We start from the raw sequence: 72,089 nt of genomic DNA on the forward strand, positions 1-72,089 counted from the left end.
AGGGCTAGAGGAAGGGGGAGAATGGGGAGTGACTGCTAATGGTATGGGGTTTCTTTTTGGTGTGATGAAAATGTTTGATGTGAAAAATGTTATGGAATTAGACAGTGGTGATGGTTGTACAACCTTTTGAATATACTAAAAGTTTCTAAATTGTACACTTAAAATGGTGAATTTGGTGTTCTGTGAATTACATCTCAATTTAAAATTTTCTAGGTAGGGAGAGAAGATATCTTGAATCCACTGTTGCCATTATATTATACTGCCACTTGGCATCACTGTTGAGGAATGGACAAAACCCAGACAAGCCTTGTCAAAGCTCAGTGATGCTCTCTGCTTGTTCAGATCATGTTCAGGCCATAACCCCATGATTGAAGTGTAAGGTTAAAATTTAGTCCCTGTTCTCCAGAGAATGGGAAACACCATTCCAGAAAAACTTACTATTGAAGAGCTTCTAGCTTCAGCCTCACACACTGTGCAACTACTTGCCCTCCATCACAGACTGAGGTTCTTCGCTAACTCTGGGTCCCATGTTAATAGGGAAATTCAAACTCTTTGCAAAAACATCTCTGTTAAAAAGAAATACCTCTAAGCATGCCTTAAACTTTCAAAAACTTTGCTTTTTAAACTATCAATACTTTATCTATATATGGGGAAATATTGAATAAGGGTAGGAGATGTTCAATGAGTGAAGGATTTTACATCAATTCTAAGATATTTATACTACTTAGCTCAGTATTTACAATCAAAATGCTAAAGATATATATATACACATATGTATATATATATGAAGATGGTTATCATGATGTTCTTGCAATAGCACAAAAAATCAGCAATATCCAACAGAAGTTGTATACATACTTCCTGAAAATCCAACACCTGTTAAAAATGGCACATATGAATTCTATTTAACAACATGAAAATCCTTATGCTATAATGCAAGATGATTTTTAAAAAGCACCTATTTGTACCTGTGTGTAAAAACATATGCACCTGTATATACAAATTCATACAATTAGAAATAATGCACATATTAGTTAAAGTTATATTCCTTTGATTTGAAATTATTTTAATCCTTTTACCTCACATTCTATAAAATGTGATATATATGAGTGCAGTCCAGAAGGTATCCAGTGACATAATATGAAAAATAGAGACATTTATTGAAGAAGATACAAGATACAAGAAATATTGTACACAGGACAATGACACCTCAGTCCTCTTCAAAGTAGGCACCTTGGGACCTCACGCAGTTCTCCCAATCTCCATCAGTTACCCTATCATATTTTCCTGAATTTCATTGGTAGTCTGAAATCTCTTTTTGATTCAAAAGTGATTTTAGTTTTGAGAAAATCCAGAAGTCACAGGGTGCCAAATCTGGGCTGTAGTGGGGCTGAGTCACCTGGGTGATTTGATGTTTTGCCAAAAAACTCTGCACAAGATGTGATGCATGAGCAGGGATGTTGTCATGATGAAGCTGCCAGTCACCAGTTGCCCATAGCTTTGGCCTTCTGAATCATCCAAATAGTTTCTACAGAGGAATGTTCAAGCTTAATACAAAATATGATGCAGATTCATTGTCCTATTCACACAGTTATTTTGAATGGCATGGCCATACAGTACAAATCCTCACTCAACAGCATCTACCGCGCCCACTGACTAGTACAGTGAAATTGTCCCTGTTTGTACATGCACATTCCAGTCCACTCTCATTGGCTACCAGGTTACATCCATGTCATGCAAACCATTCTCATTGTATTAACAATAGTTGGACTTTTTCTGGACAGACCTCATGTGTGTACACACACATACACCAAGAGTTCTCTGAATTATCAGGTATATATTATCATGGTCACTTTTTTCACTTATTTTAAAATTGTAAACATATCATACATACAAGAGTATAATGTATATGTATAGTTTAAAGTGTATCCATCAGGTTTCAGTCAGGAATCAGAATTATACTCAGTTGGTTTAACTAAAGAGATATTAATGATTTAGACACTATTTAAAGGGGGGTGTTGGGGTTAAGAGAACCATCTGGTTGAGACATGTCAAACATTAAGTTTAAGAACCACAAAGTTGAGAGAGCCTTGGTGCAAAAGTAGGAAGACCATATCATCTCAAGGCTAAAAAGGAAGGAAAAGAAAGCATTCCCCAGACCTCTGAGAGCTGGAGCCATGAAGAAGGGATGCCTGGTTAAGAGCTGCAGTTGTGGAGAGGCACTGCCAGATTCTTACCCCAAAACAGAAAGAATGGATATAACATACCCTCCCTCTCTTTCCTCCTGCCTCCAATCTCCTGTGGATGCTTCCATTGTTGGATATAACATACCCTCCCTCTCTTTCCTCCTGCCTCCAATCTCCTGTGGATGCTTCCATTGTTCAAACCCAAATGGAAACCAGCTGAGAAGAGCCCAGGTGATATTTTCCAAAGAGGTCAGCTTCTGGAGTAAAGGGAAGGGAGGAAAATAGATATGAGGGAAGGCAAACAGAAAACCCACACAGTGCACCTGCTTTGCCACCTTGGATTTATTCTTGCCCTTTGCTCAAATGAAAAGATACTCATCCCTTACACCTAAGACTCACAAAATCTTACCAACCATCAGATTTCTTTGAGATGATGTCAATTTGGGTATACTATGACCTAGAATCTAAATTATAATATTTGTAAGACACAATACGCTTCATACAAAGTAACAGGGAAGGCAGGGAAGATATAAGCAGTTAACACTTTGAATGCAGAGCTATAATAGTCCCTGCCTTTACAACTTGTTGCTAAGCTAAAAATGATAATCAAAGCTTCCTACTTCGTTCACTTATGTTTGCCTTGTCCTATGCACTACCTTGGTAGATCAGGATTTTTTTCCCGCAGCCCAGTACGATTATTGATATTAGAGAGGGGAAGGGAGGCAAGGAAGGGAGGGGGAGAGAGAGAAAAACATCAGTGTAAGAGAGAAATATATGTGCTCCCCTCTCCAGGGGAGACTGAACCACAACATAGGTGCCCTGACCTGGAATTGAACCTGCAACCTTTTGATGTACTTCAATGCTCCAGTGCTCCAATGGAGCACCAGTCAGGGTGGTAAATCAGCATTTTTTAACCCAGTCTGGTGACACTTTAACTTCTGCATGGTCCAACATTTAAGTGGTCTTGACTTTACCAGTTTACTGCAGCTATCTAATATTGCAGATGGGAGTATTAAGACTTGCCCAGTGAATCTCTGGTATCAAGCACAGTGCCTTTAGCCTTCATTGTATAGCTGCAATCCTGCAACCCGGGCATGCGCCCTAACTAGAGTCGAACGGGTGACCTTCAGACTTGCAGACCTGTGTGGTTCAGAGCCACAGCCGCCGAGGTTGTTTGCCTCTTTATTCTTTGAACTGCCAGTTCTAGGGGCCAGGTGTAGAACGCACAAGGCTTAAGGTTCAGAAAGCTAAGAGCTGCCCTGATTGGCTGAAGGTCGAACCCACTGTCCTGGCAAGCCAATCTGCGAGGTGAGGCCGGGTTTCTGCAGCAGTTCCGGGGACAGTGAACCCGGAGGCCTCTGTGGCGATCTCCGAGTCCCCAAGCCTCCATTTGCCTGCTGCCCAGTGAATGAAAGCCAGTCGTGCGGGACCGGGCGGCCACAGGTTGGTGGAGACCTCAGATCCACGGGTCCCCTTGTCCCGCGCGCGCTGAGCTCCCGGGCGAGGGAGTGCGTGAACGCGCTGGGGGCACGCTACTCGTGAGCGCCAGCCCTTGGCTCGTTCCCTGCCCTAGTGCTGAAGGGTATCGACAACCTTGTTTTGGAGTCAGTGTCAGTGCAGGGACTCCCGGCCTTTCCCGTAAGACTGCAATCCAGTCGGGGAGTATAGAGCATTATCAACGGAAATCAGAATACCATTTAGGAAATACCCAAGATACAGTAATTAGGTCCAGGAAAGGCGGATGGAGTTAAATTACGGAAATCCTCCCGGCGGAAGCTGTGGATTCCGGGCTGGAATTTGCAGGGGAAGTGGGCTACACTTATTGAAAATGATTGTAATTATGCAACTAGTCATAAATGTAGGTTGTTAATGTGTAATTTGATCAGGAAGTGAGTCAGCGCAGAAATTTGGATGACAGAGGTCGTCGTTATGGGATTGCTTTTTTTTTTTTTTTACAAGTTTCATCAAACCAGGTTCCCAGGATTGCCTGGAAATTTCAGCCCCAACACTCCTCACACAGAAATACCCCTTCCCATTGTAATCTATAGCACAGCTTTAACATTGAAGTCCTTTTTAAGGTCTCAGGAGTAATCAAAGGAAAATTACATGCAGAAGGAACTCAAATCAGTGTTCTCAGCCCTCTGAGACACACTGGTGTCTAAGTTTCAAGTATCAAGAGATTTGTCATCAATGATAAAAGTATTGTAATTTTTGAAAGACTTACCTTATACAATTTAGGTAACTTACCTTATAAAAGTTATCCTTATTGCAAGATCACTCTTGCTTACGCCCACCCAGTTTTATTGACAAATAATTGACATACATCACTGTATAAATTTAAGGATACAGCATGATGGTTTTAACTTATGTATTATGAAGTGATTACCGCATGGGTTCAGCTAGCATCATCTCATATAGATACAATAGAAGAAAAAAGTTTTCTTCCTTGTGATGAGAACTATTAGGATTTACTCTCTTAACAACTTTCCTATAGATCATACAGTGGTATGAACTATAGTCATCATTTTTCTAATATATATTTTGTGAGTGGGAGAGAGAAGATTGAGAGTATTCCAAACACCTAAAAGAAGCTCCCAGACTTTGGAAAATGGCTTTGTTAGGATGGTAAAAGTTGAAAATACTAATTCCGGGGTATATTTTACAAGATGTTGTACACTCATTTTCAAGTGTGATATTCCCTGAGGACCACAGTCTAGACAGAAAGAGGTAAACATAAATCCTAACTTTCCAGGCAGTTTCTCTTCCCTAGATGGCTGACATGAGGACTCTCCCTGTACTTCAGGGAAGGTCCCACATCTTGATAAATAGGAGCACTGTAAGACACAGGTCTCTGACATACTGTATGTGTATACAAGAATGGGATTAGATGGCAATTATTTCCTTTATAAATATTTGCAACATATGTAAAAAGTCATTTATCCATTCCTATATACAGAAGAAAAATAAGAAATGGCAAGTGACCTGAGTTACCCTTTCTCTTGTATCACTCATTGCTTTCTGCAAAGTTTTATTGGAAAGATACACCATGAGACTACCAAGATGGATAATACATTACTTCTGCCTTCAGGCAAGTTCAGAAATACCACTAGAGACAAATGATATGGGACTGTCAGAGTTTGAAAAAAGGAGAGAACTTATACTAGATCTCAGCAGGTAGCCTCCAATTCTGGTCACAGGATGGAGTGAGTTGGGGTAGTGGCTGAGGGAGAGGGCAACCTCATGACCTCCCAGGCCTGTTCAGGGTTGTGCCTCTTCTCTCTGGTGAGTGATTGGTGTCCTGTTCCTAACATTAAAGCGGACTCTGGATCATAGGCCCCTGTAATCCCAGGGTGCATCTTTGACAAGTAAACCACTGAAGTCTGGCTTGCAGTTCCCACCCACCTGAAGCCCTTTTTAGCAGGGATAACCCATTCCACCTGGCATGAAATGTTCTCCCTGCATTCTTCTCCCGAGTTAGCCAAGATTTCCTGATAGGGATAGGGATATGGTAAATAGGAGCTCTGAAGACTACCCATAGAACACATGAATCCTGGGTAGAAAGCATTAATACTGGCCACTCTGACCCAAGGTTTACAGCCCTGCTCAACAGCCTACCAAAGAGAATCAGCAACATTGTTGAGGAGGGTAGAGCAGTTGTAATGTCCTTGAATTTTTGCATCCTGAATGTAAAAGTCAACAACTGAAGGTCTTTCGTACCTACCCAATTGGAGTAAGAACAAACAATTGAAGTACTGATGTACTAAAATTGACAGCCTACTTAAGAACTTCTTAAGTAACATAAATAAGATAGTACCATATACTCACTTAAAAATTGTGTTTCCCAGGACACTTACTTATCCTTATGTTTCCCCTATTGAGAACTTCAGCAGCAGCTTTAAGAAAACAAAGGTGAAAGTAGAGGAAGATGGCCAAAGGATGTCAGCAGTGGGTGGATGGAAATATGGGGTATGTAGGAGGGGGCAGGGCTAACAAGAAGAGTATTGATATAGTGACCTTGAGGTACTTAAAACTCCTAAAACACAAAATGCAAGGAGCACAGAGAAATCTGTCCTTAAAGTGCACAATGTATCTTCTGAATCACCCCTCCTCATAAAAAAAGGTTCTATCATCCAACTGTACAAAAGGTAAAAGGATAGGTGGTATTCACCCTGTTTCTCACAAAAAGACTTTTTTTTCTGTTTGAGTGTTTTTAAGTACTCAGTTCTTCAAGATTTATAGTGGAAATAATCATGAAACATGGACCATATACTTACAGAGCAGAAGATTCTGCAAATCATCTAATTCAATCAGCTGGTATTAATAAATGACAGCCAAGCCAAGTCAAAGTTCTTTCTTTTTTTTTTTAACATTGTCATAAACTCATGATAGCCCAAAGCAGAGCATGTGAGGATGCATGTAGAATACATTGTTTTAAGCCTCTTTGCTGTTTTATGTTTTAGATCAAGATGGGGTTTATATTTTCAAAATCTATGAATGAAAACATGAAAATGCAACAGGAGTTCATGCTTATGAATGCTCGACTTCAGGTACATTTTAAAATAATTAACATTTTATGTTGTTACAATAGTTAAAGTTTCTAACACATGTGCTCTATCAGTATGTTTTCTTTGACCCCAAAAGGTAAAAGGCTCTTGGCATCCTCAAAGCCAAGATGAAGTGGGTTATTAATTATCTGGTGAATGAGCTTTTTAAAACCTCCAATCTAGATACTTGTGTAAAAATTTCCATAATATAGGAGGAGACAGCTGCTTAGAGTATAGGGTAGGCAGAATGCTACCCGCTCCCCAAGATATTTGCATCCTGATCCCCTGTGAAGATTTTTCCTTATAGGGCAAAAGGGACTTTGCAATGTGATTAAGTTAAGGAGTTTGAGATGCACAAGATGCTGGATTATTGTGGATTACCTGGATGGGCCCAATGTAATCGTAAGGGTTTTTATAAGGGAAAGAGGGAAGCAAGAGGGGTGGAGGAGAGATTTGAAGATGCTATGCTGCTGGCTTTGAAGACGGGGTAACACAGCCAGCCTCTAGAAAATAGAGAAGGCCAGGATAAGGATTCTCCCGTAGACCCTCCAGAGGGAATGTACTCCCACCAGTCCATTTTGAACTTCTGACCTCCAGAACTGCAAGATAATAAATTTATGTTGTTTTAAGCCACTAAATTTTATAATCTGTTATATAGTAATAGGAAATTAATATAGAGTATGAAAACTTGACATTGGATTTATACATAAACAATCAAAGCAAAGTAGATGATTGTCTAATTGCCCAATATAGGTTGTCAAAAAGTACTTTAAAATGTTGTATGCCAAAATCAAGTGCTAAAAGTTAGACTGGAATTACCATCCTAAGATTTCAAATAAAAGTCTCTATGCCTCTGTGGTTCACTGTGGCTCTGATAGTAGAAGGTCCCACTGTGAGGCAGTATAGTGAGTGGTTAAAAGTGAGGGCTAAAGCTACTCTTCCTGGATTTGAACCCCATCTCTACCCCTGACTAACTTATGACTTGTGCCTCAGTCACCGACTGTGTAAGCTGGAGGTGACAGTATCCCCGTCATTAGGGTTGTTTGGAGGCATAAAATGGTAGTATATAGAAAGCATATAGAACAATGCCTCAAGTCTTTAGAACAATGTATCTCGGTCTTTATTAGTTGTTGCTGTTGTGATTATTGCTATTAAAGAGTGATACAATTGTCTTGTGCAGGATAATGATGTCTTTGGAGGAGATGGAACAATTGAAAGAATGGGCAGCTGAATAAATGTAACAGAGCAGAGTGACCTACAGAAGACCAAACATTAGGCATACAAACCAGCCAAGAATGTCACACACTCAGAGAGTCCTTGTGCAAGACCTTTGGAGACTATAGGGCTTTTGCTCTTACATCAGTCTCCATGAAGTCAGGGTGTTGGAAGGATCTGGGATTTTACTCTGTTTGCAAGCTAACAAATTAGCCTGTCACTGTCTCATGGATGCTGGTGAGATACGGGAGACACCTATGTCAGAAACAGAGAACTTTATTACTCATAACACAGCAAGCAGCATGAACACGGGGTTGGTGTCAATTGTCCATCCCCCTTAAGTTTTACAGAGGTGACAGATGGGTTTTAATGGATGCTGTGCATTCAGTGGGTTTGTGGCACATTTGAGGAACACTGAGCTTAGAGAATCTACTACTTTTATAGTGAGTGTTGAGCTGGTGGAGTTGGGGGCAGGGGGCTTACCTTATTTCTTAAGGTTGTTTACTACACAAGTACAGCCCACAGAAATGGCCTGAACAAAGAGCAGTCTGGGCCTTGCATTCTTGGCCTACTGAGCAAGTAAGTGCTGGGATATTAAGGGCCTATGGCAGATAGCCCCTCCAGACAACCTGCCCTTCGGCCCAACTGGCCAGAGCTTTGAGAACGACCTTGACTGCTGCCCACTGATCCCAGTGACCATCATAGCTGGCACTGAGGTCAAACTGGCAGAAGCACTATCAGCAACATCAGTTTTCTCCTTAGCTGAATCAAAGGTAAAATAGGCCCAGGCATTTAGGAGAATCTCTGTGAATCCAACAGCCCTATTGAGCCAGTAGCTTTCCTTCAGGTGGCAGAAAGTGTTGACGGGAGAGACCTGGTTCTTCTTGCTGATGCATGTAAAGAATTACATATCAGCAAATCTAGTAGTATGTAATCAGTTTATTAGTGGTCTGTTCCCATGGAAGAGAACAGGACTGGGTAGAGTAGGGGGTGAAAGACAAAGTTTCAGGGCAAAGGTGGCCAGAGGCCCTGTGGCCCAAGAGCTAAGAGCCCCTGAGAGAGAGAGAGAGCAAGTCCTTTGTCCTCAGGACTTACATAGTTGGTGGGATAGGAGGGGAAAAAAGTTTCATATTGATTAATGGGTAAATGTGGTGCCAGCTTTCCTGGAGGAATGCAACTACCCAAACTTAGGTATGTGTGAGGGTCTGTTAGCCCAAATCCTTATCTTGCTCCAGACCCCATTTGTTCATCTTGTTGTAAAACAAATACATGACAGGAGGCAGTTAATTAAAATTGGGGCACTTTCCAAAGTTATTCATGGGCTCTTTCTGTAAGCATCAGGGACTCCCTCCTAAAACAGACAGTGACCAGAGGTAGGCAATTAACCAAAGTTGTTTTATGGGCTCTTTCTTTAGGCTCCGGGGACCCTCTCCCACATTCAAGCCTTGGGATGAAAGCACAGTTTCAAGGCTTTCTTTCCCAGATAGTGGAAATGTTACATAGAATTTCAAGGACTGTCCTTCTTTCTTGCTAATATAGTGTTTCTTGTGATGTTGGAGCACCTGGCAATATTATCAGACCAGGCTCAGGACTGCTGAGTTAGAGTGTGAGACTTGTCTCCTTCCTCCTCCCTGCCTCGGTTTACTATTTATTCTACCTAATTGGTAAAGGCATTTCCTGGCAACCAGGGTGTTAAACGCTGGCCAGTGACAGTATTGCAGTCTCAGAGTTCTTCCTATGCTGTCTCCTGCCTCAAAAGGGATAAAGTGTTTCCCAAAGGGGTAGCTACTACTTTACGCAAAGCTGAGATGACAGTAAGGCCAAGCTGGCCCAGCCATGCCCACAAGTACATTTTAACTTGCCAGCAGATGGGCTCTTTTCTTGCAGTTGTCCTGTCCTAGTTAACCCACCCCAAAATGAAGATGTCAGGCCTCAGAGTCACAAGACCTCCATGGGTCAGGTGTTCATTTTTAACAAGAGTGCTGTGGTAGGCCAACAGCTGCCTTATATTTAGTGAAAAGGGTATATTACTGGTTGAATTGTGACCCTCCCTCAAATTCATTTGTTAAAGTCCTAAGCCTTACTGTCTCAGAATGTGACCTTATTTGGAGATGGAGTCTTCACAAAGGTAACCATATTAAAATGAGGTCATTAGGGTGAGCTCTAATCCAATATGACTGGCATCCTTATAAAAGGGAAATTTGGACAGTGACAGGCATATAGGGACAATGCCATGTGAATATGAAGTTGGCCATTTACAAACCAAGGACAGGCCTAAACAGATACTATCCTTATAGCCCTCACAAGGAACCAACCCTGCTGACACCTAATTTAGACTTCTAAACTCCAGAACTGAGACAATAAATATCTGTTGCTTAAGACACTCAGTTATGATGGCCCTAGAAACTGATACAGGATGTATTTGGTGCCTGTGTCCAGCAGGTGACACTGCAGTACCAGGCCTCTCTGGAGATCAGCTGTGATTTCTGTTTTTCTCTCTGGAATTCTGTATTGTTTCTGTTAGACAAACTGGAAGGGGTTAGAGAATCATTGAATGGAAGGATGTCATCTCTTCACTATGAATATTTACAATATAAGCAAATAATACCTCAATTTCATTATACATTTACATAATGGGGGAAACAACTGCAGGATTCTGAAGCAACCCAAAGTCACTTAATTTCCCTTCATCACTGCAAACTTTGTTCAAAGCCTATCTGTTGAATTCTAGTGTTTTCCCCCTGGGAACACACCAAAGAGTTTAACATAGATAATTCAGGGATTATCTTAGCAGTTTCAGGTAATTATGCTGTATCTTAGCAAGCTGGGAAACTGGGTGGGCAAAGTGGCTAGGAACCCTTTGCCCTTTGACTTCTGATCCCAGCATTGGTGCTGCTACCTCCCATGTGTACCCCTGGCCTACCTGATAGCACTGGGGTTCAGGGAAATTATTCTTTTAGTCTTTGGCCTACTAGTGCCATTGATCTGCCCTGTTTGTCATAAACCTGTACAAACCTGCACAAATTTTTTTTGTTTATTTGAGCCAAAATGGGGACAAATGCCAGGAAGAAAAATCTCAACGGACTGAGAAAATGCTATGGGAAATGGCAGTTTTGCAGCTTATTTTCTACATTAGAATACAAGGAGGAGGCATTGGAGGGTTACATGAAATCCACTGGTGACTGATTAGGACAGTAGGAGAAAGCAAAGTGGGGAACTCTGGGGCATTGGATAAAAACCAAAATGCAGCCACACATATTTCTTTTACATTGGTGGGTACAAGGGTGTTAATAATTAACATTTACAACACATAGAGATGGGATACATGGAACAGGTGACAATGAGGGGTTCTCTGGTCCCCTGCAGTGGTGCAGGGGATGTACCCGGAGGGGTCTGAGAGGGATGATTACTCTGAATGCTCAAAGGTATGTCACCTTAGAGGAAAAAAGACAGCAGAAGGACTCAACTAAGGCAAATACTGACCTTTGTCAAGGAACATACTGGCCTAGTATGTGACTACCACCATGGCCTGTTTTTAGTTAGGAATTTGTACATTCGGTCCATCCTATGTGGTTATTTCCAGTCTCTGAGTTGGTGAGGCCCCTATGCAGGCCTCCCCGGAGCTTGTAAGGTCTAGTCAGCGGCCCCTTTCTCATCCAAACCTATATCCTCAGCAATCTAGGCCAACCTGGGGCTTAGCTCACCCTCCATCTGCATGGGAATAAGTAGAGTTGGGTACCTACATCCAAGAGAGCCATAAATATTTGAGTCCCTCCCTCCCCTCCCTGAAGTCCCTCAGAACACTCAGTCTTCTTCACTAAGCAGCTGAAGTTGGGAGACAGCTTGGTACCAGTCAGCTAGCCTTTGAATTTACTCTGTTTCATGGGCTTCCTACCACCAGGCTCAACAAACAAGTTTCTAATGTTTTTAGTCTGCCCAAAGTTCTGTGACCTCAATGCTGAGGCCATTATTTCAGCCTTAGAGACCCCTTGACCCATCAGCCATAGCCACTCTGCACACCTGTGGGCTGAGGGTGTGTTGATGCTGCATTGTCCTGGTCACATTCTTCTCTCTCCCACCCACAGGAGAATGTGCCACAACCAAGGTACCATCTGGGTGACCTGTTTTGACCCTAGCTTTTGTAGCTCGGCCTCATTTAACACAGAGGAGAGTGAAAGACCCTACTCTCCCCGCACACCCTCACCACCACCTAGGTGAGAGCATTTTCTGCCTGGTCACAGGGAGTCTTCTTGTATCCAGTAACCCTCCAGTGAGGGCTCTTGTCCTTTCTCTGTCACAGTGCCATGTTCCTATCAGCATCTCAGCTTTGTCACCACCACAGGCAGGCACTGTGAAGGGTCTGGGATTTCACCCTACTGGCAAGTTAACAGGTGAGCCTATTACTGTTTCTGGGGTGCAGGCAGAAGATTTTGTTGCTGTCAGCAGCAAGCAGCACGAGCAGGCTTCTGATGAGCATGAGATGTTTTCTATGTGCCTCGAAGTCCCGTGGAGGGCATGCAGGCAGGCCTAGTTGGATGCTGAGGTGGATGCAGCAGGTTTGTGACTTAACTGAGGAACAGTGAGCTGTGGAATCTACCACTTTGATGGTGAGTGGTCAGCAAGGCTGCTCTCTGGTAAGAGAAGTTACTTCACCCCTCAGGGTGGCTCACTGCAAACACAACCCTGAGAAATGGCCCAGGGGAAGAGCAGTCAGGGCCTGCCCCTCGGCCCATCCAGCAGAAAAGTACAGGAATGCTCAGTGCCCATGCCGGCTCATTCTCTCAACCTGTATGCTGGTTAAGATGAAGTCTCTGATTTCAAGGAAGGAGACAAAGAGAATACAGATCAACAGGGTTGAAGCAGCTTTCCAGCCCTAAAGCTCCTTGAGTTCTGAACCTACCTGGGAAAGCCTAGAGAGAAACATACTCATCTGCAGCCATTAGGGAAGATCAAGTGTGTCCTTGAATGTTCCCCATGTAAAGGAATTGAACTTCTAGCCTCATTCTTAGGGTTTAAGCTACTCTTCTTCTTCTTTTTTTAAGTATCATGAATTATTTGATACATATAAGAGACTATGGTTGTAACTTTTGAAGCATAATAAAATGGACAACAGTGAATCCATCACTACACTGAAGAATTACAGCCTCACAATACCCCTGAAGCTGATACCCCTGAACCCACAGGGGTTCCCCCTGATGAGTTGAGAGAACACAAACAGCTAAAGCTGGGCTGGAATTGGCCTCATGTCCCAGAGCTTGTAGAAGACAACAAGCCTTTTCAGTTCTTCAAAGGGGAGATTTTTAAAAATCCCAACTGAACACCATGTGTACTAATACCTTTAGCCGACTGTGATCTTGGGCTCTTTCCCTCAATATATAGCACCTGAATAAAAAAGGGTAAATAGAAGAAATAAAGTGTGAAAGTACAGTGTTGGCTTTATAGACAGTCTTGAGGTGAGAGGAAACCCAAAAAGTGGGGTAGGCAGTGAAGAGGAGAGGAAAGCAGGCAACTCTGTATCTGCAGGTAGCAGGATAAGCAACCAGAGTTGGTTCAAGAACCAGAAGTGTCAGGGGGCTTACCCAGGAAGTGCCTTGAATAAAGGAGGTAGAATGACCAACACAAGTTCACCCACAGTGGAGGCTACAAGGAAGGCTACACTGACCTAGCTCTTGTGCCTGCATTCCCAGGCATCTTCCCAGTCCCCACTGCCTGCTGGTCACCTCCCCCTGTCTCGCACCTGTATCATTCTCCTGAGGCTCAGTTGGTTTTTATTTTGGTAAAAGCCAGATCACGTAAAACTCACCATTTTAAAGTGTATGATTCAGTGACATTAATTATATTTACACTGCTGCGCAACCATCCCCCCAATTAAATTTCATTACCGTTATCATCAGCCCACGAGGAAACTCCATACCCATGAAGCAGTCACCTCCCACCCTCCCTCTTCCCCCAGGAACTGGCAATCACTAATTTGCTTTCTGTTTCTGTGGATTTGTCTCTTCTGGACATTTCACATACATGGATTCATATAACATAAGGTCTTTTGTGTCTAACTGCTTTCACATGGCATAATCTTTCCAAGGTCCATCTATATTGTAGCATGTGTCAGTATTTTATTCCCATTTATGGCTAAATAACATTACATTGCATAGATATACTATGCTTTGTTTACCCATTCATTGGTTTGTAGAATTGAAGGTTCTTTTCACCTTTTGGCTATTCAGAATAGTGTTGCCATGGAAATTCTCGTACTGATTTCTGTTTGAACACTTGCTTTTCAGTTCTTTTGAGTATATACCAAGGAGTGACATTGCACAATCATATCATAATTTTATGTTAACTTATTGAGGAACCACTGAAATGTTCAAAATGGTACCAGCCTGCTGGTATCTTTCTCTACCAAAGTTGGAACAAAGGGAAATAAGTTAATTTCACTGCATCATGAAGGATTGGGTCTACTTGCAAAGAATATAATGAGTCACTTGGTTTTTAAGGAGGCTGCTAAAATGTTCGGCAAGTCTCTTTAAAGGGCGGGGGTGGAGCAAAGTATTAACATGTCTGGAAACACTTTAAGGAGTTAATGGCAAAACTCTTCAGACTTAATGTTCTGTATACACTATAGGTTGAGTCATGGTAGGAAATGGAAGTAAAATAATTAAGAAAAGTAGTTGGTACCACAGGCATTTACTTCTACAAATGTAAACAACTGACAAAGAAAGGTCACGCCCCCAAGCTGATCCCTTGCTCCCAGCCCTCCTTGCTGACAGTGGGCCCAGGACCCTCTCCACACTGCGTCCTCCAAGGGGCCCGCACTGGTGTTAGGTTTGTCCACAAACTGCAATGAGACCAATAAACCCAGTTACAGACTGGTGGAATGATTTTCTTTTTCTTTTCCTCCCTCAACTATACCTCTATTTTCATAAATCTGAACAGGGTGAATATTCATTCATGTTCAGGTCATCATTGTCTGAGCAAGAGGGGTACCTTATTTTTTAACTCAGTAAAGCATTTACTGAATGTCTAGGGTATATAGAGTTGGGGCACAAAACTATTGCAAGATTATACTGTAGCTTTAATGATTATTTGTTTTCTCTAGAAATCTTTATGTACACATGCACATGTACCCCTCATTTTTCCTGAAAGGATTTCAGGTAGGCTGCTGTTAAAAGTTTTAGACTTGTCACATGTGTCTTGTTTCTACTTTATTTTCTTTCCTAAGACAATTAAGAATGTAGGGCAGCAGGGAGAGAAAGAGTAGCCTCTATAAACATCCTCAATATTTAACATAGGGGGGAAATCCCTAGTGTCTTTATTCCTGAATACATTTACTAAATGCAGAGTAATAATGAATCCACATTTTAAGAAATGTTTTAGTTGAAATAATTTTAGATTTGCAGAAAAGTTGCAAAACTAGTACAGAAAGTTCATGACCTGTGGCTCAGCCTTGTCTAGCTGATGCTAACAATTTACAGTGATCAAAACCAGGAATTTAGCATCAGCATAATACTACTAACTAAATCACTGAGCTTCTGGAACTTCACAAGTTGTTCTCATGTGTCTCTTTTATGTTCCAGGATCCAATCCAAGATCTTATATTGCACTCTTGTTGTGGCTCAGTAGTCTCCTCCAGTCTGTGATGTTCCCCATTCTTTCCTTGGCTTTCAGGATAAGTACTTTTGATAAGTACTGGTCAGTTATTTAGAAATTCTCTCATTTTTGGTTTTTCCAATGTTTTCTCATGATTAGATTGAGACTGTGGTTTTGAGTTGGGCTTTTTTTTTGCCATATTGTTCTTAAACCACAGAATGCTATTGTGTCTTTGTCATTGCATTATATCAAAGGACACCTGATGTTATGTGGCATGAGGTATTTCTGCTGATGTTCTTTTGGTTAAAGTGGTGTCCACCAGTTTCCTCTGCTGGGAAGTTACTCTATTTTTCTTTTCTAACTGGAAAATATCTTTGGGTAGATACTTTGAGACTTAATATCTTACTTCTCCTCAATCTTTTGCCCACTCATTTTGGCATCCATTGGTGGGGTCTTACATGCAGCAATGATTACTGTGGTGTTTGCCTAATTGTGATTTGTTTTACTCCTTCATTTAATTTATATTTCTTCATTGGAAAGCTGCATGTTCTCCATATATTTATTTATTTATTATATTAGTTATATAAATATGGTGTCAAGGACACTTTATTCTATGGTTATAGTCTAGTACCACCATCATTTATTTTATGGCTTAAATTATTTTGGCTATTGGGACCTCCTTCCAGCTGGCTCCTATGACCTTTGGACACACCCCATCTTTCATTGAATACTTGTTCGTTTTCTCTTTTCTTAAGATATTCACATATATTTGCCCTGCCCCCAAGCCTGGAATTAACCACTTATTCAAGGGGTTCTGATTCCTTTTGCCAGAAAGTGGCATTTAGAAATCAGTATCTGGGCTCTAGATTTGCTCATTGCTCTGTCCATTGTTCCTAGATCCCCTCAGCAAGGACATGTGCATATACCAACCATGCTATGCATGCACTCATACCTGTTTCTATGTCTGCCTGTAAGTATATATACAAGGTGGGGTCAAAAGTAGGTTTACAGTTGTTTATCAAAAATAATATAATAATTAATAAACAATACAAGAATAAACTCTGTGGCTTGCATAATCACAACTCTAAACTTACTTTTGACCCAACCTCTATGCTAAACCATGAGTTCATACTGATACCTCTGATTCCAAAACCAGTATGGCATTTCTTTCCAGCCTTTCTTCTTTCTTCATCTGCAACTTTTCTCAGATAGTGAGAAGCCTGTTTTAGAGGCCCCCTGAATTCTTGGTTCATGTTCCCTTCCTCCTTGTCTAAGCCAGCAGTGTAGCATCTTCTTGTCTCTCTAACTCTGATTCTTTTGCCTCCATCTTTCACTTGTAAGGAACCTTGTAATTACATTGGGCCTATCTGGATAATCCTGGATAACCTCCCTATTTCAAAGTCCTTTAGTTAATCACATTTGCTCAGTCCCTTTTGCCATGTAAGGTAATATATCCACAGGTTCAAAACACAGACTTCTTTGGTAGGGGGCATTATTCTGCCTACCACAGGTACTTATTATTTCCAATGTTTACTATTACAAAAGAGTGCTACAATAAATAACCTTGTACTTTCACATTTCTGTACAATTGGAGGTATATCTTCCAGGTAGACTTCTAGAAGTGGGATGGCAGGGTAAAAGGCAGGTGTCAATATAGTTTTGTTGGGGACTGCCATATTTCCTTCCAAGTTGTATGGATATGAGAGTGCTGTCCTCCCAAAGTCTCACCAACAGAGTCTGTGGTCTTACTCTCTAATTTTTGCCAATATGACAGGCAAGAAAATGCTCTTAGTCTTGTTTTAATATGCATTTACTTAATTATGAGTAAACTTGAACATTTTCTCATGTTTGAGGGCCTTTTATATCTCGTTTTCATGAACTGTCTGTTCATTGGTTGTTTTGTCCCCTGTCCTTCACTTTTTAAGAGTTCTTTGTATATTAGACATATTGACCTCTTGTCTGGAATTTATGGCCATTATTTCTCCCAGATTGTCATGTGTGTTTGACTTTGTTTATGGTGGGGTTTTTAGCATGAAAAAAAATTTTATGTGCTTAGATTAATGATTATTTATTTTATTGCTTCTGCATTTTGAGTGTTTAGAAAGTTTTTTCCTATACCAAAGGTAAAGAGGTAGTCACCATGTCTCCCTACACTATTCTTACAAGCTTTATTTATTTACATTTAGATCTCTAACCCATTTTGAGTTTGTTCCCATATATGGTATGAGATATATAGATCTAATTTTATCTTTTCCCAAATGGCTACCTCATAGCACCTACATTTATTAAAAAGTCCACTTTTTCCTCCACTGATTTGAGATGTCACCTTTATTAAAGTTATATATGTACTTGAGTCTGAACATACTATTCAACTGGCCAATTTGTCTCTTCATACACTAGTACCACAGTTATAATTATAGATGCTTTTTAGTATGTTTTGATGCCTAGTTAAGCTAGTATATAGAATTACAGTTTATCTTTTCAGTGTTTATTACATGTTTGCTTTTTCATAGAAACTTGAGTTCGGTTCATCCAATTCTATAATATAGTTTGTTGATTTTTTAATTGGAATTGCATGCATTTATAAACTTATTTAGGAAGAATTGTTGAGTCATCCTGTCGAAGAACTGGGGATGTTTTTCCATTTGTTTAAGTCTCTTTTTATGTCTTCTGGGAGTTAATAAATGAATTACAGACAAACCAAAGGGTTTTTTTTGTGCATGGAAAAAGGAAATTTTTAAGTTAAATTTTCCTATAAATGATTATAAAAATATTCTTGCAGTTGAATTCCTCACCTATCTGGCAAGGGAGTATATTAGCAGTGCATATGATGTAGGGCCATTCTTACACTGAAACGTGAGAGACTAAAGGGTAGAAAGAAAAAGAATAGCAAAACTTTCAGGCAGATTGAGCCCTGAATGTGTAGTTTAGTTGGTTGGGCATTGTTTTGCAAAGCAAAAGGTCACTAGTTTGATTCCTGTTCAGGGCACATGCCTGGGTTGTGGATTGGTCCCCAGTTGCGGTGCATGCGAGAGGTAACAGATCGATATTTCTCTCTTGCTCTTTCTTTCTCCCTTCCTTCCCCTCTCTCTAAAAATAAACAATTTTTTTAGAGAACTTTCAGGAAGGTTGAGGTAGCACAGTGGGAAATTTAGAAGGGAAAACAGGGCCCCAGACTGATGCCTGCTGGATTTACAGCCAGGACATGTCTGCTAAGGACTGTGGTTTCACTCTCCTTGTGTACAGTGAGAAGGTCACAGGCATTGGAGTCACAGAAACCTGGGGCCAACCCTGGCTCCATCACTTACTGGTTGCATGACCTTGAATAAATGACATAAGCTCTCTGAGCTTCAACTTCATTGCTAAGGTGAGGAGGATACTCATATACTAGCTTGTATGGCAGAGGAAATGCTCAGTAAGTGTTCCCTTCTTTCCCATTTATCTACTTTCCTCTCTTTTACTTACTTATAGTTACTACTTCATTCTTTCTTTCATCTCTAATTTCATTCTCCATTTTTCTTTTTTTTTATCATTTTTTTATCTTCCCCCATCACTGTACCTTCAATTCTGTGGCCAGGCATATGCTTTTCTGGTTCCCTTTCCCTCTTCTTTGCAGGATCTTTATTACCTAATCAATCCTGGTAATGGGACCAGTGGTCCAATTAGCCTGTCAGCCCCAGAGCCTAAAGATGAAAAGATACAGTTGAATAGTTTTATAATATTTTTATGTTCTGAAATGATTCACATTTTTCATAGAGCTTTTTTTGAGAGAAGAAATGGTTGGATCATTTTCGGTAAAGAAAATTTTGTGTTCTCTTTGATTCTGTTTGGTAAGTTATTGATGTGAATTTTAAGTTCATAGTTAGGTTCAGTTTAAGTACAATACATTTATTGATGATAAATTAGAAGAAATCAGTGAGCCATTAAATTTTGGATTCAGTACACTAATAAGAACATAATTATATAACTTAGGATTTGAAGTTATGTATGTTTTGTTACATTTACTTGATTTTTAAAATTATTTTTAATGATATATTTTATTATGCTATTATAGTTGTCCCATTTTCCCTCCTTTATTTCCCTCTGCCCTGCACAGCCCCTCCCACCCACACCCCCCCCCCAACACTTTAGTTCATGTCCATGGGTCGGTCATATAAGTTCTTTGGCTTCTATATTTCCTATACTATTCTTAACCTCCCCCTGTCTATTTTCTACCTACCATTTATGCCACTTATTCTCTGTACCTTTTTCCCCTCTCTCCTCCTCCCACTCCCCTGCTGATAACTTTCCATGTGCTCTCCATTTCTGTGGTTCTGTTTCTGTTCTAGTTGTTTGCTTAGTTTGTTTTTGTTTTAGGTGTGGTTGTTAATAACTGAGTTTGTTGTCATTTTACTGTTCATATTTTTTTATCTTTTTTTCCTTAGATAAATCCCTTTAACATTTCATATAATAAGGGCTTGGTGATGATGAACTCCTTTAACTTGGCCTTATCTGAGAAGCACTTTATCTGCCCTTCCATTCTAAATGAAAGCTTTGCTGGATAGAGTAATCTTGGAAGTAGGTCCTTGCCTTTCATGACTTTGAATACTTCTTTCCTGCCCCTTCTTGTCTGCAAGGTCTCTTTTGAGAAATCAGCTGACAGTCTGATGGGAACTCCTTTGTAGGTTACTGTCTCCTTTTCTCTTGCTGCTTTTAGGATTCTCCTTATCTTTAATCTTGGCTCATGTAATTATGATGTGCCTTGGTGTGTTCCTCCTTGGGTCCAACTTCTTTGGGATTCTGAGCTTCTTGCACTTCCTAGAAGTCTCTTTCCTTTGCCAGATTTGGAAAGTTCTCCTTCATTATTTGTTCAAATAAGTTTTCGATTTCTTGCTCCTCCTCTTCTCCTTCTAGTACCCCTATGATTTGGATGTTGGAATGTTTAAAGATGTCCTGGAGGTCCCTAAGCTTCTCCTCAATTTTTTGAATTCTTGTTTCTTCATTCTTTTCTGGTTGAATGTTCTTTTCTTCCTTCTGGTCTACACCGTTGATCTGAGTTCCAGTTCCCTTCCCATCACTATTGGTTCCCTGTGCATTTTCCTTCATTTCTCTTATTGTAGCCTTCATTTTTTCATCTAATTTGTGACCAAATTCAAAGATTTCTGTGGGCATCCTGATCACCATTGCTTTGAACTATGCATCTGATAGTTTGGCTATCTCTTTGTTGCTTAGTTGTATTTGTTCTGGAGCTTTGATACGTTTTTTCGTTTGGGCCTTTTTTGTCTTGGCACACCTGAGCCACGAAAGGTTAAGTGCCTAAGGCAGGTTCTGCTGAAAGGACTGAGGTGCCCAGACAGATTCAGAATGTGCAGGTAAAAATGCTGGAGTAACTCGTCCCAGTGTAAAAAGTCTACCTGTATCCACACAATTGCAGTTCCTTAGAAGAAAGGACGTTCTCGGTGGAAGGGATGGATCACAGTTCTTTTCTTTCCAAGTTTTCCGCCTGCCGCCTGATTTTTTAAATTCTTGTACATGGCTTGGATGCCAAATTACACAGTGTAAAACACTTGTTTTCTATTATGTACCCAAAAAGATAAATATTAATTTGAGGCAATATTTGTTTTGAGGACTATTTGGACATAAAGACTTCAGAGTTTAAGATATATTGGAATGGGTGATTACAGATGATTTTCCTCTCTTGAGAAATTTTTCTGCAATTATATATATATCTTTATAATATGTACAAACAAAGAAAAGCACAGTGAGAGCTATAGCTGTAGACACAGTACTTTAACATTAGCAAGTGCTAATCTACCCACAGGCTTTTGGGAAAAGGTTGGCTTTTTTTTCTTTTTGTACATATTATCATAAAAATCAATACTCTAAGAGGTGATTAGGAATGTAACTTTTAATTGAATGTTTTCTTCATATTTTTAGTAATTAAACATTTGCATAAAGGCTTTTGGAAGTTTGAAGGCAAAGAAAGTTCTATTAGGTTAGAATATTTTTAAAAATACTGTTAAATTATGCCCTGGCTGGCGTAGCTCAGTGGATTGAGCGCGGGATGTGAATCAAAATGTCGCAGGTTCGATTCCCAGTCAGGGTACATGCCTGGGTTGCAGGCCATGACCCCCAGCAATCGCACACTGATGTTTCTCTCTCTATCTTCCTCCCTTCCCTCTCTAAAAATAAATAAATAAAATCTTTAAAAAAAATAAAAATAAAAAATAAAATAAAAATACTGTTAAATTAATTCTCTTCTAAGTAATACTTTGTTGCTATGCCCCTTTGATAAATGCCCCTCCGAATTTCAAGAACTGTCATTTTTAAGAACTACAAACCCAAAGTACACAACGATGGAGAAAAATCTGTCTGTTATTTAAAAAAAAAGTGAAGAATGAATAATGTTCAGTATGGTAAAATGTGAATGGCAGTGGGTTTACCCACTTTATGTATTTCTTTTAACAAAAACTACTGCCCTTGAACACCATAACATGATTTGGTGTGTTCACATGTGATCTCTGCCTCTCTAATATGTTTAAATAACTATATATGTTTATGTGATATAATTTTCCCTAAAATAAATAATGTAAAATGAGGAACTTTAGATGTGGACCTCTCCAGTGAGTGGATCCCAATGACACATCTATTTGCTTTATGACCTTCACTTTCTATTGTGGGGTGGAGAGCAGTGGGAAAAAAATGCCAACATGTTCGTAGCTTTAACAAACTGAAAAATTAAAGCATCTAAGTAGTACTCACTTCAAAATCAAATTGTTGTTTTGTGGACTTCACCAAGGAGGAATTAATGTTATAAAGAAGAAAGATCAGTACTCAGTTCTCTCAGTTTTCTTTCTTCCACTGCATGCTTTGTACCACTTCCATGACTTAACAGAATTATTTTTCTCCTTGAATCCTTGACATGATCCTTTTAGACAGTTTACTGTCTCCATCTCTTGTGTGATTGAGAGCCTATTACTTCTGGGAGAAGGCAGTTCCCTCGCAAGCTGAAGTTCTATGACTGGGCAGTAGTCTTCTCATTCTTCCTAAATCTAAGAAGCAAAACATTTCTTCAGGATAGCCTTCCCCTGCTGCTGCCCCTTTTGGGGAGGAAATGGGAATGTAACTGCTACCCTGTCACCTCATCCACAGTCACAAAGACAACCTCACACTGGTACCTTATTTACTGTCTGCCCCATCCACTGGATATCCTGATCTCCCTTGCCTTCAGAAAATGTGTTCCAAGCTCAGTTTTAATTCATCTATTCAAATTTTGGCAACTTTGCTATAAAGTTCTTATTTGCCCAGATCTCAACTATGCCACCTTTCAAATTCTATGCTCAGAGTTTTGCTGTTTAAATATAAGGAAATTAGATGGAGAAAGAAGTAATCAGGGCTTCTCAGAACTAGGCTTAGAGATGGGAAAGAAGTTCACAAACTTAAGGGGATATGCTGAGTACAACTGATACCAGTGCCAGCCAATACTCCCTTTGTCTTTTTGCCCCATTAATTCAGTGCACCCTGGGGCAGCATCTTGGACAACTGCCTGTTACTGCACTTCCTTCTCTCCCTCTCTCTGGATGAGAGAAAGAACTGAAGTCCTAAGAAGCAAACAAACTACATGTAAAAAAGTTCAAAAGAATCTCAGCAACATTCCCATCATTAGCTCACAAAATAGGAGAAATTTCTAAAGTTTCTCCAAGCTAGTGCTTCTGAAAAAAAAAGGGGGGGGAGGGGCACATTTCTTCTAAAGAAACAGAGCCTATGGCCTCAAAAACAAAATGCCATTGAACTGAGACAAAACTCCTAACAAAACCAAAAGTTTTCCAGCAAAAAAAAAAAAAACTATAAGTCCTAAAGTTTCTGAAAAGAGATGCACTAATTATCAAGCTTATCAAACTTACTTAAATCAAGAAGGTCTCAAAGCTCTGGGCTCCAAAGAAATACCAAATGGAGCTGAAAATTGTTTGGAAGGCCTTGTATTTGTAATCACAGAAGTGCTGGAATCCATTTAAAAAGGTGATATTTTATTTTTGAAATGACATGTGAACATAAAAATTGGAAGTATCAATATTATTTCCCAGAAATTGATAACTAAATAATGAATTCTTTCCACAATCTACTTTTTTTAATTTAATTTATTTATTTTTAGAGAGGGAAGGGAGGGAGAGAGAGAGAGAGAGAAACATCAATGTGTGGTTGCTGGGGGCCGTGGCCTGCAACCCAGGTATGTGCCCTGACTGGGAGTTGAATCTGCGACACTGGTTCGCAGCCTGCACTCAATCCACTGAGCTATGCCAGCCAGGGCTCACAATCTACTTTTGTTTTTATATTGAAATCAGGTTTAAATAATAAATTTCTAATTTTAAGGCCTGGCTAAAATTAATTAAGCTATATAACCTACCCTAGGAATTCTTCCTATTAATAATTTTTATATCACTAGATTAAGTTTCTGATGTTAAGTAGATTCTGATTTTAGATACCATATAAACGTATTTTCTTCTAAATAAAAGAATCTCCAGATTAATAACCATCCAAGACGAACTCCCAAAATACCTGGCAAAAGTGATGATAGACTGACATTTGAACAATGTTTTAAAGGAAAACAGACAAGTTCAACCCACCCTCTTGACCAAAAATTTCCTGTGCTGTAGACTGTACCTCTTGAGAACAAGTAAGTTCTAATACCCATTGAGGGTGACATTAGCATTAGAGAAAGAAAAGCTTGAAGAGAAAATAGGAACATTTACAGAGAAAAAACAATATCCTCCCCACCTCCTGCCACTGCAAGAAAAATTCTGATAGTGTAATTTTAGTATGAGAATAGAAAAAATATGGAATATGAAGCTTAAAAGAATTCATTTATAAAAGGAATACATATATAATACTAAAACACAGTTTTTTCTTCCCTCTTTGATAAAGATGGAATGTTTTATTATAGAATTATTTATAAAGTCTTTGCATCTGTGTAACATTATTTCTTACCTAGTGGCCCAGATATTTTTGAACAATTATTGAGAGTAGAACATGAAAGACCTAGAATAATTGTATGGTCAGGCAACTAATGCTTTAGAATAAATACATGCTGTTACGTACCTATCATGACTGATGCTGAAAGAGTACCATGTCCCACTTCTATTTTTTTAAACACCTTTGTTGAGTTGTAATTTACATAATATAAAATCCATCCATTGTAAGGGTACAATTCAATGACTTTTAGCACATTTATAGAGTTGTGCAACTGTCACCATAATCCAGTTTTAGAACATTCCCATCATCTTCCAAAATTCCCTTGTGCTGATTTACAGTATATCTTTGATCCTAACCCCAGATCCAGAAAATCACTAATCTCCTTTCTGTCTCTATAGATTTGCCTTTTTTAGACATTTCACATAAACAGAATCATACCATAGGTAGTCTTTTGTGTCTGGTTTCTTTTACTTAGCGTATTATTTTTGAGGTTCATCCACACTGTGGTATATTTTCTCCTCCAAAGGAATTTTAGAATCAGTTTGTCAAGCAAATTTAAAAAAAAATCCTGACAACCAGGTGGAAAGGCCTTTGCTTAGCATGACCTTTAGTCCCTCTTACTTGTTTCTTGATTAGGATTTCTCCATCTTTTAAAACATTTTTGAGGAATTATTTTATATTTAGAGCATTATTGAGTGTAACAAAACCACACGAAAGTACAGAAGTCCTTTTTATTGAATAACAACCTTTAGTTTTCAGGATTGCATGAAGACATAGAAACGCAAGATCAGAAAAGCACAGCCCATTAAGAAGACGGAAGGGAAACTAAAAGAATATTCTACATGGTCATAGTTGTAGTCAGTTCGGTTTAGTTTTTGTCTTTTTGTTTTATTAGTTTTGTCTTTTTGTTTGGCCTCTCTTTTGTTTGACTTGTATTTTGAAAATAACTACTGTATAATTTTATGGCTTATTATTATAAATAGCATAAACAATATTACTCTCCATTTTATTTTTGACTATAATGACACTTCATTAGACCAAAGTCATATAACTGACAACCTCTTATTTGGAACATTATGAGGAAGCAAAAAGAAATACTTAAAGACAAAAGAACCAAATAATTATAATAAGACCATATTCTAAAATGTGGCACCATACTCATAGTAAGTCCCTGGCTTTCAAGTGCTCATTAGGAACTTAGGTACCTTTACTTTATAAACAGTTCTAAAAAGGTTTGTTCTTTCCCTACCCCTAGACAATTAAAAGCAACAGATGATTGAGAAAGAGAGGGAGAAAGAGAGGAGAAATAGAAGCCAGGAGAAAAGGATTTATTGCTAAGAGTAAGAAACAACACCTTGATGGAGGAGAAAGAAAATGGTCCCAGTCAGAAAGAAAACTGAACTCAGTCAGCACCACTGCATTACAGCACAGGAGAGCTAATGATGACTCTGGGTCTTTATGAAAGGATTTTTCCTTATGTTCAAACCACCTCCAATCCTTCGTAGAAGAAGAGTATATATAGGGCTGGGCAAAAGTAGATTTACAGTTATGAGTATGTGAAATAGTTTACTTTTATGTTATTGTTTATTAATTATTGTATTATTCTCCATATGAACAACCAATAACCTATTTTTGCCCCACCCTATATATCACCACTCTTTAATTAAATTATGAATAGCCAATCAAGCAACTTTGATTTGCTATTTTTTATTATGAGGGTGGCATTATATCATAGCTTTTAGACAAATATCTATTAAAATAATTAGAATTCGAGCACGGGCTGAGAACCAAAGTGTCGCAGGTTCAATTCCCAGTCAGGATACATGCCTGGGTTGCGGGCCATGGTCCCCAGCAACCGCATATTGATGTTTCTCTCTCTCTCTCTCTCTCTCTCTGTCTGTCTTTCTCCCTTCCCTCTCTAAAAATAAATAAATAAAATCTTTTTAAAAAATAAAAAAAATAGGTAGAATTCATACAGAGAAGACCATGAGAAGATGGAGAAGAAGGCTGTGTGAAAATAAAAGCAGAGATTAAAGTGATGTGTCACAAGCCAAGGAGTTCCAAGGACTGCTGGCAGCCATAAGAATGTAGGAAAGATCAACACATTCCACTAGTTTTATTTTGGCAAGAATGATCAAATCATAATCCCTAAAGAACCTGTTTATTCCAGTGCAAGGTTTGCCTATGATGAAATTAACTAGGAATAGTATATCTGATGATAATGAAAAAGAAGAGATGGTTCTTGAACCTGAATAAGAAGAAATGATACCTAGAGATTAAGATAAATCTACATGTGTGTTTATGGGACAAACAGATGTTCAGGGTTCTCAAACTGGGGGTCCCCAAACCTTAAATCTATTACTGCCCTGGGACTTTAACCTCCAAGAGAGGCCAAGGAGCACAGCCCTATCTTTATATCGAAAATCTCATTCTCCTCTTCCAGTTCTTCCCCACAGTGGAAAGAAGGCAAGGAAGGGAAACTGAGACACATTTTTAATTATTTCTCCTCACCTTGTGGTTTACATCATGAATTCTGTGCTTGCTATCCTCTATGCTTTGCTAATAATACACTGTACCAAGATTTTAGAATGAAAAATTACAACTTTTCTCTCTCAAGAATATCTCTCAAAATAATGGGATTTGGCTTTCAGATTGTTGCTTCTCTTGTGTTTTCTAAAAACCCATTCAGAAATTGAGTCTCCTGTGTTCTGAGCTGCATCTAGTTTCTGCTCCAAGGCAGTGAAAGGCACTGACTTAAGTGATGAAGGACTGAGGCAATAAGAAAACCGTGGCAAATAAAAATCTCTATTGATGTCTCAAAATAATAACCATCTACCATTATATCACAGTGTGATATGGACCTGATAATCCAAATGAATTTCAATTTGGAGTTGGATGGATTTGGAAGACAAAATTATTTCAGTGCAAGTTGTAATAAAGGCAAATACGATGTGTCTGCATTTAAAGGCACACAGATCTTTCCTCACATGTGATATAATAAGCTGAACATATATATTAGGCTTGGATAAAAGCCTCAGAAAGCTTTTGTCCACATGTGTTCAATACCTCAGGACACAGAAAAAGAATATCATATCTATTCTGTGTATATGCCAGGAAGATTTCACTGCCAAAGTTAATAGTTTGGGACAGCTGTCCAGACGGACTTTAGTAAAAGTCTATTGAGAATTAAAAAAAAAAAGGAATCAAAGCAATTGAATGAAAATCCACTGGAAAAACAGATTATTGACTCTGCTCAGACTCAAAAAATGAGTAACCACACTTTTTCCTTTTGTTTTGTCCTCAGCTGGAAAGGCAGCTAATTATGCAGAATGAAATGAGAGAAAGACAAATGGCCATGCAGATTGCTTGGTCTCGGGAATTTCTCAAATACTTTGGAACATTTTTTGGGATTGCAGCCATCTCTTTAACAGCTGGGTATGTTTGCTATTTACTTTAAAATTTTCTTGGATAATTTATTTATTTTGTCTTTGTCATTATGATACTAAGTTGTCCAAGATAGGACTTCAGTCTAAAAAGTGTGTATGTAAACAAACTACAGCTTAGTCCCCAGAGGTAATTCTGTAAAAACAAGGCAACAATAGTTAATTTTGCCTTTAGTTTATTAGATTTCCTCTCTCCTTTTCTCCATTTTGTAAGTTAGAGAACTAACTTGACACTGAGATAGAAGAGGGCTTCTACAAATTAATCTCCACAATCCCTAAAGGGTAGATTATCAGTACTTAACCATTAATAAAATGAGTAATCTGAGCCTCAACATCAAATCAAGATCAGCAAGTCATAGACCCTGCCTGCCCTGGAGAACTGCAGAAACTGGTAAGGGGTTATGGGTAAGGAAATCCTATTTTCAAAGAAGACACAAATGAATTAAGTAACTTTTGAAATGAAGGACATTCTTTCAAAAAGTATAGAGCTATGTATTTATAGGTCATTTTTGATATTTACTTATTTTTGTTCTTGAACCAGAGCAATAAAAAGGAAGAAGCCAGCCTTCCTCTTCCCTATTATTCCATTAAGCTTTGTCTTTACCTACCAGTATGACTTGGGCTATGGAACCCTTCTACAAAGAATGAAAGGTAAGTCTTTGATAAACCAGACTCTCTATTTCTGATTCATTATCTGGTTAAAGGATCCCCTCCTTATGATCTCTTAACTTTGGAAGATTCTGAAGAAAATCTCCCTGGTTGTTAAAAATTAAATAATATAAATTTACAGTGAAATAAATTACAAAAAATAAACACTAAATTATATTAAAAACCATAGTAAAAAGTACTGAGAATTGATCAGTTTCTAATTATTATTTGATGATCTGCACTTTTAGGTTATATATCTGTACTCTTAAGTTATTAATATCTATTGTATCTGCATGGTTGAAATGCAGATACCATATACAGATACAATAAAATACAGGTACAACTCCAACTTCAGTGACATCCCACTGGTACCTAGAAGTTGATCATGATGGGAGTATTTACACTATGGAAATCTGCAAATGCCAAGTCAAGAGCCTTGACTTTTCTTTTTTTTTTTTTTTTGTTTAGACCAGGAGTTGGCAAACTATGGACTATGGGCTGGCTATTTGTTTTTGAAAATAAAGTTTTATTGGAAGACAGACATGCCCATTCGTTTCTGAATTGTTTTTGGCGCCTTTCCCATTACTATGACAGAGCTGAGTCATTGCAACAGAGAAAAAGGCCTTACAAGCCTGAGATATTTACTGTCTGGTCCTTTAAGAAAGTTTGCCAGCATGTGGTCTAGATTTAAGACAGTGATGAAGGATATGTTAATAATGCAAATTATACTTAAAAGTGTGTTGTGTCCATAGCCATTACATTGTGAATAGCATAAAAAATGAGGAAATATTCCCCCAATATTATATAACTGTTATTGGATTCAGCAAAGTTGTTCATGTCATTCTCAAATACAAAGTTCCAACATGTCATTGTTTCACTGTTGTTGTACTATAAACTGCTACTATAGGTTAGCTGTAACTACAAGAGTTCATCAATGAAAACTTTCTGTGAGCCCTGGCTGGGTGGGCTCTGGATTGAGCACCAGCTTGCAGACCAAAAGGCTTCCATTCCCAGTCAGGTCACATGCTGGGGCTATGGGCCAGGTCCCCATTTGGGGGTGTGTGAGAGGCAACTGATCAATGTTTCTCTCCCTCTCTTTCTCCCTCCTTTTCCTTCTCTAAAAATAAATAAATAAAATCTAAAAAAAAGGCAACCCTACAAAACATTCTGTGAGAGTCAATTTGCTATTTGGAATTTATGATACAATGTATTTTACATTTTATTATTTATAAATTGTATGCTACCTATATTTAATATAAGTAACATTTATAATAAACTCATATACACAATAAACTTACTTACTCCCCCACACCCCCCAATAAAAGCTGGTTGTTAAATATTCACCAGCACTGCGCTGCTCTCACAGAACCCTGGCTCTTATTGCCCTAGCAAATGGCCCTGCTGCCACAGAAGCCTTACCTGTCCCAGGAAGATAGTTTCCCATTATTTGAAAGCTATTCATGTCTTTCAAATTCCCACCAATTCTCTGGGAGCTACACTCACATGAGGATCCCTGTGTCCCCACTTTTCTAGCCTTTAACCCAGAGCATGTTGGAAAGAGTGCTTTCCCAAGCCTTCATGGTTGCCATCCTGCCCTCTCCTGGGCTATGGGCCTACCCTTGAAGCTCTGTGAGGACTGGTTTGTTATAGGAAAGGAGGAGATGCAGGGTTGGCAGCAGGGAGCAGAACATCTCATTCCTGGGCCTAGGGAAATGGAGGGATTATATGTTCTTAAAAATTCCCATTTGAAAATGGAAATATGTTACTACATAGATAGTATGTTAAAATGTCCTTTGTGATCAGGTGTTATTAGTATCATAGTTCATCTATATTGTGGACAAAATAGTTTTTTTGCTGATGGCCTAGAAATTAATTTATAGCATTATTACTATGGGAAAATGTATTCTAAGTACTAAAACACTGATCTACAAATTAATTTTAGAGTACAATGCCATTTGAGGATGAAATTAATTATACACAACTGATTTACCAATGTTAAAACTCATTTCAATAACCAGCTCAGTTTCACATACTCTTCTGGTTAAGGATTCATTAGTCTGACTTCAACTATGTCACATTGTTTTTATGGACATTAGAATTCTCAGAGCCTCATAAAAATTATGTGATGTTAAGAGATGTCAACTCTATTACACAGTATTCCTTTGAACATACTACTAAAGGAGAGCAAGTTTATTTTGTGGGAACATTTTGATTATATATTTTGGAAGTAATTTTATTACAGGTCCATCAGATTCTACAGAATATAAAATTTTCAACTTTCAAGGAATGTTGTGGGAATTTTTTATAAAAACAAATCATCTTCAGAATCTACCAGGAAACTTACCATATTAGAAATTTCAGATTATCACATTTAGCCCCATTAACTAGTGATGACTTGAAGATATACAGTCCCTGTTTGACTGAATTTAACATCAGCCATCCTGTGAACACATACTGAGATTTGCTATATGCAAGATATTCTCACATGGAAACATCTAGTCTGACATCAATGGCCTGGTTAATTATATACAAGTTATAATGATCTTTACTTACTATTTAAGCCTGAGGAAAGAAATGTTTGCAGATGAAATGCTGTTATAATTTGAAAACTGTAGTCTGCCCTGTTGAATTTGGAGTATAAATTAATTGTGTGCTAAAAGAGAACTTAGAAAAAAACATCTGCCTTCATCCCAAACAAAGTTTATAGAATGTCAATGTGTGTTATCATTTTTTATTGACTTTGCTAATTAGTCTTCAACATTAAAAGTTGGCAAATGTCAATGGGCCCAAGAAATTACTGTTATCTGAAAGAGGATTTATAAAAATGTGAGAATGTGTGTGAATGTATGTATACAGACTAAAGAACATTTAATATTATTTTGGTATTTACAAGTAGTTTCAGGATAAAGGTTAGCTTCCCTAAAAATTTAGAATTTTTAGTAAATTTTATTTTCTTTCAAGCCACTTATGATATATTAAGAGGCAATAGGAAGGGGGCTACCTCAACCCCCTTCCAACACAACTAACACTTAGCATCCTGACTTTCCTTCAAGAGAAAAAATTACTTAGTATGCTTTCTCTTCTGTATTTTAAAAATGTTGTCTTATAACAGATAAAATCCCTGGCATATGATTCATCTCCCTGACAGTCTTCAGAATTCATTACTGTCTTTCCTTTGGGAGGTCACTTCCCCTGAGGACAACAGGTGGAACACTTAACTGGAAGACTTGAGGGCATCCCTCCACACAGTGTTACAGCTTGTCACTGGAACATAGCAAGTCAGGTCTTCTCACAAAATGCTGATACTCGTTTGTCACCTTGCATATGTCTGTACTTTATTTAAGGTGAAGCCGAGAACATACTGGAAACAGAAACGAGTACATTACAGCTGCCAAAAGGAATGATTACTTTTGAAAGCCTTGAAAAAGCCAGAAGGGAACAAAGTAAACTCTTCATAGATAAATAGTATCATGTTTACCTACCTAATCTCAAAACACAAAATTGTTGACTTGAATCGTGGTTTTCAAAATTTTTTAAATGCTCAAGATTTTGATACAATGGATTCTATTTTAAAATATTAAAATGTAAGATGAGTTTTGTGAAGCTATTTTAAAATTTTATAACATTCAATGAAAAAGGTACTCTAAATAACTTTCAGATTTCATATATATGTATGTTATAAATATCTAAATGTAAAACTAATAAATTATATTGTTTTGAATTCCCAAAAGCAGATGATGCTCTCATTTCTATATCTCACATACTTTTCCCATCACATTTGTCTTTTATTTGGATTTGTCAATTGTGTCCTCTCTCCACATGATAGAAACAATTAATATTAATGACTAACATATATATTGTGCTAACTGTGGCCAGGCACTGTTCTGAGTGTTTCACACATGTCCTTTTAACCATGCCAACAATCCCATCAGGTAGGCATCATTTTATGGATCTGGAATCTTAGACACAGAGAAGTTGGTTAAATTACTTGCCCAAGGTAAACAGAACTGGCACCTGAACCTGTATAGTTTGGTTCCAGTGTCTATGCTCTGAAAAGCCTTGAAAAAGTTAGGCCTTAATGCATTCTTGACATGGAAAGGCAGATATGAAAGACAAAAGGCAAAAATATTCAAATAATGACTCGGGGCACAGTAGCTGGACTGGAGGGAAGGAGGGGGTAGTTGATTATGGTACCCATATTTTTATTTCCACTTACCAGGAAATCTATACTCATAAAGTAATTCTATTTAAACCCATTACTACAGTTGTAAACACTATATATAATACATTAATTCCAAAGATATTTATTGATACTTACTATAGTCTGGCACTATTATAGGCACTAGGGCTACAAGAGTGAGTAAGTAGACAAGGTCACTACATCCCAGTCAGAGGAGTGTGTTCTAGTGAGGGGTTAACTAGGGAGAGGAACAAACATGGAAATAAACAAGATCATTTCTGATGGTGGCAAATGCTTCAGTAGAGAAGAAACAGGATGATAAAAGAATGATTGGAAGCATGTTGGTAGGGGTGACTACTTTAGATCTGGCACAGTAAGAAGTGCTTCTCTGAAGAGGTGACATTTGAACTGAGAACTGAATGATGAATGAACCATTCCTATGAAGAGAGGGTATGGGGACAGGGAAGTGATCGCTAGGCAAAAGGAAGAGCCAGAGGAAAGGAGCTTTGAGACTTGACAAAAAATAGAAAGAAGACCAGGGAGAACAGTAGGACATGAAAACTGAAGGAAAGAAACAAGCACGAATACATGGCTGGTACCCTTAAGCAGCTGATGACATGTTAACATATGGCTTTGATAAAATTATAGTTGAAGAGAACCTTGGGCCAGGTCTTGAAGGATGCGTTGAAGTTCTCCATGAAGACAAGGAGGTGAAGAGAAAGTGCTTCTTGGCAGAAGGAGAATGATTAAAGGCAGGACCATGCATGCAAAGTCCAGGGATTGCTGCTGGTTATTAGGTTTGGCTAGAGCAAGGAGTTCCTTACCTAGGGGACTTGTTAAGAAATAAGCCTGGAGGCACAGCTCAGCTCCTTGGGTATAGCACCAAGCAGACTGTACTCTATTCTACAGGGACTAAAATTACAAACCACCTAACTCAGTTTGTGTTTGGGAGTAACTTTCAAGGGTCCGTGATGGTATAGTACTTAAATTGAACTTTGTTAAAGATTATAGCATTGCTCCAAATCTACTCAATACAGTTTTAGTGACAAATACTGAAACTACTGTTAAAATGTTAAAGAAGGAAGGACGACCCTGAGAAGTAGTCTAGTCTAAGCCCCATTTTACAGTTGAGAAAATGGTGACTCATAGTGATTTACCTAAAGTTCCACATCTGGTAATGGTAGTTCATATACTCAAACCTTGGTGTTTGGTATCTCTGGAAGGATTCTTTCCAATATAATGTAATTCCTGACTCTGAAAGGAAAGTGACAAAGTCAAAATCAAAGATAATTTTTAAAAACTATCATTCTCAATTTCAGAGTCTTAGAAAATGTTCCAAAAGTGGGATTTGAAGAGAATAGGGAGGGAGCAGACTCAAATTGCAAAAATAATCTATAATCAATGTAATCAGAATATGAGCAATCTGAACTTAATACTATATTTTATAGACTTCAACAATTTTAATATATGCAAGTTCAAATGTGATATTTTATCAATGCTAGCTAGAACCTAGATAGTTTTTCTGCTCCCCATTTCTGGGAAAGGAAAAAACTCTTGCTGGGAAATATTATTAAGTAAGCCTTGTCACTCAGGTGTTGTGGTGACTCTTGGCCTTGGAGTATGTCTGTTCTGCAAGAGGGTTGGAAATGCTCTGTTAGGTTTGGCCTTGTGGATACCCACAGGAAATTTCAGATTATACCCTGCATACTACCAACTGTCCAATTTGCAGAATGTAGTTTCTAATATTCAGGGGTCATTAGCATCTCTACTGATTTTTCTACTAGTAACTTTGGATCAGTCTTGGAGTTTATGAAGATTTGAGCAGTACTTGAGCTGCAGGTACATCAGAAAGCCTGGACTGGCTGGAGGCAGAGGAGGGTGGTTGGGGAAGTGGTGAGAAAGGCCTAGAAAGTAAGAAAGCCAAAGAAGAGTAGTCTTCATGAAGGGCTCAACTACAATAGGAGGGCACACACAACCCACACAAGGGACAGCCCTGGAGCACCCAGCAAATGTGATCATGAAGTCTGCGACACTGGGCCCCACATGATACTACACAAAGCCACTCTGATGAGACCAGGAGATGTAGCAGATGCACCTAATACATAGAAACAAACAGAGAGGCAGCCAAAATGAGGAGACAAAGAACCATGTCCCAAATGAAAAAAAAAAAAACTCAAGAAAAAGAATTGAACATAATGGAGACAATCTGCCAGATGCAGAGTTCAAAACACTGGTTATAAGGAAGCTCATTAAACTTAGGAGAAGAGCAGATGAATTCAGTTAAAACTTTAACAAAGACAGAAACCATAAAAAAGAACCAGTCTGAAATGAAGTATACAATAACTCCAATGAAGAATACATCAAAGGGAATCAACTGTAGCTTAGATGAAGCCAAGGGTCAAAACAGTAATTTAGAAGACAAGGTATCAGAAAACACAATCAGAACAGCAAAAAGGGCAAAACATTTTTAAGAGGATAGTTTAAGGGACCTCCAAACAACATCAAGTACAATACCTGTGTCATAGGGATACCAGAAGGAAAACAGAGAAAGTAAGGAATTGAAAACCTATTTGAAGAAATAGTGATGGAAAACTTCCCTAATTAGACAAAGTAAATAGACATATAATTCCAGGAAACACAGGAAGTGTTAAGGTGAAACCAAAGAGGCCCACATCATAATTAAAGACACATCATAATTAAAATGCCAAAGATTAAAGACAAAGACAATCTTAAAAGCAGCAAGAAAAAAGCAGTACGTTATGTACAAGGGAGCTCCCATAGACTGTCAGCTGATTTCTCAACAAAACTTTGTAGGGCAGAAGGGATTGGCAAGAAATATTCAAAGTGATGAAAAGCAAGGACCTACAACTGAGATTACTCTATCCAGCAGAGCTATCATTTAGAATGGAAGGACAGATAAAGTGCTACCCAGACAAGAAAAAACTAAAGGAGTTCATAACCACTAAGCCACTATTATAAGAAATATTAAATGGACTTCTTTAAGAAGAAGAAAAATTATAAAAAATATAAATAGTAAAATTGCAGTTACTATATACCTATCAACAATTACTTTAAATGTAAATGGGTTAAATGCTCCAATCAAGAGAAGAATGGATAGAGATGTGATATATTTATACAATGAAATATTAATCAGCCATTGAGAAGAATGAAATCTTGCCATTTGTGACAATGTGGATGGACCTAGAGAATATTATGCTAAGTGAAGTAAGTTAGACAGAGAAAGACAAGTACCATATGATTTCATGTATATGTGTAATAAAAAAAAATAAACAGAACAGAAACAAACTTATAGATACCGAGAACATTTGATGATTGCCAGACAGGAGGGAAGTCGAAGCATGGGTGAAAAGGGGAAGGGATTAGGATGTATAAATTTCCAGTTATATAAAAACAGTCACAAGGATATAAAGTACATCATAGGGAATATAGTCAATAAGATTCTAACAGGGTGACCTCCTTGAGTGCAAGCCATAGCTAAACATCACTCAGACATGATCTTTTGCCACAGTCTGGTGTTGACATAGGAAAACTGTGAAAAATGTAAAGGTAAGTATATGATCTGTGACTCCTATGTGCTTCCCTGAATCCTGGTGTACATATGTGCTGAGTGTAACTACAGCTCCTATCAGGGGTGTTGTGTGATCTGTGGAGGTCCCAAAGTCCCCAATACTTATTATTGTAAGGAGTGCACCATCCAGGAGGATAGAAATGGTTGCCCAAAGATTGACAATTTGGGACCTTTAAGATAGATCTATGAATGCAAAAAATATGGCTTTAAGAAGAGGTGATTGGTGGGTGGCCTCTTTCTCCCCTCATCCTGCTGCTGCCCTGCCTGAAAAGACTCCTACTACTGCCAAGAGAAAGAGAATGGAGCACAGAACATCTCCTGAATTGCCTCTCAGTACACTGGCACCTTCCCATCCTTTCCTCTCCTCTCACCCTGATAAGGTGGTAGGAATGGAAAAGGATTTTTCAGAGAGTATTGTGGCAGACTGTATCAGAAAAAAATGATAAATTAACTCATTAATCCTTTCTTGGATTCAAGAAGCAAGACTATTTTCCACATTGATAAGTTCTCTCTATACCAAGAGCTTCTAAAACAGAAATAGTATCATTTCAGTGTTCTTAAGGAGTTGATTGTGAAGGTATCTGTGTTCATACAGCAGCTCTGATGGCAGTTGTCTCTGATGAAACAGCAGTGTGGTAGAGAGCTCACAGAATAATAAATATGGGCATTTAATTTTGATAACACTTACAAGGTAGTGCTGGTTCATGTTATTGTTCTTCTGACAAAATGGAAACCCTTTCTGTTGCTATTGTATTAATAAAGGAGGTGTTTATTTTCTGGTAAAAAAAATATATTCAAATAACTATAGTGTCAGATGGGTACTTGACTTGCCAGAGAGAATCTTAAGTTAAATAAATGTCTAGTCACTATGTTATACACCTGAAACTAATATATTAGATGTCAACTGTAATTGCAAAATAAAATTTTTTTTATAAAAAGAAAATACCCTGGTAACCAAGGGACCACCTCCTCAGAACAGGAGGATTGAGTCCTGAACCATTACCCAGTTTCTGTATGGGATGCAGGCACTTTTAAGAAGTGTGCTTGCTTTTGAAATATTTAAATATCTTATACTCTGCCAATTAAGAGCTTGACTCTAGACACCAGCCTTAAAGTAATATATTTTAGAACCCATCTAAATACACTGTTATACTCAATATGCCAGACCATTAGCCTCATAAATTTATTTATTAAATGCATTATCATTTAGGCATGTGTAACCACTTGAATAATTCTAATAGTGTATAATTTTAATAGTGTAAATGAAACTATTCTATTGCTTTAATCCAGGGTTTCTCAACGTTGGCACATTTGGGACCAGATAATCCTTTGTGGTGGGGGCTGTCCTGTGTATTATAGTACAATTATGTTTACTAGCATTCCTGTGCTCTACACACCAGATGCCAATAGAACCCCTTCTATACCAGTTGGACAACCAAAGATATCTCCAAATCATACCTAGTTGAACATCACTGTTTTGAATGTAGAGTTCAACTTAGACTTCATTCTATCTTTTTTAGAAATGTATTTTTTTCCAAAGGGTGATGAATCACCACTACTTTTTAGCTTCCCAGCTACACAAAATTAACATGATTTTTGAAAGATTGTTGGTGATGCTAGCAACATAAAATGCTGATTTAAAAGGTACTCAGCTTAATTTGCCTAATCAATTGCAAAGAAAATTATGTATCTAGGCAAGGATTCTGAACACACATTTGCAAGAAATATTTATTTAACCCCAATATTTGAAAAGTAAAAAATAAAGACATTGAAATTTTAAAAAAATAGGTACTCAATTTATATGGCAACATTTCCACTATTATTTACTCTTTAAGTTCTAAGACTTTCTATTTCACCTGCTTTTCAGTAACCATAGTAAGAGGTGATTGGCAGAAAAGAGTGAACAATAAAAAGGTATTGGAGTTTTAAAATACATTCCAGAAAGTTTATCTGTAAAACTAAAACTGTCAACACTTTCTAAAATAAATCTTTTCATTTTAAAACTATTTTATTAGGGCTCCAGTTTCTCATTTACTTAATTAGTTTGGAATTGTATGAAAAATATTAACCTCAAACATTCCACTTTTCAATTGTTTTGGCAATGTTCATGTCTTATATGTTCAAGTACCAAACTTTGATAGGTGTTTTGTCATATACTAAATTAAAATATTCCTCTTATGGTTTAAACATAACATTATAGGTATTTTTCTTTATGTTCTATTATTTTTATTAACTTATTTCTCAAGCCCCAAATTTTCAAAGGGCAGGCAGGAAAAGCCCATGTCGATTCACAGAGATCTTAATTAGGGCAGGATTTTAGAACTGGTATTTTAAACTTGTTGATTTATGCTTAGTGCATTAAAGAGTCACAAAATGTGCCATTCATCCTCAAAGAATAAAGGTGTACATTATATATGTGTGTATGTTAATTATGAACATCCAAATTATGGTTAATTTTCAAAAATAAGTCAATATGTCATTGCTGTGTTGATTGTTAAGTAGACACTAAGGGGACATGAAACTTCTATGTGATAAAAAAGGTATTTAAAGCCCTGGCTGGCGTAGCTCAGTGGATTGAGCGCGGGCTGCGAAACAAAGTGTCGCAGGTTCGATTTCCAGTCAGGGTACATGCCTGGGTTGCCGGCCATGTCCCCAGTGAGAGCCACGTGAGAGACAACCACACATTGATGTTTCTGTCTCTCTCTCTTTCTCCCTCCCTTCCCTTTCTAAAAATAAATAAATAAAATCTTTAAAAAAAAGGCATTTAACTTGGTATCTGAAGTCTTTGCTTGAATCCCACCACAGACTCTTATTGTACGATTTTCGGCCAAGTACTTCTGAGTATTACCTGTAAAATGGGGTAAATACCTGTGTAACCTGATTGTTGTATGGGCAGAATGAAATCATGTTTGTAAAATTTCTCAGCAAACTATGTTTGATATCCAAGTGTTAAGGGCCCAGGCTCTACAGAAACATAGTCTCAGTTTGAACCCTCACTTCACCATTTACCAGACCTAAACATGTGACTGAATCTTCATTCCTCCATCACCTCACCTGTAGTTTGGTAATACTAACATTACTCAGTTCAGACTACTGCTGAGAGGGATGAAAATGAGATAATGCAGATAAAATATTTGGCAGATAATACGTACTCAGTATTTCCAAATATTATTGTTCTATGTTCATTGACATCCTCCAAACCATATTCCTTATCTATTGCTATTTTCACTCTACCCTATAAATTAATGAGTTCTATTCTACAAAGGAGAAACTGATAGCTGATGGGAAACCCTTCTCTATTAAGCAGTTGGCTGTATACCTTATTTCTCAAAAAATGACTATTTTCTCTTTTAAATAATCTTTATTACATTTTTTCCATTATCCTTTTTCTATGAACACAGTGAACATTTTTGAGAACTAAAACTAGAGTAAGTGATGTGATAAGGCACCATCCTTGATTTGTTCATTTGGGTGACTGTACTTCACACACACAAAAAGGTAGAAATTCAACTAACATTTAGTTACGCACGAAACAAATGATATTTACTGAAAAGAGTAAAACTGACATTGGGGCTATCCTGGAAAATGAAGAATGTGAGGTATCTGGACCTGCAGACAAGAAAACCTGAAAGCAGGGAAATAGGGTATTCAGATAAATAAATTTAATTTTTTAAAAATTGGCTAAAACCACCCTGGCTGGCATAGCTCAGTGGATTGAGCGCCGGCTGGGAACCAAAGTGTCCCAGGTTTGATTCCCAGCCAGGGTACATGCCTGGGTTGCGGGCCATAACCCCCAACAACCACACATTGAAGTTTCTCTCTCTCTCTCTCTCTCTCTCTCTGTCTCCTTCCCTTCCCTCTCTAAAAATAAATAAATAAAATCTTTTTAAAAAATTGGCTAAAACCTTAGACAAGTTACAAAACATATTTCCCTTTCCATAATACAAATTTATTTTTTGCCATTTTGCCAGGAGTACTTTGTGCTCCTGGACTTCCAGCATAAATATCTCAAGAACTCAATTCTGCAGAATTAAGTTGGGGGAAGAGGTCACTGGGAATAAGCTGAATGAATAGGGAAGTCATATCAAACATACTTCTCAACAGGTTATAACTTTCTATCACACACATCCCTACCAGCAGGTGCCTAAATCATACAAACCTAGGGTGGGGTGGCTATGGAGGGGATGGTATAAGGTTTGTGTGGTCTAGCTTTCCTGCCACCTTCATCACTACGATTGCACATACTGGGTACAGTAAAAGAGAAATATACCAGTGCATGTAATATTTTTGCATACTATCACCATAACATACATAATTCCTTGCTTCTTGTTAACTTAGTCTTTTTTATTTTTTTGCCTATCAAGCCCACTGCTTTTTTTATTACTCTAAAAGTTCTTGAAATTTCGAAAGATCCTTACTTTTTAAAATCTCTAAAGATAAGGCTGTGTGAAAATTACTGATATCTTTCTTACTGTACTTTTTTGAAGCAATATATAATTTAATATTCCTGTATTTACTGACTCCACATCCATTAGAAAAACTACGTAATCTTTCTAATTCTGTAATTTCCAGAGTATACAAGGGGAAGACTTCACAATTAAATGTTGACAAAACATTTTGTGGACAAAAGAAAGATTCCAATTGCATATATATAATTATCTTACATAGCAATGTGTATCATATTTTAAAAGAAAATCTTTGGTTACATTTTTGCTATTCCTGGAAAGCAACATGTATTTTGAAACTGATTTAAGAGCTACACATGACTTCCAGGCCATATGTTTAATGACTATTCTATATTCAACTCTTGGTTTTTCCTATCAACCCCTATTTTATCTAATGATAACCCTATGTTATCCAGAGAATGTTTCTAACCAATTAAAATAAAAAGGTTTGTATCATTGAAAAAAAATTATCTCACCAAATATAGCAAACATAAAACCCAGTAAAAGAAGAAAAATCACCATGGTTTTTGTGCTGTAATGTTCTACCAAAATATTCTTCCTGGAATCATGTGATTCCATCACTTTTTTTCCTTTGCTTTTCTGGTTTGTTTGCATGTGTGTACATGTGTTCTCCAGTCTCTAGATAAAGAACACAATCTCAAATTAAACTATTTAAGAAATTGGTTACTATCAAACTACTTCCCAGAGGAGTTGAAGGAAAATCAGTGGAGAAAGTGCATGGCAAACTTAAGACACTGTAAAAGTTTAAAGTGGTGCATTGAGAATTTTAATGTTTCTACTACAATTTAGATAAAAATCAGTTTTCCCTCTCTTGTCAACAATTTATCATTACATTCATTATATTTTTATGGATTGATAAACCACATACTATACTAATTAATCTAACTATAATCTTATTTAGATTTAGCATCACATGTTCATGCTGGAAAACTGTAGGTTGTGAGAATATGAATGATTTCTATTTTATTTTTGTTGAGAAAATTTAGTGTAATGGCCAGCCTAGCTTTATAATAAAGGGAAGACTTCAAATATTGACTAACTTCACGTAAGTATACAAAATGGCTTGAGAATAAGAAAAAGAAAAAATACAGCTGTAAGAGAGCCAAGGACAGAAAGATGGGCAAATGGAGAAAAGGTTGGAAGAATAAATTAGAGCTGGGGGAGGGGGTGCTGGGGGTGGATTGAAAGGAGGTGGGTGGGGAAAGGGGTGGAGCTTGGACCATTGACTCAAGGTCTAAGTGGTAGCCCAGGGGTATATAAAAGCTTAGTGCAACCAAGGGGAAGCAGCCTGAAGTCCAGGATTGGCACACAGGCAGAGGCTGGTAGACAGCAGCAGCTGCAATCTCTAAACAAAGACTGAAATGCCTAGAGCAGGAGAGAGTGGGACCAGGTTGCTGCGTCTGTTCTTGTTCCACTTGCTAGGAACTTGGCTTCTACTGAGCCAACTTCCAAGAGAGATCCAAGGCCAGAAAGGGGAAATTTTTATTACGTGCAACCGCGAATTCGTCCGTTTCTTCATCAGTGTCTGCGGCACTCACGTGTGGGCAGAGGAAACGAGGAAGCAGCGTAAACCAAGATCTGAACCATCTGCAGGTGAGAGCTGCTGGTGCCTAAAAGTTTGGGTATTCCCATATAATTTGATTTTCCTAGTAAGGGTCTCACTGGGGATCTCACCAGGAGTAAGGGAAAGCCGTGGGAACAGTCTCATCTGAGGCATTTGGTTCCCTTCACCTCCTGGCCACCAGGGTGACTCCTTCGGGAGATGGAAGAAGCCACAGAAGAGATAATGCTGCCCAAAGACCCATAAGGGGCGGGGAGAACTGGGACCAGACCCAAGAGTCAAGGTCTGGTAGAGCTATTGGCTGGAGCAACTGGCCAGGGCATCTTCAGAGGACAAGGGTAAGTGAGGTATGAGCTGATTATCAAGTGTGTCTGTGGCAGAACTCAGGAGACCTCCCATAAGGTCCTGGAGTGGTAAACATGGAGGGTTTTGGATTTAACGACTCTTCCTTTGCAAAAATAAAAAGCTAGGCCATGGCCCATGCCACCGAAAATCTCCTCTTTTGTTTTAATATTTTTTGGTAAACTTCACCAAAGGGGAGATCCTAGCTTCCTACAGTTTTGAACTGTGTCTTGAAGTTCAATTTTTGAGAGAATGGATTAGAGAGAAAGAAAAGGGCCTGGTCCCCTTCAGAAGAAAATGAAAGGGACTCTTGGTCAAAGGAAGTTTGCTTTTCAGACAAACACTGCTAAACTACTAATTTAGTTGCAGAATCACCTCCCAAAATTCAGGTTTGTGTATTAATGTGCTAGTTGGCCAAGAGATTGAGACACTGGTTTTTGGAGACAGAAAAGTTTCTTCGATTTGGCTGACATGAGAGGATGGGAGAGCAAGATCTCTCAAATCCATCTCTCTCTAAAAGCAAAAGTAGGAAGCTTTTATGTGGCTAGGGAGTAGAGGAGGAAGAATTCCAGGGAACTGAGAGAGAAGTTTGTTGAGAGAAGTTCTTTAATCACAGATGGTGCTTTTTCATATCAGACTCCTGGGCATCAGCAGCTGGTCACAGCTACCTTGAAGACATGTTTTCCTTCAGCAAACAAACTCATAAATTCTCCTAGTGACCCTGAAGCTATCTCATGCTTGACAAAAAGATAGTACATCAGCAACTTATGAATATATTCATGAAAACAAAAGGAATTGAGCAAGAAAAGTGGTTAACATATCAACAAAGGCCTGATTAAGAATTAAATTATTTAATTTCAGCTGCCAAAAATACTAAGGGCATTAAAATTATAAGGGGCCCAGCTACAATTTGGAGTAAATACTCTGTGAAAAAGAAATTATTAAATAGTAGATATATCAGGAAGTCAAAGACTGGCATCGCCTATCTAAGATGTTAGAGCAGTTGAAAATTCTGCCATTTTAACTTTATCTTGAAGCAGTTGTTTTCCACCATGGAACATTTGACAGTTTAAAATAATTAATATACTCCTCAAGGGTTGTTATCATAACTCAGACCTTACTTAACAATGGAAGAAAATTACTCAGGAAAGAAGAATTAACGTGGTCAAACTGACTGTTTTTGATGAACAAGATGTGACTTCAGATATGTCAGGTAGAGTCAAAGGGCTTTGATGAAAGCACTGAAGGGGCATAAAGTGAGGAAACAGATGGTCCAAGTGGAATGAAGCACTACAGCATTAGCAACGTTGTAGAACTTTAAGCTGCCCAACTATAATAAATTGTTTAGATATAAGGATACTTGCTGATTGTTCTGATACTTAATTTTACTGAGACAATGCTTTCTTTTATGTCTATGCAAAATTTTATAGTTTTCCTGATGTTCATTGACATGAATATTTCCCCTTCCCCTTCTCTTTTTAACTTAGAAATCATGACACTTTCCACCACCAGAAATGAAGAAAACTTAAACACAGTAACAGAATTGATTCCTACTTTGCCACAGAAACAGAAGAGAACATTGGATGAGAGGCATCCAGTATTGAAGGAAATACTACAACAGGATGCATCAGAGGATACAAATCTTAACTTTGAAGAACTCAAGGAAAACAGATTCCATACTACTGGAGCAGGAAAAAAAAATCTTTCAGAATTAAAAAATGTACACTTAATTAAACATTTACTTAAAAAGAGGCAAGCCCCTTACCTACTATCTACCAAGTGTTGTTCTGTAGGCTGTACCAAGAGAGAGGTGGCCCATTTCTGCTGAGATGAAGCTAATTGTATATTTCATCCTATGTGCACATGTATTCTCAATGGCACATTCACAGATGCCTTCGTCACCCCACTGATCATTAGAATATGAAAAATCATAATTAGTGTTTGGCTTTTTAATTTTGTGAGAAGGTATTCCTAGCATTATTGTAGTTTCTGCTAATAAACACTTTAATGCTAAAAAGTATTTTTGTCTTTTTTACTAATAGTATAATTATATTAATTGCTTTTTAACACTGATAACTTAAAATAGCAATAAAAATCTTTATCAGTTTAAACACACAAACAACTCAACTTAAAATGTTATTCAACTAGACAGTAAAACTCTATGTCTTGCATTAATAAGAAGGGATGTCTACTTTTGAAATCTGTATTTGATAAGTTATGATCTGTCACCCACTTTTTTCTCCAGATCTAATACCCAAATGTTCTTTCACTACTTGACATTAAACACATTACTTTATAGGCAAAAGAAAAAATAAAAATAATTCAGTGTACACAATGCCTAACATTCAAAAAAGAACTAACATATCCTCACACTATTTCAAAACATTCAAGAAAAGGGAAAACTTCCAAGCTCTTTTTAAAGTCAATTTATTCAAATTCCAAAATCAGACAAAGACACTACAAAGAAAGAAAATGATAGGTCAATATTCATGAAAAATATAAATGCAAAAATCCTCAACAAAATATTAGCAAACTGGATCCAGCAATACATCAAAAAGCTCATATACCATTATCAACTGGAATTTATTCTGGGGATGCAAGGTTGAGGCAATATCTGCAAATCAATAAACGTGATAAACCACATAAACAAAATGAAGGATAGAAACCACATGACCATATCAATAAATGCAGAAAAAGCATTTGGTAAGATCCAGCACCCATTTATGATAAAAACTCTCATCAGAGTGGGAATAGAGGGAGCATACCTCAATGTAATAAAGGTCATATATGAGAAGCCCACAGTCAAGATCATACTCAATGGGCAAAAACAATAAACATTTCCTTAAGATTGGAAACAAGACAGGAATGTCTGCTTTTACCACTCATTCAACACAGTACTGAAAGTCCTACCCACAGAAATCAGACAAGCAGAAAAAAATAAAAGGCATCCAAACTGAAAAGAAGTAAAACTGACATTATTTGCGATGACATGATACTATATAGAGAGAACCCTAAAGATCCACCAAAAGAGTACTAGAACTGCTAAATAAATTCAGTAAAGTAGCAGATACAAAACAAATATCTAGAAATAAGTTGCATTTTTATACACCAATAATGAGCTATCAGAAAAACTAAGAAAACAATCCCATTTACAACTGCATAAAAAAAATAAAATACCTAGGAATAAATTTAACCAAGGAAGGAAAAGGCCTATACTCAAAAACCTGTTAGACACTGAAAAGAAATTGAAGAACATACAAATAAGTGGAAGCATATACCATGTTCAAGGATAGGAAGAATTAACATCATTAGAATGTTCATACTACAATTATAAAGGACACATGGACAAGAACAAGGGGGGTGGAAACAGGGGACGGAGGTGGGGAGGACTGGTGTGTTGGGCTGGGGTGGGGGAAAAGGCAGAAAACTGTACTTCAATGACAATAAAAAAAAATTTTTTTAAAGAATATTCGTCAACTTCAGTGTATAGCTTTTTGCCAAGACAGTTCATGCTTATGATTTTGTTTGCATATTAATTGTTTGCAATCCACCAAAGAGTTTTTGCTTTGCTTTATTTTTTTTAAGTAACATGATTGGAACCACTTCGCCCTCCTCCCATCTCTTCCCTGATCCTTCCTAAAGCTCAGAATATTGCCAAGCTAAATAAACACACTTATTAAATTAAAAAAAATGTTCGTACCACCCAAAGCAAACTATAGATGCAGTGCAATACCTATCAAGATACCAATGGTGTATTTCAGAGAACTGGAACAAATCTTCCAAAAATTTATATGAAACCACAAAGAGCCTGAATAGCCTCAGCCATCTTGAGGAAGAAGAACAAAGCTGGAGATATCAATCACACTCCCTGGTATCAAACTATACTATAAAACCATAGTAATCAAAACAGCAATGGTACTGGCATAAAAACAGACATACAGATCAATGAACAGAACAGAAAGCCCAGAAATAAGCCCACACCCTTACAGTCAATTAATATTTGAAAAAGGAGGCAAAAACATACAATGAAATAAAGATAGTCTATTCAAATAAATGATGTTGGAAAAATTGGACAGATATGTGCAAAAAAATGAACTACACCACTTCCTTTCACCATATACAAGAATAAATTCAAAATGTTTAGATTAAAGATTTAAATGTAATACCTGAAAGAATATAAGTGATACAAGAAAACATAGTAAGAGAAATGTTTGAAATTTTACTAACCTTATTTCTCATATATCTTCTCAGGCAAGGAAAACAAACAAAAAAATAAACATGGGACTACATTAGACTAAAAAGGTTGGGTTTTTTTTTTAAGATTTTATTTATTTATTTATTTTTAGAGAGGGAAGGGAAGGAGAAAGAGAGAGAGACAGAAACATCAATGTGCGGTTGCTGGGAGCTGTGGCCTGCAACCCAGGCATGTGCCCTGACTGGGAATCGAACCTGCAATGCTTTGGTTCACAGCCCTCACTCAATCCACTGAGCTATGCCAACCAGGGCTAGACTAAAAAGGTTTTGAATAGGAAAGGAAACCATAAAAAAAAAATGAAAGGAAAACCCACTGAATGGAAGAACATATTTTCCTATGATACATCCAATAAAAGGTTAATGTCCAAAATTTATAAAGAACTCATATAACTCAACACCAAAAAACAAACAATCCAATTAAAAAGGGGTAAAGGATCTGAATAAACACTTCTCCAAAGGACATAAAGATAGCTAATAGCTGCAAAAAAGTGTTCAATGTCACTAATTGTTAGAGAAATGCCAACTAAAACTGCGATGAGATATCAACTCACACCTGTCAGAAATCAACAAACAAGTGTTGGTGAGGATGTGGAGAAAAAGGAACACTTTTGAACTGTTGGTGAGAATGCAGATTGCAGCAGCCACTGTGGGAAGCAGTATCAAGTTTCCTTAAAAAAAAAATAAAACAAGAACTGCCTTATGATCCAGTGACTCAATTTCTGGGAATATAACCAAAGAAATCCTAAATACTATTTTCAGAAGGATATATGCACCCCTATGTTCACTCCAATATTATTTACAGTAGCCAAGATTTTGAAGCAGCCCAAGTGTCCATCAGCAGATGAGCAGATAAAAATGCTGTGGTACATATACACAATGGAATACTCCTAGGCCATAAAAAAGAAGGAAATCTTACCCTTTGCAACATCATGGATGGACCTGGAAATTATCATGGTAAGTGAAATTAGCCAGTCAGAGAAAGACAAGTAACATATGATTTCAATTATATGTGGGATCTAATGAACAACAACAACAACAACAACAAACTTAACAAAATAGAAACAGACTTATAGAGAACAGACTGATAGCTGTCAGCAGGGAGGGGAGTCGAGGGGCTGGGTGAAAAAGGCAAAGGGACTAAAGAAAAAAACTCTTAGACATGGACAATGGTATGGTGGTTACCAAAGGGAAAGGGGGTGTTGAGAGCAGGTAGAAAAGGGTATGGGGGAATAACTGATGACAGAAGGAAACTTGACTTGAGGTGGTGAACACACAGTACAATATACAGATGAGGTATTATAGAATTGTCCACCTGAAACCTATATAATTTTATTAACCAATGTCACCCCAATAAATTCAATAAAAAGAAAAAAAGAATCAAGCCAGGTTAAAGCTGTCCAAATATATGGTATCAACTCACAGAGTAACCCTATTTTGATATGACACTTTCCTTAATCTTGTCATTCTGAATCAGGAGTAGGTATTATAAGGCCAGACACTTTTTAATTTTCTATTTCTTAACTACATGATTTTTATAACACTTTTGCTCACATTAAGGAGAAGTCAAATCTGAATTGAGTAAATGGAATAACAGGATTTATGTCAGGAAAATACTCAAATGGGAGTATTGTCCCAAGGCACTTCCTCCTCCCTTTACTCAAAGATATTGTATACCTTCAAATACTCACCTGCCTGGGGGAGGGGTGGATCTCCCCTGTCTTGCTATTTCACTTAGAACTCCTTTTTTTGAGGTTCACCTTCATTAAAATTATACATTTCATACATATCTATCTGCTGAAGTTTTAGTATTCTGGAACTAAAACAGCACTTTCAGAGACTTGTGTTGATTAATTGAGAGTATGGAATAGAACTAGACAAGTTTTTAAATTTTTTTCAATAAATCTGCTTTAGTGTTACAAAAACAGAAACTGCTAACATTTAAGAGGAATATCAAAAACAGCCAAAGGCTTACAGCAACTAAGTGAATGCATACTCAAGAAGCCAGTTTCAAGAGGGTAAAATAGTTTTGCCGTGTTTTTACTACTCTTTCCACGCAGCCTTGGTGGTGCAACAGTGCTCTTGGTCTGAAGTGCCAGCATCCCTGTCATCAGTTCCCTCTTTCAAATGGATCACATGGAGCAAACTTTATTTTCAAATTATTTTGTAAAGCTAAAGGCTACCTGAAGGACTGGCTTCTATTTCCCCTAATATGGATTTCAGATGGGAAAAGAGGTGAGAACTACTCATGAAATCTGCATGAAGATGGCAAAATTACATACCTACAGCTGCTTGGGCAGATATTATAGATATAAATATACTCGTATAATAGACCATCTAATGCTGGGGCAAATTTCTGTGGGAAATTAAGGCCCAAAGAACTGTATGTGTATACGGGGAACTAAAAAAGACACACACATACAAAGATAAGACCTCAGAAGGCTTTAATCTTTCACATTGGGCTGATCACTATGCTCAGAGCAATACTAGTTTTATAAAAAAAAAAAGCTTCAATAATAGAGAGGCAATCTTCAAAAAATAGGATAGGGAAACTTACAGTCAAGATAGTAGCATAGGTAGATGTGGCTCACCTCCTCCACAACCACATCAAAGTTACAATTAAAATATAGAATAGCCATTACTCACGACATCAGATATTGAGTTGAATGGAAGTCTGACAACTATGGAATTAAAGAAACCACATCCATCCAGACTAGTAGGAGGGGTGCAGACTCAGAACATGTGTATCCACCTCACCCACATGTGGTGGATAAAAATTCGGGAGGATACCTCAGGAGAGAGGAGTCCCAGACCCACACCAGGACCCTCAGCCCAGGGTTCCAGTGCCAGGAAGGTAAGTCCCCATAACTCCTGGCTGCAAAAACCAGTGGGAATTGAGTCAGTGGAAGAAACTGCTGGAACTCCAAGCAGTTCCTCCAAAAGAACTTACACATGGACTCACCTATTCAGATTCACTCCTTCTGAGCTCCAGCACTAGAGTAGCAGATTGAAAGGCATTAGTGATATACAAGGAGAAACTGAAGTGTCTGGCATCAAACAGATACCACATTCCCTTTTCTAAACCATCCCCCAACAGAGCCAGCAAGCTGGTGCCATATCAGAGACTTCATCAATCTGGTTAACACTATTTGATCCACCTTGGAGATTCCTAAAGACACTGTCTCACCCAACCTGGAGGCCCACCCAAACTGTATTTCTGTATGAATGGCTGGTCTTGGCTCATAATTTACAACTTCCTAAATCCTAACAAATAAGCAACAGCTGGCCTTAGTGAGCCCCAGGCCCAGCACTAGCAGTAGCAGTCTAGATTCACAGCTTGACTTCACCTGGGAATCTCCATGACCAGCACAAGTAGAGCATCTTAGATTGCTTTATACCTCAAGCAGGGTGGCCCCAGGGAAAACACAGGTGGAGAATGACCTTGGCCTGCATCACCTGGGAAACGCCACGGCCAAGGCATCCAGTGCACAGCTTCAGACCACATCAGAGCACCACCACCCTGTCCTGCACAGCTGATCCTCCTTGAAGAACAGAAGTTGGCGGTAAGTGGGTACAGCCAATCCTTGCAGCTGACTGGCCTGTTTAATCCCTCCCATTGATCTTCCAACAACAACCAAGGCTCAGCTACAAGAAGAGAGTTACTTAGCCCACATGAAGGGTTTACTTCAAGTACCCAGCTAGGGTATAGGGGAGGCTGTGCCACTGGACCCTACAGGATACCTACTACATAGGCACTTGGGCAACACTACCAAGACAGTCAAAGCAGCTCTACCTAATACATAGAAACAAGTACAGGGAGGCTGACAAAATAAGAAGAAAAAGAAACATGGCCTAAATGAAAGAACAGATCAAAACTCCAGAAAAAGAGCTAAAGGAAATGGAGATAAGCCATCTATCAGAGGCAGAGCTCAAAACACTGCTTACAAGGATTCTCAAGGAACTTAGTGAGGACCTCAGCAGCATAAAAAAGATCCAGCCAGAAACAAAGAATTCACTAATTGAAATAAAGAACAATTTATAGTGAAACAACAGTAGGGTAGTTGAAGCCAAGAATCAAATCAATGATTTGTAACATACAGAAGTAAAAAACATCCAATCAGAACAACAAAAAGAAAAAGGAATCCAAAAAAATGAGGAGAGCATAAGTAGCCTCTGTGACAACTTCAAGAGGACCAACATTTTCACATTATAGGGGTACCAGAGGAGAAGAGCAAGATATTGGAAATCTGAAAAAATAACAAAGGAAAACTTCCCTAATTTGGTGAAGGAAATAGACATGCAAGTCCAGGAAGCACAGAGATCAAAACCATGAATGATAAAATGGCAAAAAATACCAATCTATCAACAATTGAATCTAAAAAAAACAAACTAAGCAAATAAGAACAGAGATGGAATCATGGATACAGAGAGTGTTCTGATGGTTGTCAGATAGGATAGGTAATGTGGGGGAATGGGTGAAGAGGTGAGGGGCTTAAGAAGTACAAATGGGTAGTTACAGAGTATCCATGGGGATGTCAAGTCCAGTGTAGGAAACGGGTAAGCCAAACAACTTATAAGTATGACCCATGCACACTTACAACTGTGGGGGGATTGCCTCAGGGAATGGGGGTGCTGTGTGGGTGTGGGGCAAAGGAGGGAAAGTCAGGACAACTTTCATAGCATGGTGAATAAAATAATTTTTAAAAATAGGATTGCTGTTTTTTCAAATGCCTCACTTTTAACAAGAAGACAGAAAGCATAAAAGAAATGGTAAAATATAGCCCAATGTAATGAACAAAATGAATTCATAGAAAAATCTCTGATGAAGCCCTCTCATGGGACTTGCTAAATAACTCTTTATTTTTTCCTTTTTTATAAATATATTTTATTGATTATGCTACTACAATTGTCCCATTTATTTTTCCCCTTTATTCCCTTTTACCCTGTACCCCCGTCCCACCAGCATTCCCCCTCTTTAGTTCATGCCCATGGATTGTACATATAAGTTCTTTGGCTTCTTCATTTCCTATATACCATTCTTAACCTCCCATTGTCAATTTTGTACCTACCAATTATGCTTCTTATTCCCTGGAACTTTTCCTCCATTCTCCACCTACCTCCTCCCTGCTGATAACCCTATATGTGACCTCTATTTCTGTGATTCTATTTCTGTTCTAGCCATTTGCTTAGTTTTTCTTTTGTGTTTTTTTTTAAAAGTTCAGTTGTTGATAGTTGTGGGTTTATTGTCACTTTACTGTTCCTAGTTTTGATCTTCTTCTTTTTCCTAGTAAGTCCTTGTAACATTTCATATAAGAAGGGCTTGGTGATGATGAACTCCTTTAACTTGACCTTATCTGGGTAGCAACCTTATCTGGGGAGCACTTCATCTGCCCTTCCATTCTAAATGATAGCTTTGCTGGATAGAGTAATATTGGAGGTAGGTCCTTGTCTTTCATGACTTTGAATACTTCTTTCCATCCCCTTCTTGCCTGTCAGGTTTCTTTTGAGAAATCAGCTGACAGTCTTATGGGAACTCCTTTGTAGGTAACTGTCTCCTTTTCTCTTGCTGCTTTTAAGATTCTCTCCTTATCTTAATCTTGACTAGCTTAATTATGATGTGCCTTGGTGTGTGCTTCCTTGGGTCCAACTTCTTTGGGACTCTGAGCTTCCTGGACTTCCTGGAAGTCTATTTGCTTTGCCAGGTTAGGGAAGTTCTCCTTCATTATTTTTTCAAATAAGTTTTCACTTTCTTGCTCTTTCTCTTCTCCTTCTGGCACCACTATGATTTCCATGTAGAAACATTTAAAGTTGTCCCAGAGGTTCCTAAGCCTCTCCTCATTTTTTTTGAATCCATGTTTCTTCATTCTGTTCCAATTGGATGTTTATTTCTTCCTTCTGGTCCAAATTGTTGATTTGAGTCCCAGCTTCGTCCCCTTCACTGTTGGCTCCCTATAGATTTTTCTTTATTTCAATTTGTATAGCCTTCCCTTCTTCCTTTATTTTGTAGCCATACTCAGTCATTTCTGTGAGTGCCCTGATTACCAGTGTTTTGAACTCTGCATCTGATAGGTTGGCTATCTCCTTGTCCCTTACTTCTTTTTCTAAAGTTTTGATCTGTTCTTTCATTTGGGCCATATTTCTTTGTCTTGGCACACCTGTTACATTGTAAGGGGTGGAGCCTTAGGTGTTTGCCAGAGCAGGGCAAACTACATTGCAATGTTGTGATGCTGTATGTGGGAGAGGGGTCTGAGAGGGAACAATGCCATCTGTTCAGCTCTTGTCTAGCTTTCAGTCACTTCCCCCCCACTATGCACAAGTGAATTGTGCCCTTTCAGGTGCTGTCCTGGTGTTGATTCCTAGGTGAGTGGCCTTGTGTATGTTCTAGGACCCTGTGGGTCCCTCCAACAGACTCTTCTGTGAGATTGGGATTTTCTCCCACCACCACAACCCCCACAGATTTTTACAGCTAGAGGTTTTGAGGCTTTCTTTTCCTGTGCTGGAACCCTCGGTTGCATGGTGTGTCTCGCTTCCCAGTTGTTCCTCCAGGTTTATCAGCACGCAAATGTGGGACTGCCTGGTCTGCCAGCCATTGTGTGGCCACATGCCCTCTCCATTCACAGTGCCTGTCTTTGCCCCTCCTATCAGTCTGAATGAATATTTCTTCTTGAACTCCTTGGTTGTTGGACTTCCATACAGTTCAATTTTCTGGCAGTTTTGGTTGGTGTTACTTTTAAATTGGTTGTTGTCCTTCTTTTGGTTGTGTGAGGATGCAAAGTGTATCTACCTATGCCTCCATATTGGCCAGAAGTTGCCCCAACTTCAGTTTTAACAAACTGATATAAATCCAAGTTCTGTCACCTATTTGGGAATTTAGCATAAGATATTATTCTGATATTATTGTAATGGGGATACCTTAACCTGTGTTTGATACCCCAAATCACCTAAGCATTAGGTCCGCAGAACATACAGTTTTCATTGACTCCCACCATGACATCTACTACCCTAGCCTGCAGCGTCCCACTAGTTTAGGTGCTTGCCTGTCTTGCTGTGGTTAGGAGAACTTTGCAAAGTATGCTTGTTTTTCTGCTCAGGCTCTTATTTACCTAAGTGTACCACACAGTCACACCTTCTGACATCTGCCTCTCCAGAGCAAGCCACTTAGCATTACACATCAGTAATCTGTCTTTTAGTACTCAAGGCCTTCAACCTCTGTCTAGTATAAAGAGAATATCTATATGTCTATATCTCTGTTTCTCTTGCCCATTGTGGACACATGCATAATTTGTGGCTAACACATATTTACAGGTTATGGGAAGAGAAACTTTAAGAAGATTCTGCTTTCTGCCCTACAAAAGTACATCAGGTAGGGAAATACTATGGCTCTGGATACTTAATTTGAATTTGTGGGAAGGTAGGAGGGGAGGCTGAATGGAAACACACAGGGAATAAAAATATCTTAATTATCTTGCTACATACTCTGACCTTGCACATTATCAACCTCTCCTTCTGCACAGGAATCTTCCTCTATTTCTAATATTTTAATAAACAGTGAAAACTATCTATACATCAACTCCTTCTCTGTTAAATCGATAGAACTGCTCCTAGTTCCTCATCTCACATTCCTTTTGGGACCCACTATAAACTGTTCCCTACCTATTAGATTTTACACTGTATTCCAATCCCAAAATTTGATCTTAACTTACTTCTCTTTTACTACTTTTTGATATTTGACTCTGTAGATCACTCTGTCTTTTTAAAATTCTTTTCCCTTTTTGCATGTCTGAAATGACATCATTCTATTTACATTCTTCTCTAAATCATTTTCTTTTCTCTTTCTTTAACTCTTTTCTCACTCCTTCCCACATGAAATTCCCTCTTTGTTTCTGTCTTAAAACTGGGTATGCTATCCATCAGTCAAAGAGTTGATTAATTTTATTGCTTTACCTTACAACTCTTCACTCTTGACTTCCAAATCTGGGTCTCCTGGTGGGTTATCTCAGCATGCTTTCAGACCCATATGTCCATTTGCTATATTAGACAATTCCTCTTGATTGTTTTACAGTAATCTGAACTTCATCATGTCTAAAGCTTTACTGTGGGATTAAATTACAGTATCCGCATGATTTCCCTCGATGTCATCAGCATTTTCAGTTTCTACAATTTAAGGTCCTGGCCTTTTTAAATTCCTCTAGCTCTCCCACCTCCAGTTTACATGCAGTCAGTCACTAAATCCCATGATGCTTCCTTTAAAAATCACTTTTACCAGTCCTTTTTGTTTATTCTCACTCCTTCCATCCTATCAATAATGTGGACTTCTACTTAGTTTATCCACTTTCAATTCTTTTCCTTCCTCTTTAGTAAACATTAAAGTCAAATTGTTACCTTAAGCTTCAATTTCATCTTGTCTCTATCTTGTCCACAAATTATTTTATAAACTACTTTTCATAAGATAAAAAGGATAAAATTCAAAGTCAGTCTAAATTTTAAAGCCCCCTTTATTCTCTACTCATACTTCATTTTCTACTAATCCCTAACAACTATTATCTGGGTTCTTTTCCCTAGAATATCCCTTGGTTACTTCCTTGCATACCTTTGTGCCTGCCATCTTCTATCTTTTCTTCTGCCTGGAATGTCAGCCCTGTTTTCTACCTCCCTGTCCATCAAAGCCCAATTAAGTTCTGTCTCCCAAACTAGTGATTTTTAACCTTTTTCATCTCATTGCCCACATAAACTAATTACAAAATTCTGCATCACACCAAAAAATAAATTTTTTGCAGATCTCACAAAAATAAGTATAATTTTGATTCATTTGCAGTGGACAGCTATTGTTGTCATGTTTTTATTTGACAGTCAAAGGGAAAAGAGTTCTGTGCCCCTGACTAAATAGTCATGTACTGCATTGTTTTTAAAATTCTTGTGGATTTTCACACCAGTTGAAAATCACTATACTAGACAAAGCCTTCTAAGACTACTGCAGCCCACACCAGACCCCCTTCTATGAGTTATTTTACTTAAATTCTCCATAGCTCATTTCAACATTTAACCAGTAACACACTTACTGGGGTGGTTCAGGTGGTTGGAAATCGTCCCACAAAGTGAGAGGTCACCAGTTTTATTGACAGTAGTGTTTTTACTCTATTATGTCTTCAACACATTTAGAGAATAAAACGTTTATGCTTCTTGTACTTAAAGATATTTCACTTGCTTCATTTATACCTACTAAATACTGAAGAGTTTTCCCCCACTGAATTAATGAAAAACCTCTTATTTTAGGACCAGACCATGACTATATTGACTACAAACTATCCTTCATGTAATAAAAATAAAAAGATAAAAATAAGTTTAAACGCACATTCTAAACTCTTGACAAATTAAGTCTGGTATCTGATATATAAAAGAATACAACACTTATTTTCAAGAGCATTCTACCTATTATCTCATTTGATTCTCACATTCCAACAAAATATAGATGGCAATAATTATAACTGCTAAATTTTTTAGTATTGCATGTCAGGTACTGTATTTTCACATTTATTATCTTATGTATCATCTCATTTAATGTATTATGTCATTTAATCCTTCAATAGCTTTATCAGAAGATACTATTATTATCTACCTTTAACTTATGCTACATGTTCTTATACTCATGACACACATAAATACACTGGGATATACAATTTCTGCAAGTTTGTATAGCTAGCTGATCTTAGTTAACTGGGTCTCCTCTACAAGTCTTTACTACCAATAGAAACATTCGAGGCAATTACCTTAACTGTTTTTTGTTTATTTGTTTTTGTGTGTTTTCTGTTTGTTCTAAATTATTATTTCCTATAATTCAGGGTTTTAGTCTCAAAAGATTTACTTTGATCTTATGATATCATGTGCCATTTTAATCTTTTTTGACAAATTAGATTATACCAAATAATCTAATTAGTTAAGAGTTTAAGCTCCAGACACAAACTAATTATTTCTAAGTCCCTGGTCCCATAGTTTCCTTTTTTTAATATTAATATTTTCATTTATTTTGTTTCATTTGTCTTTTCAAGTTATGTTTTATTGATTATGCTCTTATAGTTGTCCTGATTTTTCCCCTTTTACCCCCCTCCAGCCAGCACCCCCCACTCCCTCAGGCAATCCCCTCACCATTGTTCATATCCATGGGTCATGTGTATAAATTCTTTGGCTATTCCATTTCCTATACTGTACTCTACACATGCCAATGGATATTCTTTAACTACCTATTTGTACTTCTTAATCCCTTCACCTCTTCATACAGTCTCCCTGCCCCACTCTCATGTGGCAACCTTCTAGTAACTAACTTCTTTTCTCTTGCTTTTAAGAGTCTCACTTTATCTTTAACCTTTGGCCTTTTAATAATGATGTGTTTTGGAGTGGGCCTCTTTGCATTCATCATAATTGGGACTCTGCTTCCTGGACTTGCCTGTCTATTTCCTTCATTAAATTAGGGAAGTTTTCTTTCACTATTTTTTCAAATAGATTTCCAATTTCTTGCTCTTTCTCTTCTACTCCTGGCATCTCTATGAGGCAAATATTGGACCTCTTAAAGTTACCCCAGAGGCTGTTTATACTACCCTCATTGTTTTTTTTTTTTAGATTCTTTTTTCCTCTTATTGTTCTCATTGGTTGTTTTTTGCTTCCTTACATTCCAAATCATTGACTTGATTCTCGGCTTCATCCATTCTACTGTTGTTTCCCTGTAAATTGTTCTTTATTTCAATTAGTGTACCCTTCATTTCTGACTGGGTCTTTTTTATGCTGCTGAGGTCCTCACTAAGTTCCTTGAGCATCCTTATAAACAGTGTTTTGAACTCTGCACCTAGTAGATTATTGATCTCCATTTTGTCTAGCTATTTTTCCGGAGTGTTGATTTGTTCTTTCATTAGGGCCATGTTTCTTTGTCCCATCCTTTTGGAAGCCTCCATGTGTTTGTTTCTCTGTATTAGGTAGAGCTGCTTTGACTCCCTGTCTTGGTAGCACAACCTAATGTAGTAGGTGTCCTGTAGGGTCCAGTGGCATAGCCTCCCCTATCTACCAAGTTGGGTACTTGAGGTGTGCCCTTCATGTGGGCTGAGTACACCCTCCTCTTATAGTTGAGACTTGATTGCTCTTAGAAGATCAATGGGAAGGATTATGCAGGCCAGGCAGCTGCAAGGACTTGCTGTGACCACTCACCACCAACCTCTGCCCTCTGTGGAGGATCAGCTGTGCAGGGGCAGAGTGGTGGTACTCTGACATGGTCTGTAGCTGTCCAGTGGGTGCGTTGACCCTAGTATTTCCCAGGTGGTGCAGACTAAGGTCAGCCCCTGCCTGTGTTTTCCCCAGGGGACCCTGCTTGAGCTGTGAAGCAATCTGAGATGGTTACTATTCGTGCTAGTCTTGGAGATTCCCAGGTGAAGCCAAGCTGTGGCTCTAATCTGGTTGCCACTAGGGTTCAATGAAGCCAGCTGTTGTTCATCTGATAGGATTTGGGAACAAAGACCAGCCATTTTTATAGAGAAGCAGCTCTGGTGGGCCCGTAACTTGGGTGGGATAGCCAGGTTGATAGAGTCTCAGATATGCCACCAGCCTACTATCTCTCTGGGGGGAGGGCTCAGCAAAGGGACAATGGCCTCTGCTCACTCCAATGCCAGACCTTCCAGTCTCTCCCTGTGTAGTACTGGTACCCTTCAAGTTGCCACCATGGTGGCAGAGCTCAGAGGGAATGAGTCTGAGTAGGTGAGTCCATGTGTGGGTTTCTCAAGAGGAACTGCTTAGGGGTCCATAAACCTCCTCTACTGACCCAATCCCTGCTGGTTTTCACAGCCAGAAATTGTGCGGACTTACCTTTCTGGCACTGGAATCCTGGGCTGAGAGGCCTGGTGTGGGTCTGCGACTCCTTGCTCTTGAGATATCCCTCCCAAATTTTTATCCATATGGGTGTGGGATTAGCCAATTCCCTGTCTGTGCCTCCCCTACCAGTCTGGATGGATGTGGTTTCTTCAATTTTATAGTTGTCAGACTTCCATTCAACTTGATTTCTGACATTCCTGGGTGATGGTTAGTCTATATTTTAGCTGTAATATCAATGTGGTTGTGCAAGGAGGCGAACCATGTCACCATCTTGACTCAGAGCCCCTTGCTTCATTTTTTAACAAATATTATATGTAGCTACTTTTTATACTTTATATTTTTAGAGTCCACTTCAGAGTCTGCATTTATTTTTTTAATTTTATTTTTTAAATTTTATTATAATTGTTGCAGTACAATTTTCTGTCTACTTTTTATACTTTAAATTATCTTTTTATTTTTCAATTACAGTTGGCATACAATATTAAATTACCCTCATGTGTAAAACTCGGTGATTTGACATAACTTATTAAGTGATCATCCCAGTAAATCTCGTACCCATCTGACACCACACAGTTATTAGAATATTACTAGTTATATACCCTATGCTGTATTTTACATACCCATGACTATTCTGTAACTACAAATTTGTAGTTCTTAATCCCTTCACCTGTTCACCCATCTCTCCAACCCTCTTTCCATCTGGCAACCATCCAAATGTTCTTTGTATCAATGAGTCTGTTTCTATTCTCCTTGTTTATTTTGTTTTTTACATTCAATTGCTGATATATATGTGTTTATTGTCATTTTATTCATATTTTTATCTTTTTTTTCTTTTTCTTTTTAAAGAAAACCCTTCAACATTTCATGTAATGCTGGTTTGGTGGTGACGAATTTCTTTAGCTTTTTCTTCTCTGGCAATCTCTTTATACAATATGTCCTTTGATTCTAAAACAACAGTTTTGCTCGGTAGAGTAATCTTGGCTGTAGGGCCTTGCTTTTCATCACTTTGAATATTTCTTGCCAGTCCCTTCTGTCCTGCAAAGTTTCTTTTGAGAAATAAGCTGACAATCTTATGGAAATTTCCTGTAGGTAACTAACTGCTTTAATCTTGATGCTTTTACCTTTGCCTTTAAACTTTGGTATTTTAATTATGATGTGTCTTGAGTTTTGATGTGGACCTCTTTGGATTTATCTTGTTTGAGACTCTGCACTTCCTGGACTTGTATGCTTCTTTCTTTCACCAGGTTAGAGATGTTTTTGTCATATTTTTTACATAGTTTCTCAATTCCTTGCTCTCTCTCTCTCTTTTCCTTCTGCCCACTCACCCCCCATAATGCAAATGTTGGTATGCCTGAAGTTGTCCCAGAGGCTTCTATACTATCCTCATTTTTTTAGATTCTCTTTTACTTTGTTGTTCTAATTGAATGTTTTCTGCTTCCTAAATTTCCAAATCTCTGATTTCATCCTCTGCTTCATCTATTCCACTGTTGATTCCCTACAATATATTTTTCATTTCAGTTAATCTTCATTTTTGACTAGTTCTTTTCCATGTTTTCTAGGTCTATCTCTCCTTTTTTTTTTTAGTTCCTTTAAGTTCATTTACTCTTCCCCGAGTTTGTTGAGCATCCTTACAACCAGTGTTTGAATTCTGCATCTACTAGACTGTTTGTCTCCATTCTGTTTAATCCTTTTTCTGGAGTTTTGTTCTATTCTTTCATTGGAACATGTTTCTTTGCTTCCTCAGTTTGGCAGCCTCCCAGTGTTTGTTTCTCCTTATTAGGTAGAGCTTCTATGTCTCCCAGGCTTGGTAAAGTGGATTTATATAGCAGATGTCCTATAGGTTCCTGTGGTGCAACCTCCCCATTCACACAAGCTAGGCTCTCCAGGTGTACCTCCCAATACAGACTGTGTACACCCTTCTATTATAGTTAACCCTTGGTTCTACTGGCATGTCAATGAGAGGGATTTACTCCCTGCTGATCAGCCACAAGGACTGACTTTAATCATGGTGGAGGATCAGCTGTGCAGAGCCCCAGTCTATGAAGCAAGATTTATTTCAGAGGGGCTCTGGTGCCCACTAAGTCTGCCCTTTGAGTGTATCACTCATGGAGATGGTTGGATGATGCTTCAGTGTGGCCTGAATCTGTCCACCAGATGCTCTGGCTCTGGTACCTTCTAGGAGGTGCAGGCCAAGATCAGTCACCACATGTGTTCTGCCCTGGGCCACCAAGCGTGAGCTACAAAGTGATCTGCAGAGGGCTGCTACTTGTGTTGGGTGTGAAAATGCCCAGGAGAGGCCAAACTGAGGCTGGCTGCTGCTAGGTCCAGGTGTGGGTCACTTAGCGACAGGTATGGGGCACACTGAGGCCAGATTCTACCTATTTGAGAGATTTTAGGAAAATCCGAAGTATGTGCCAAAACAGGCTGTTTGTATGGAAAAGCCACTAGAAACAGCTTGAGTAGGCCCACAAGATGGGTGGGCCTGGGCCTCAGGGAATCACCAGGGTGGAGCAAACAGTGATACTCAGACATGGTGCCAGACCATTGGCTCCACTGGGGGGAGGGCTTATTAAAGGAACAATGGCCCCTGCCAGAACTTCTGTCCAGGAGAAAAACACCCCTCCAGTTCTTGCCCCAATGCCAGACAACTCAGTCCCTGCCCGTATGCCCCTGGAGCCTGTTGAGCTGCTGCCCTAGCACTGGATCTCTGAGTGAGCGAGTCACATAAGTCTATGTGTGGACCCTGTAATAGGATTGCTTGGGCCTCTAGCAGCCCTCTGTCTCACTCAGCCACAATCCCTGCTGTTTTTTACAGACAGAAGTTATGGAGACTTGTCTTCCTGGCATGGAAATCCTGGGGTGGGAGGTGGGGGGCTGAAACCTCTCACTCTTCAGGGGAGACCTCCACAGCCAAGATACCCCTCCTGATATTTATCCCCAACATGTGGGCTGGAACCAGCCTTCTTCCTCATATCTCCCCCTCCTACCAGTCTTGATGTAGCTTCTTCATTATATCTTAGTTGTAGGGCTTCTATTCAGCCAGATATGTGGTTCTGAGTAATGGTTGTTCTGTAATTTAGTTATAATTTTGACATGTTTCTAGGAGAATGCAAAGTCCCCAGAACCCACAGTTTTCAATTACTCAGGCCTCTACCTCTTGTCAGCTCTGCCATCTTTGGCAAATTTCTTAATATCTTGAAGTGTGAACTCCCTCATAAAATGGGGATAATTATAGTACTACTTGATATGATTGGTACAAGAATTAAATGGGGTAAAATGTGTAAAAGCCTGATGTCTGATGTGGTAATCATGCAACACATGATGTGTCATTATGAGCATTCCTTCAAGACATATCATTGATATCAAACTATAGTATAAAGCTATAGTAATCAAAATGGTATGGTACTGGCATAAAAACAGAGATGTACATACTAATGGAACAGGATAGACAGTCCAGAAATTAACCCATGCCTATACAGTCAATTTATATCTGACAAAGGAAGCAAGAGCGTACAATAGGGTAAAGACAATCTATTCAAAAAATGGTGCTGGGAAAATTGGACAGATGTGTACAAAAGGTAAAAATAGACCACCTTTTTATACTACACACATAAGAGTAAACTCAAAATGGATTAAAGACTTAAATGTAAGACCTGAAACCATAAAACTCCTAGAATAAAGCATAGGCAGTAAAATCTCTAACGTTTCTCTTAGTCATATTTTTTTGATATTAGCTCCTCAGGCAAGGGAAACAAAATAAACACATGGGACTACATCAAACTAAAATCTTTTTGCACAGCAAAGGAAGCCACCAACAAAATGAAAAAACAACCTACTGAATGGGAGAACATGTTTGCCAATGATACATACATTAAAGGATTAACATCCAAAATCTATAAAGAACTCCGACAATTTAACACCAAGAAAACAAATAATCCAATTTAAAAATGGGCAGAGAAGCAATAGACATTTCTCCAAAGAGGACCTACAGATGGTCAATAGACATATAAAAAGGTGCTGAACTAATCATCAGAGAAATGCAAATCTAAACTACAATGAGATACCACTTTACATTTGTCAGAATGGCTATCATCAATAAGTGTTCAAACAAGTATTGATGAGGATGTGGAGAAAAGGGAACCCTAGTGCATTGCTGGTGGAAATGCAGTTTGGTGCAGCCACTATGAAAAACAGTATGGTGGTTCCTCAAAATTAAAAATGGAACTGCCTTCTGACCCAGTGATTCTACTTCTGGGTATATACGAGGTCTGTCCAGAGAGTGTTCAACCATGTACTATAAAAAATAGACATTTATTGAAGAAGACACAAGATACAAGAAACATTATACATAGCACAATGATGCCTCAGTCCCCTTCAAAGCAGGCACCTTGAGACCTCACACAGGTCTCCCAATCATCATCAGCTGCCCTATCATATTTTCCTGAATCTCATCAACAATCTGAAATCTCTTCCTTTTCAAAGGTGATTTTAGTTCTGGGAAAAGGTGCAAGTTGCAGGGTGCCAAATCTGGGGGGCGAGGGAGCTGAATCATTTGGGTGATTTGATGTTTTACCAAAAAACTCTGCATGAGACATGATGCACGAGCCAGAGCACTGTCATGATAAGCTGCCAATCACCAGTTGTCCATAGCTGTGGCTTTCTGAATCATCCGAATAGTTTATGCAAAGGAATGTTCAAACTTAATGTAAAATTTCATGCAGATTTGCTGCTGTGCTTGCTCAGACATTTTGAATGCCACAACCACATAGTACATATGCTCACTCAACAGCATCTACTGCCCCCTCTGACTAGTACAGTGAAGTTGTCATTGTTCACATATGTACATCCCAGTCCACTCTCCTTGGATGCCAAGTTATGATGTCACACAAGCTGTTCTCATTTTATTAACAATGGCTAGACTTTTTCTGAACAAACCTCATATGATCTGAAGGAACCCAAAACATTAATTTGAAAGAATATATGCACCCATATGGTCACTGCAGTGTTATTTACAATAGCCAAGCTATGGAAGCAACCAAGTGCCAGTTGATAGATGAGTAGATAGAAAAGCAGTGGTACATACAAACAATGGAATATTACTTGGCCATAAAAAGAATAAAATATTACCATTTGCAAAATCATGGATTGACCTAGAGAGAGTATGGTGGTAAGTGAGATAAGTCAGACAGAGATGGATAAATACGATTTTACTTCAATGTGGAATATAAGGAGCAAAATAAATGAACAAACAAAACAGAAACAGACTCATAGATACAGAGATCAGACTGATAGTTGCCACAGGGGTGGGGAGTTGGGAGGCTGGGTGAAAAAGGTGAAGGAATAAGAAATACAAATTGGTAGTCACAAGATAGTCATCAGGATGTAAAGTACATCATAGGGAGTATAGTCAATCATATTGTAATAAATATTGTAATAAGTATGTTGCCAGGTAGGAACTTGTAATATTTGGGGAATCACTTTGTAAAGTATATGATTGTCTAACCACTATATTGTATACCTGAAATATAAACAAATATTGAGTATAAATAGCAATTTAAAATTTTTTAAAAGAAAATAAAAAATATATCTTTGAATACATATTATTTGTACGTATTCAAGAATACGTACCTGTTGTAAATATCAAGAATAAAGTGTTACAAAAACACCATTATAATTGAGCAGAAAGCAAAAAAAAAAAATTAAAGGAAACATTATCTGTATTATAAGCAAGCAATTATTTTGTTATTATAATTAATTCTACACATAATTAACATTGCTAAACTAAACATTTTAAGGATAAAACCATGGGATAGTAGAGGCTTGCAGCCAAGATGGAGGCATAGGTAGATACGCTTCACCTCCTCACACAACCAAAAGAAGGATAACAACCAATTCAAAAACAAAAAAACAATCAGAACTGCCAAAAAAAATTGAACTGTATGGAAGTCTGACAACCAAAGATTTAAAGAAGAAACATTCAACCAGACTGGTATGAGAAACAGATATGGGCAGTCAGGGCAGAAAGGACATGGAGTAAGGCAGTGGCTGGCTGACTAGGCAGTCCCACATTTGCGTGCTGATAAACCTGGAGGAACAACTGGGAAGCGAGACACACCATGCAACCGAGGGTTCCAGCACAGGAAAAGAAAGCCTCAAAACCTCTAGCTGTAAAAATCTGTGGGGGGTTGTGGTGGTGGGAGAAAATCCCAATCTCACAGAAGAGTCTGTTGGAGGGACCCACAGGGTCCTAGAACATACACAAGGCCACTCACCTAGGAATCAACACCAGGACAGCACCTGAAAGGGCACAATTCACTTGTGCATAGTGGGGGAAGTGACTGAAAGCTAGACAAGAGCTGAACAGATGGCATTGTTCCCTCTCAGACCCCTCTCCCACATACAGCATCACAACATTGCAATGTAGTTTGCCCTGCTCTGGCAAACACCTAAGGCTCCACCCCTTACAATGTAACAGGTGTGCCAAGACAAAGAAATATGGCCCAAATGAAAGAACAGATCAAAACTTTAGAAAAAGAAGTAAGGGACAAGGAGATAGCCAACCTATCAGATGCAGAGTTCAAAACACTGGTAATCAGGGCACTCACAGAAATGACTGAGTATGGCCACAAAATAAAGGAAGAAGGGAAGGCTATACAAATTGAAATAAAGAAAAATCTATAGGGAGCCAACAGTGAAGGGGACGAAGCTGGGACTCAAATCAACAATTTGGACCAGAAGGAAGAAATAAACATCCAATTGGAACAGAATGAAGAAACATGGATTCAAAAAAAATGAGGAGAGGCTTAGGAACCTCTGGGACAACTTTAAATGTTTCTACATGGAAATCATAGTGGTGCCAGAAGGAGAAGAGAAAGAGCAAGAAAGTGAAAACTTATTTGAAAAAATAATGAAGGAGAACTTCCCTAACCTGGCAAAGCAAATAGACTTCCAGGAAGTCCAGGAAGCTCAGAGTCCCAAAGAAGTTGGACCCAAGGAAGCACACACCAAGGCACATCATAATTAAGCTAGTCAAGATTAAGATAAGGAGAGAATCTTAAAAGCAGCAAGAGAAAAGGAGACAGTTACCTACAAAGGAGTTCCCATAAGACTGTCAGCTGATTTCTCAAAAGAAACCTGACAGGCAAGAAGGGGATGGAAAGAAGTATTCAAAGTCATGAAAGACAAGGACCTACCTCCAATATTACTCTATCCAGCAAAGCTATCATTTAGAATGGAAGGGCAGATGAAGTGCTCCCCAGATAAGGTTGCTACCCAGATAAGGTCAAGTTAAAGGAGTTCATCATCACCAAGCCCTTCTTATATGAAATGTTACAAGGACTTACTAGGAAAAAGAAGAAGATCAAAACTAGGAACAGTAAAGTGACAATAAACCCACAACTATCAACAACTGAACTTTTTAAAAAAAAACACAAAAGAAAAACTAAGCAAATGGCTAGAACAGAAATAGAATCACAGAAATAGAGGTCACATATAGGGTTATCAGCAGGGAGGAGGTACGTGGAGAATGGAGGAAAAGTTCCAGGGAATAAGAAGCATAATTGGTAGGTACAAAATTGACAATGGGAGGTTAAGAATGGTATATAGGAAATGAAGAAGCCAAAGAACTTATATGTACAATCCATGGGCATGAACTAAAGAGGGGGAATGCTGGTGGGAGGTGGTGTGCACTGCAGAGGGGAATAAAGGGGAGAAAATGGGACATTTGTAATAGCATAATCAATAAAACATATTTAAAAATAAATAAATAATTTAAAAATAGTTCCACTCCTTAATGAGCTTACTCAAATATAGAAGAGATGATTACATGATATTTTCAAAATTCACCATAGTGCAACAAAGAACTATAATTATGACAAGTATAAAATAAGCTATAAAGAATCACGTAGCCAATTCTTAGGAAGCTTCTTTATTTATTCTTTCATTCATTCACCAAGTATTATATGATTATTAATATTAGTATTTTATTTATTTGTTATTAATATTGTTAATTATAATTATTAACATTAAATTATTACTGAGAACCAACTACATGCCAGGCACTGCTCAAGACAGGTGATATCAAGATAAACATAAAAAATCACTGCTCACATGAAGCACATATTCTGGTAGGAGTAGGCAAATAGTAAACATACAGAGAAGTAAAATATACAGTATGTCAGTTTGTAATAAATGGTATGAATAAAAAGGGCAAGTGTATAGAAAGTGCAAAGAGAATGAGAGTACAAATCAAATTTGCTAGTTTCTAAAACATATTGCTTGAGACGGCTTTTTTTAAAATCTCAGTATAACAAATATTTTCCTTTCTCACAGGGTTTCACTGATAAAGTTCTGACTAGCACTCATGGCCCACTGTAGTATGGACATTAGTTGTTTTTCAAGGAAAGCAATAAAATTGTGCTAATAAAATCACATCAACCTTGAAAAAAAATCTGACAGCCAGTTAATTTAACAGCACTTGTGGATGCCACTGGTAAGCAAGGCAAAGCTGGAGGAAGAGAGAATGGAGAAAAAGACACAGAGCCGGGGGAAGAAAAAAATAAGTAAATGGAGATTATCACTGATAACTGCAGGCATGTCTTTGAAGATGTGGCATCCTTAACTCTATTCTCTTGAGACAGCCCTTGCCTGCCCTCTTGTGGCTGGTAGTATCTCTTTCACACTAAACTAAAATTTTTAGTGTGTTTTAGCTAACACGCTAAAAAATTTTTATTTAATGTGACAAAGAGACCTATGAGGATTGCGCTGAACTTCCTTGTCCCTTCCCTCCTAATTTAGCAAAACTGTGTTAATCTTAGATGGCAAACCTTCTACGGGTCCCTGTCACAAGCTACTTGCAATTTGGCAATAGTCAATCCTTTATAATCTGTAACGAAAAGAACCAGAATATCACCCCCAGGTTCCCCAGGCCCCTTTCTCCCTGTGGAACTGGTAGAAATTTTCTGAACTTTGAATCTGACTTTAAAACACACACATACACACTCTAGCACACCCATGTTTCAACATATTTCATTGTCAACTACACGTCAGGCCCTGAGGTACAAGGGGAAGCAATAGCAGACACAGGTACTGCCTTCATGGAGCTTGAGGATTTATGAGAAGTTATCGAGCAAGCACACAAATGTGAACAAACCTACTGAAATAAATACCAAGAAGAAAATGAGAGGTTTCTCTGAGGACCTGACGCCCCATTAATAACCAAGCAAAAAGGGGTACTCCTCGAGCAGTATTTTTTACAGTTTTTTCGGTTAACTAGGGCCCCATGTTTCATTTGATCAATCTCCCAAGTGAGGAAGGCAAGAAAAATAAAAGCAGTCATGCTACTCACGACTGTCTGAGGACCCTGGCGAGCGCGGCAGCCCAGGCGGCCCACCACCTCGTACTGCCGGGCCTGGGACTCCTCACGAGGTCCGCACGGGTCAAAAGACCTCTGCGTGCGCGTGCGCGTGCGCGGGCACGGGAGGGCGGCCGTTAGCGAGCGCGACACTCTGGGTTTGGGGGCTCAGGGATGCCGCGGCTCCTCTGCTTGGGTCTGCTGTGGCTCTGGCTCCTTCCTCTTCGGTTCTCCCAAGAGCAAAGCTACAGAAGCACAGCCAAGAAGCTGTGCGGCAGGCACCTGCTGGAAAGAATAGTAAAACTCTGTGGGGATGCTGACTGGAGCCACTTCGAGAATATCCCTTTAAAAACACAGCTGATTCCCCAGGCTTCGAAGAAAGTTGAAAGCCTCATCCCTGGCGGGTTGAAAAGCTCCCAAACCACTTCCCCAGCCTGGGGGAAAGGCACAGACGCAGGTAAAAATCTAAATCAAAGGCGTGTGCACCTCTGTATATATCCTATCCCGGAATCTGCTCTGCCAGATGGCGAGCCTCCCCAAGAAATGGAATTTGTGTGTAGAACACAGGAAATTTTTTAAAATTATAAACCCGTGTATTATGGATATACAAAACCACTAAGAAACTTTTTTTTAACTTAGAGGAAATAAATGTATATATGTAAGTCTACACATTTATGTAAGAATGCTCCTTCTTCCTTAGCTTTCCCTTGCTTTAGTACCCTTGTAACCTGGCAAACTCCATCTTGTCCTTCAAAGGCTAACTTAAGTATCATTTTCCCCGTGAAGTTGTCATCGACCCTTCCGTAGCTACTTCCTTCATTGATGATGGTTCGATTTGACGGTCAGCGGGACTGGCTACACAACTGGCCCAACCCAGTGCAAGACGAAAATACAGGGCCCCTTGATCAAAAAGCAGAAAAGAGCCATTAAGGTTACTGAAATATAAAGCTTGTTTTCCCTCTTTCTTGTGCGAATCTCTTCTGCTCACACATGGTCCATCATGCTTTCAGACTTCACTTAGAAGTTCAAAGAAAAAATTATTGAGAACTTCAAAACTGTAACAATAGAGCATTAGGCAAAATTCAGTGTCCTTCTAAGCACTAGGTCTATGCAACTAACTACACAAGGTTTATTCCAATAACTATAGCCTCCTATATACAATACCTAGCAGGGGGCCTAGCATATTGTCTGTGCCTAATATATATTAAATTTAAGCAGCCTTTAGGAAGAATATTGTTGTTGTTGTTGTTGTTGTTAATCATCACCCTAGGACATGCTTGTTTCTTTTTCTTGGCAAACCCTGCTAAGGAAAATGAAGACTATTTCCTTAATTTAAAAAAAAAAGTCAACTTTAAAACTCAGAGCTGATTAATGACCCCTTTGTTTCAGATATCATTCATACTTCCCTGGGGGAATGTGTAATTAATTCAATGAGGAGAGAGCTGCAATCAAACAAGATTTATGGGAAATAAAAGTATATCTGACAATATCTCAGGAATGTGTTACCCATCAACATGTTACTATGGGAACTATGATTAGGACATTTTACTGAAGTGGAAATATCGTGTGGCAATAAAGCCGTATTTTTAAACTAAATGGAAGAAGGAAATAATGGATTTAGGTTGTCAATATGAATTTGCATTAAAATTTTTAAAATGTTTAATCTATAAGGGAAGATAACATTTAATCTGATCTGTTAGTGTCCAGGGAATAATTAGAAGTTGTAGAGAGATATAGGTATGTGCTTCCAATATAGAATTTCAATATAGAATATATAGTTGTGACATTTCTTTTACATACAAATGTAGCTACAAAGTTGGTTAACATTTATTTACCTTGTACCAGCAAGACACATTTCTGTGTTAGATCAAAAAATCAGTTATTAATGATTTTTTTATTTTAAAATTAGTTGATATACAGTATTTGTTTCAGCAGTACAACCCCATGATTAGACATTTATATAATTTATGAAATGATCACCTCAGTAAATCTAGTACCCATCTATAATATATAATTATTGCAATATTATGGACTATATTCCCTATGCTGTACTTTATATCCCCAAGACTTCTGTAGCAACCAGTTGATACTTCTTAATCCTGTCACCTTTTTCACCCTGCCCCCCACCCCTCTCCCATCTGGCAACTGTCCAAATGTTCTATGAGTCTGCTTCTCTTCTACTTCTTTGTTTTGTTTTCTAGATTCCACATGTAAGTGAAATCATCTAGCATTTTAGTCCTCTGATGATCTATTTACATTAGACACAGGAAAATATAGTTTGGTACACTGATATTCAAAAATGCTTTTTTTTTTTCAGAGCTACTCATACATATCTTGAATCTGAAATTGTGTACCCTGAAGGTATGGTCCATGTCTCCAAGGACCTACCCCAAAATGTGGCTTCATGAAGCTTGATACCTGTTTCTAAATTCTGGCTGAATATAGTGCTCCCCAGCTCTCAGTGCCAGGTGAAACTGTCAATGTTTCATCACCAGCTTTTCTTAATTTATAATACCTGTTCCATTTAGATTTGCCACATTCCCCTATTTTTGGCTTCCATTCATCTATTCTTGGTTTTTGTTTGTTTAGATATCGTTTTTAAAACTGGACCTTGTAAGACCCCTCTCTATATATTAATTTAACAAAATTTGAGTGCCTATTATGTACAATGTATTTTTCTGGTATCAGGGATATAAAAGTGAATGGTTTCACTCAGGAGACAGTAAAGGCTCCTGTCCTCATGAAGCTTGCAGAATAGAGTAGATAATAAACATAAGTAAATTATGCAGTATGTATACATGCTATAATGTAGACAAACTTTCAAAATATTATGCTCAGTGAAAGAAATCTTGACACAAAAGGCCATAGATAGTATGATTTCATTTTCATAATAGGAGAATCCATAGAAGTAGAAAGTAGATTAGTAGTTTTCAAGGAACTGAAGGCTGAGGGAAAAGGGAGAGAACACTGATAGATACGGAATTTCTTTGGGGGGTGATAGAAATGTTCTGGAATTACATAGTAGTGTTAGTTGAACAATCTTGTGAATATACTTTAAAAATCACTGAATTTTACACTTAAAAATGCTGGACTTTATGGAATGTGAATATCTCAAAAAATGCTTCTTGCGTAAAAATGTGCAAAGGTTTGTCTTTTTAGAGGAAAACACTGCCTACAAGCATTTTAGTTAAAAATATATGTTGCTTTTGAATAATTACCTGACTTTAGTATTCCAGTATCATGATTAAATTTTCAACTAAAGGAAGATTTTAATAAAGTAGAATTTTTTCTCATCTCTCAACAGTCTCTACTTCTGCCTCTCAGGAAGAATTAATAAACAATGTGGAGATGCAGTTACCTCCTGAGTATCAAAATAAAAAGGCCAACTTGCTACCTAATAAGACAAGAAAATTTGCCTCATCACAAGATATTGATTCATATGTTCATGAGATTATAGAATATCAGAAGAAAAATACAAACAAAATTAAAACCTTAAGGAAATTGATTAGGGGGAATCATCTCCAAAGAATACGCAGAGGATACTCAGAAAAGTGTTGTCTTAAAGGATGTACAAAAGAAGAACTTATTATTGCATGCCTTCCATATATTGATTATAAAAACTTAAAAAAAGAAGGAGCATCAGTTGTGACTGAAATATACTAACCATCATAGGAATTATACTAAGTTAATAAAAGCTTAATATGTTTATTTTACTATTTATTTGTTTAGTTTTGGTAATTGTCCTTGTAGGTTCTCTGCTGTGAACACCTGAATGTACTTGCAAGCACTTGATAATACTTTATGCTGATAATAGGAATCTCAGTCTTTTCTTTGTTGACCGCTATTTTTCATAATTTTTATATTTGAAGATGTTACTAGAGATGAATAGGCATCTACGAATTACCTGTTCATACAGTCATTTTGGT

The 72,089-nt window shown here is 38.2% G+C and overlaps 3 protein-coding genes across 3 annotated transcripts; all 3 read left to right on the top strand.

The window, feature by feature from the left end:
- Positions 1-3,379: 3,379 nt before the first annotated feature.
- PLGRKT (plasminogen receptor with a C-terminal lysine) lies at positions 3,380-32,296 on the top strand. Its single transcript, XM_045840597.1, has 5 exons — positions 3,380-3,629; positions 6,647-6,733; positions 27,786-27,916; positions 28,466-28,575; positions 31,917-32,296. Exons 2-5 carry the CDS (start codon positions 6,653-6,655, stop codon positions 32,036-32,038), a joined length of 444 nt encoding a protein of 147 aa, XP_045696553.1. The 5' UTR covers positions 3,380-3,629; positions 6,647-6,652; the 3' UTR covers positions 32,039-32,296.
- Positions 32,297-42,168: 9,872 nt separating this feature from the next.
- Positions 42,169-44,650, top strand: LOC123819899 (prorelaxin-like). The gene is made up of 2 exons (XM_045840499.1): positions 42,169-42,400; positions 44,198-44,650. Exons 1-2 carry the CDS (start codon positions 42,169-42,171, stop codon positions 44,536-44,538), a joined length of 573 nt encoding a protein of 190 aa, XP_045696455.1. The 3' UTR covers positions 44,539-44,650.
- Positions 44,651-68,337: 23,687 nt separating this feature from the next.
- On the top strand, positions 68,338-71,826 carry INSL6 (insulin like 6). Its single transcript, XM_045840037.1, has 2 exons — positions 68,338-68,620; positions 71,468-71,826. Exons 1-2 carry the CDS (start codon positions 68,338-68,340, stop codon positions 71,824-71,826), a joined length of 642 nt encoding a protein of 213 aa, XP_045695993.1.
- The last annotated feature ends 263 nt before the right edge of the window (positions 71,827-72,089 follow it).

This window comes from Phyllostomus hastatus, unplaced genomic scaffold (genome assembly GCF_019186645.2).
Source record: "Phyllostomus hastatus isolate PE091 unplaced genomic scaffold, TTU_PhHast_1.1 phas_contig_34, whole genome shotgun sequence".
NCBI lineage: Eukaryota > Metazoa > Chordata > Mammalia > Chiroptera > Phyllostomidae > Phyllostomus > Phyllostomus hastatus.

Coding starts and splice junctions, on each gene's coding strand:
- PLGRKT (XM_045840597.1), top strand. CDS start 6,653: ATGGGGTTTATATTTTCAAAATCTATGAATGAAAACATGAAAATGCAA. Junction 27,917..28,465: donor GCCATCTCTTTAACAGCTGG/GTATGTTTGCTA, acceptor TTCTTGAACCAG/AGCAATAAAAAGGAAGAAGC. Junction 28,576..31,916: donor CCTTCTACAAAGAATGAAAG/GTAAGTCTTTGA, acceptor ACTTTATTTAAG/GTGAAGCCGAGAACATACTG.
- LOC123819899 (XM_045840499.1), top strand. CDS start 42,169: ATGCCTAGAGCAGGAGAGAGTGGGACCAGGTTGCTGCGTCTGTTCTTG. Junction 42,401..44,197: donor AAGATCTGAACCATCTGCAG/GTGAGAGCTGCT, acceptor TTTTTAACTTAG/AAATCATGACACTTTCCACC.
- INSL6 (XM_045840037.1), top strand. CDS start 68,338: ATGCCGCGGCTCCTCTGCTTGGGTCTGCTGTGGCTCTGGCTCCTTCCT. Junction 68,621..71,467: donor GGGGAAAGGCACAGACGCAG/GTAAAAATCTAA, acceptor ATCTCTCAACAG/TCTCTACTTCTGCCTCTCAG.